Source organism: Triticum aestivum, chromosome 6A (assembly GCF_018294505.1).
Source record: "Triticum aestivum cultivar Chinese Spring chromosome 6A, IWGSC CS RefSeq v2.1, whole genome shotgun sequence".
NCBI lineage: Eukaryota > Viridiplantae > Streptophyta > Magnoliopsida > Poales > Poaceae > Triticum > Triticum aestivum.
Window position 1 is genome coordinate 87333889 of NC_057809.1, and position 72089 is coordinate 87405977.

At 43.5% G+C, this 72089-nt stretch overlaps 1 protein-coding gene and 2 non-coding genes across 3 annotated transcripts; 2 read left to right on the forward strand and 1 right to left on the reverse strand.

Moving 5' to 3' along the window:
• Nucleotides 1-15871: 15871 nt before the first annotated feature.
• TRNAS-UGA (transfer RNA serine (anticodon UGA)) lies at nucleotides 15872-15958 on the reverse strand. The gene has a single exon. It is a non-coding gene; the product is annotated as a tRNA-Ser (tRNA).
• A 12001-nt stretch (nucleotides 15959-27959) lies between these two features.
• Nucleotides 27960-28034, forward strand: TRNAP-UGG (transfer RNA proline (anticodon UGG)). Its single transcript has one exon. It is a non-coding gene; the product is annotated as a tRNA-Pro (tRNA).
• A 1109-nt stretch (nucleotides 28035-29143) lies between these two features.
• On the forward strand, nucleotides 29144-29770 carry LOC123132216 (NADH-ubiquinone oxidoreductase chain 1-like). The gene has a single exon (XM_044551989.1). The coding sequence runs from the start codon at nucleotides 29300-29302 to the stop codon at nucleotides 29669-29671; it is 372 nt and encodes a 123-aa protein (XP_044407924.1). The 5' UTR covers nucleotides 29144-29299; the 3' UTR covers nucleotides 29672-29770.
• The last annotated feature ends 42319 nt before the right edge of the window (nucleotides 29771-72089 follow it).

Genomic DNA, 72089 nt, shown 5'->3' on the forward strand with positions numbered 1-72089 from the left:
CAAATCTATCTTAGTTCACACCTCATCCAAAAGTGCCGGTCTTCTATGATAGGAATGGGGTATTTGGAAAACATAGTTGCTGCATTTAGTTTTCGATAATCGAAACACATTCTCCAGGTTCCATCTTTCTTCAACACCAGAGCTGCTTTGGGGCTTGTACTGGGCCTGATTACAGCATTTTGCAACAGCTCCTCTACTATCCTTTCAATCTCTATTTTCTGGGTGATAGCATTTCGTCGGAATACAAATGGTGGCCCACGTTTAGAAAACTTTTTTAGGGTATTCTATTTCAACAGAATAGATCAAACTTTTTATATATTCTATTTCATCTATATAAACTAAACGGCCCACTCAACTTTCTTAATTCATCCAGGAAGTCCTTCCAGGTTTTGGAGGTTACACGGTTTAAGGCCCGGATCACATAGTTGACTTGATCGCGCCTTTTCCCATATAAAATAAGATCTGCTGCCCGGGAGATGTCTTCATCATCATCCAGGCTAATTCCCCGGCTATTTAGAAGCTCCCTGGCTTTAGATTCCAATATATTGTCCCTTTCTTTCGCTGTCTCTATTCTATTGGTGGACGGTCGTAACTCTAATATAGGGCTTTTAAGCATAAAAATCAGCTGCAATCTAGTTTTTTCACAAAGGCTGGTTGAGGCTCAGACTCAACCATCTGTGCTTTGCAGATGATCTTTTTTTTCAGCGGTGGTGATCTGAATTCGAACCACGAGAAGTTAGAGCAATTAATGGGTAGGTATCGTAAACATCCTGAGTGTATCACGGCATTGAAGCAGAAGAAACAGAAATGTTTTCCTTTCTTTCGCATTTGATTTGCATGCCCCCTGTAGATTTGACCCGGAGCCAATGCCAGTCTTTTTTGCGATCAAATGCACTTGAGCTAGTCACTAAGTAAGGCGACAGCACCAAAAGATGTGCATGTGTCATTAGGCCATTGGATTACTCAACAAAAAGTGAAGTGCCAAACGATGAAGAAGAACACTTGAAACCAGGCACTAAACCCTAAATGCTTCGCCTGGCTAACCAGATAGATTACTTCTATCTGCTAGCTTGCCCTAAGAAAAACAACAGTTCCACAGATATCTCCAGTGCTTTTCTATTCGAAACACAAGGGCGCTAAGCAAAGAGAATTTCAATTAACGAACAGTAGGTGCTTTTTCTTCCTTGGCCCATCTCAGTGATATGTAGGCTCTCAGCCCTTACTTGAATCATCCGTCCTCCCTACAGAAAGAAAGCGATTTTACGCCCTCCCGAAGGAAAACGTTTGGGCCGGCTGGAGCTCGACACGGAGCAAAATGTAGATGATCTCCGCAAATGGGCGAGGTAGGAGGACGTGGTGTTGGGTTTCGTAGTAATTTCAAAAAATTTCCTACGCACACGTAAGATCATGTGATGCATAGCAACGAGGGGAGAGTATTATCTACGTACCCAACGCAGACCGACTGCGGAAGCGATGACACGACGTAGAGGAAGTAGTCGTACGTCTTCACGATCCAACCGATCAAGCACCAAAACTACGGCACCTCCGAGTTCGAGCACACGTTCAGCTCGATGACGATCCCCGGACTTCGATCCAGCAAAGTGTCGGGGAAGAGTTTCGTCAGCACGACAGCGTGGTGACGATCTTGATGAACTACAGCAGCAGGGCTTCGCCTAAACTCCGCTACAGTATTATCGAGGTATATGGTGGCAGGGGGCACCACACACGGCTAAGGAATAGATCACGTGGATCAACTTGTGTCAACTTGTGTGTTTAGAGGTGCCCCTGCCTCCGTATATAAAGGAGGAGAGGAGGGGAGGCTGGCCGGCCAAGGGGGGAGGCGCAGGAGAGTCCTACTCCCTCTGGGAGTAGGATTCCCCCTCCAATCCTAGTCCAACTAGGATTCCTCGGAGGGGAAAAGAGGAGGAGGGGGCCGGCCACCTCTCCTAGTCCTAATAGGACTAGGGGAAGGGGGGGGCGCGCAGCCCATCTAGGGCAGCCCCTTCTCTTTTCCACTAAGGCCCACTATGGCCCAAATAGCTCCCGGGGGGTTCCGGTAACCCTCCCGGTATTCCGGTAAAATCCCGATTTCACCCGGAACACTTCCGATATCCAAATATAGGCTTCCAATATATCAATCTTTACGTCTCGACCATTTCGAGACTCCTCGTCATGTCCGTGATCACATCCGGGACTCCGAACAACCTTCGGTACATCAAAATGCATAAACTCATAATATAACTGTCATCGTAACCTTAAGCGTGCGGACCCTACGGGTTCGAGAACAATGTAGACATGACCGAGACACGTCTCCGGTCAATAACCAATAGCGGGACCTGGATGCCCATATTGGCTCCTACATATTCTACGAAGATCTTTATCGGTCAGACCGCATAACAACATACGTTGTTCCCTTTGTCATCGGTATGTTACTTGCCCGAGATTCGATCGTCGGTATCCAATACCTAGTTCAATCTCGTTACCGGCAAGTCTCTTTACTCGTTCCGTAATACATCATCTCACAACTAACATATTAGTTGTAATGCTTGCAAGGCTTATGTGATGTGTATTACCGAGAGGGCCCAGAGATACCTCTCCGACAATCGGAGTGACAAATCCTAATCTCGAAATACGCCAACCCAACATCGACCATTGGAGACACCTGTAGTACTCCTTTATAATCACCCAGTTACGTTGTGACGTTTGGTAGTACCCAAAGTGTTCCTCCGGTAAACGGGAGTTGCATAATCTCATAGTCATAGGAACATGTATAAGTCATGAAGAAAGCAATAGCAACATACTAAACGATCGGGTGCTAAGCTAATGGAATGGGTCATGTCAATCAGATCATTCTACTAATGATGTGACCTCGTTAATCAAATAACAACTCATTGTTCATGGTTAGGAAACATAACCATCTTTGATTAACGAGCTAGTCAAGTAGAGGCATACTAGTGACACTTTGTTTGTCTATGTATTCACACATGTATTATGTTTCCGGTAAATACAATTCTAGCATGAATAATAAACATTTATCATGATTATAAGGAAATAAATAATAACTTTATTATTGCCTCTAGGGCATATTTCCTTCAGTCTCCCACTTGCACTAGAGTCAATAATCTAGATTACACTGTAATGATTCTAACACCCATGGAGCCTTGGTGCTGATCATGTTTTGCTCGTGGAAGAGGCTTAGTCAACGGGTCTGCAACATTCAGATCCGTATGTATCTTGCAAATCTCTATGTCTCCCACCTGGACTAGATCCCGGATGGAGTTGAAGCGTCTCTTGATGTGTTTGGTCCTTTTGTGAAATCTGGATTCCTTTGCCAAGGCAATTGCACCAGTATTGTCACAAAAGATTTTCATTGGACCCGATGCACTAGGTATGACACCTAGATCGGATATGAACTCCTTCATCCAGACTCCTTCATTTGCTGCTTCCGAAGCAGCTATGTATTCCGCTTCACATGTAGATCCCGCTACGACGCTTTGTTTAGAACTGCACCAACTGACAGCTCCACCGTTTAATGTAAACACGTATCCGGTTTGCGATTTAGAATCGTCCGGATCAGTGTCAAAGCTTGCATCAACGTAACCTTTTACGATGAGCTCTTTGTCACCTCCATATACGAGAAACATATCCTTAGTCCTTTTCAGGTATTTCAGGATGTTCTTGACCGCTGTCCAGTGATCCACTCCTGGATTACTTTGGTACCTCCCTGCTAAACTTATAGCAAGGCACACATCAGGTCTGGTACACAGCATTGCATACATGATAGAGCCTATGGCTGATGCATAGGGAACATCTTTCATATTCTCTCTATCTTCTGCAGTGGTCGGGCATTGAGTCTTACTCAATTTCACACCTTGTAACACAGGCAAGAACCCTTTCTTTGCTTGATCCATTTTGAACTTCTTCAAAATTTTGTCAAGGTATGTGCTTTGTGAAAGTCCAATTAAGCGTTTTGATCTATCTCTATAGATCTTAATGCCTAATATGTAAGCAGCTTCACCGAGGTCTTTCATTGAAAAACTTTTATTCAAGTATCCCTTTATGCTATCCAGAAATTCTATATCATTTCCAATCAGTAATATGTCATCCACATATAATATCAGAAATGCTACAGAGCTCCCACTCACTTTCTTGTAAATACAGGCTTCTCCGAAAGTCTGTATAAAACCAAATGCTTTGATCACACTATCAAAACGTTTATTCCAACTCCGAGAGGCTTGCACCAGTCCATAAATGGATCGCTGGAGCTTGCACACTTTGTTAGCTCCCTTTGGATCGACAAAACCTTCTGGTTGCATCATATACAACTCTTCTTCCAGAAATCCATTCAGGAATGCAGTTTTGACATCCATCTGCCAAATTTCATAATCATAAAATGCGGCAATTGCTAACATGATTCGGACGGACTTAAGCATCGCTACGGGTGAGAAGGTCTCATCGTAGTCAATCCCTTGAACTTGCCGAAAACCTTTTGCGACAAGTCGAGCTTTGTAGACAGTAACATTACCATCAGCGTCAGTCTTCTTCTTAAAGATCCATTTATTCTCAATTGCTTGCCGATCATCGGGCAAGTCAACCAAAGTCCATACTTTGTTCTCATACATGGATCCCATCTCAGATTTCATGGCTTCAAGCCACTTTGCGGAATCTGGGCTCACCATCGCTTCTTCATAGTTCGTAGGTTCATCATGATCTAGTAGCATGACCTCCAGAACAGGATTACCGTACCACTCTGGTGCGGATCTTACTCTGGTTGATCTACGAGGTTCAGTAGTATCTTGATCTGAAGTTTCATGATCATTATCATTGGCTTCCTCACTAACTGGTGTAGGTGTCACTGAAACAGTTTTCTGTGATGAACTACTTTCCAGTAAGGGAGCAGGTACAGTTACCTCGTCAAGTTCTACTTTCCTCCCACTCACTTCTTTCGAGAGAAACTCCTTCTCTAGAAATGATCCATTCTTAGCAACGAATGTCTTGCCTTCGGATCTGTGATAGAAGGTGTACCCAACAGTTTCCTTTGGGTATCCTATGAAGACACATTTCTCCGATTTGGGTTCGAGCTTATCAGGTTGAAGCTTTTTCACATAAGCATCGCAGCCCCAAACTTTAAGAAACGACAACTTTGGTTTCTTGCCAAACCACAGTTCATAAGGCGTCGTCTCAACGGATTTTGATGGTGCCCTATTTAACGTGAATGCGGCCGTCTCTAAAGCATATCCCCAAAAGATAGCGGTAAATCAGTAAGAGACATCATAGATCGCACCATATCTAGTAAAGTACGATTACGACGTTCGGACACACCATTACGCTGTGGTGTTCCGGGTGGCGTGAGTTGCGAAACTATTCCACAGTTTTTCAAATGTACACCAAACTCGTAACTCAAATATTCTCCTCCACGATCAGATCGTAGAAACTTTATTTTCTTGTTACGATGATTTTCAACTTCACTCTGAAATTCTTTGAACTTTTCAAATGTTTCAGACTTATGTTTCATTAAGTAGATATACCCATATCTGCTTAAATCATCTGTGAAGGTGAGAAAATAACGATATCCGCCACGAGCCTCAATATTCATCGGGCCACATACATCGGTATGTATGATTTCCAACAAATCTGTTGCTCTCTCCATAGTACCGGAGAACGGTGTTTTAGTCATCTTGCCCATGAGGCACGGTTCGCAAGTACCAAGTGATTCATAATCAAGTGGTTCCAAAAGTCCATCAGCATGGAGTTTCTTCATGCGCTTTATACCGATATGACCTAAACGACAGTGCCACAAATAAGTTGCACTTTCATTATCAACTCTGCATCTTTTGGCTTCAACATTATGAATATGTGTATTACTACTATCGAGATTCAATAAGAATAGACCACTCTTCAAGGGTGCATGACCATAAAAGATATTACTCATATAAATAGAACAACCATTATTCTCTGATTTAAATGAATAACCGTCTCGCATTAAACAAGATCCAGATATAATGTTCATGCTCAACGCTGGCACCAAATAACAATTATTTAGGTCTAATATTAATCCCGAAGGTAGATGTAGAGGTAGCGTGCCGACTGCGATCACATCGACTTTGGAACCGTTTCCCACGCGCATCGTCACCTCGTCCTTTGCCAGTGCCCGCTTATTCTGTAGTCCCTGTTTCGAGTTGCAAATATTAGCAACAGAACCAGTATCAAATACCCAGGTGCTACTGCGAGCTCTAGTAAGGTACACATCAATAACATGTATATCACATATACCTTTGTTCACCTTGCCATCCTTCTTATCCGCCAAATACTTGGGGCAGTTCCGCTTCCAGTGACCAGTCTGCTTGCAGTAGAAGCACTCAGTTTCAGGCTTAGGTCCAGACTTGGGTTTCTTCTCTTGAGCAGCAACTTGCTTGCCGTTCTTCTTGAAGTTCCCCTTTTTCTTCCCTTTGCCCTTTTTCTTGAAACTAGTGGTCTTGTTAACCATCAACACTTGATGCTCCTTCTTGATTTCTACCTCCGCAGCTTTCAGCATTGCGAAGAGCTCGGGAATAGTCTTGTTCATCCCTTGCATATTATAGTTCATCACGAAGCTCTTGTAGCTTGGTGGCAGTGATTGGAGAATTCTGTCAATGACGCAATCATCCGGAAGATTAACTCCCAATTGAATCAAGTGATTATTATACCCAGACATTTTGAGTATATGCTCACTGACAGAACTGTTCTCCTCCATCTTGCAGCTATAGAACTTATTGGAGACTTCATATCTCTCAATTCGGGCATTTGCTTGAAATATTAACTTCAACTCCTGGAACATCTCATATGCTCCATGACGTTCAAAACGTCGTTGAAGTCCCGATTCTAAGCCGTAAAGCATGGCACACTGAACTATCGAGTAGTCATCAGCTTTGCTCTGCCAGACGTTCATAACATCTGGTGTTGCTCCAGCAGCAGGCCTGGCACCCAGCGGTGCTTCCAGGACGTAATTTTTCTGTGCAGCAATGAGGATAATCCTCAAGTTACGGACCCAGTCCGTGTAATTGCTACCATCATCTTTCAACTTTGCTTTCTCAAGGAACGCATTAAAATTCAACGGAACAACAGCACGAGCCATCTATCTACAATCAACATAAACAAGCAAGATACTATCAGGTACTAAGTTCATGATAAATTTAAGTTCAATTAATCATATTACTTAAGAACTCCCACTTAGATAGACATCCCTCTAATCCTCTAAGTGATTACGTGATCCAAATCAACTAAACCATGACCGATCATCACGTGAGATGGAGTAGTTTTCAATGGTGAACATCGTTATGTTGATCATATCTACTATATGATTCACGCTCGACCTTTCGGTCTCCGTGTTCCGAGGCCATATCTGCATATGCTAGGCTCGTCAAGTTTAACCTGAGTATTCTGCGTGTGCAAAACTGGCTTGCACCCGTTGTAGATGGACGTAGAGCTTATCACACCCGATCATCACGTGGTGTCTGGGCACGACGAACTTTGGCAACGGTGCATACTCAGGGAGAACACTTCTTGATAATTTAGTGAGAGATCATCTTATAATGCTACCGTCAATCAAAGCAAGATAAGATGCATAAAAAGATAAACATCACATGCAATCAATATAAGTGATATGATATGGCCATCATCATCTTGTGCTTGTGATCTCCATCTCCGAAGCACCGTCATGATCACCATCGTCACCGGCGCGACACCTTGATCTCCATCGTAGCATCGTTGTCGTCTCGCCAATCTTATGCTTCCACGACTATCACTACCGTTTAGTAATAAAGTAAAGCATTACATCGCGATTGCATTGCATACAATAAAGCGACAACCATATGGCTCCTGCCAGTTGCCGATAACTCGGTTACAAAACATGATCATCTCATACAATAAAATTCAGCATCATGCCTTGACCATATCACATCACAACATGCCCTGCAAAAACAAGTTAGACGTCCTCTACTTTGTTGTTGCATGTTTTACGTGGCTGCTACGGGCTTAAGTAAGAACCAATCTCACCTACGCATCAAAACCACAACGATAGTTTGTCAAATAGACTCCGTTTTAACCTTCGCAAGGACCGGGCGTAGCCATACTTGGTTCAACTAAAGTTGGAGAGACAGTCGCCCGCAAGCCATCTCTGTGCAAAGCACGTCGAGGGAACCGGTCTCGCGTAAGCGTACGCGTAAGGTTGGTCCGGGTCGTCTCGTCCAACAATACCGCCGAACCAAAGTATGACATGCTGGTAGGCAGTATGACTTGTATCGTCCACAACTCACTTGTGTTCTACTCGTGCATATAACATCAACATAAATAACCTAGGCTCGGATGCCACTGTTGGGTTTCGTAGTAATTTCAAAAAATTTCCTACGCACACGCAAGATCATGTGATGCATAGCAACGAGGGGAGAGTATTGTCTACGTACCCAACGCAGACCGACTGCGGAAGCGATGACACGACGTAGAGGAAGTAGTCGTACGTCTTCACGATCCAACCGATCAAGCACCGAAACTACGGCACCTCCGAGTTCGAGCACACGTTCAGCTCGATGACGATCCCCGGACTCCGATCCAGCAAAGTGTCGGGGAAGAGTTTCGTCAGCACGACGGCGTGGTGACGATCTTGATGAACTACAGCAGCAGGGCTTCGCCTAAACTCCGCTACAGTATTATCGAGGAATATGGTGGCAGGGGGCACCGCACACGGCTAAGGAATAGATCACGTGGATCAACTTGTGTCAACTTGTGTGTTTAGAGGTGCCCCTGCCTCCGTATATAAAGGAGGAGAGGAGGGGAGGCTGGCCGGCCAAGGGGGGGAGGCGCAGGAGAGTCCTACTCCCTCTGGGAGTAGGATTCCCCCTCCAATCCTAGTCCAACTAGGATTCCTCGGAGGGGAAAAGAGGAGGAGGGGGCCGGCCACCTCTCCTAGTCCTAATAGGACTAGGGGAAGGGGGGGCGCGCAGCCCATCTAGGGCAGCCCCTTCTCTTTTCCACTAAGGCCCACTATGGCCCAAATAGCTCCCGGGGGGTTCCGGTAACCCTCCCGGTATTCCGGTAAAATCCCGATTTCACCCGGAACACTTCCGATATCCAAATATAGGCTTCCAATATATCAATCTTTACGTCTCGACCATTTCGAGACTCCTCGTCATGTCCGTGATCACATCCGGGACTCCGAACAACCTTCGGTACATCAAAATGCATAAACTCATAATATAACTGTCATCGTAACCTTAAGCGTGCGGACCCTACGGGTTCGAGAACAATGTAGACATGACCGAGACACGTCTCCGGTCAATAACCAATAGCGGGACCTGGATGCCCATATTGGCTCCTACATATTCTACGAAGATCTTTATCGGTCAGACCGCATAACAACATACGTTGTTCCCTTTGTCATCGGTATGTTACTTGCCCGAGATTCGATCGTCGGTATCCAATACCTAGTTCAATCTCATTACCGGCAAGTCTCTTTACTCGTTCCGTAATACATCATCTCACAACTAACATATTAGTTGTAATGCTTGCAAGGCTTATGTGATGTGTATTACCGAGAGGGCCCAGAGATACCTCTCCGACAATCGGAGTGACAAATCCTAATCTCGAAATACGCCAACCCAACATCGTCCATTGGAGACACCTGTAGTACTCCTTTATAATCACCCAGTTACGTTGTGACGTTTGGTAGTACCCAAAGTGTTCCTCCGGTAAACGGGAGTTGCATAATCTCATAGTCATAGGAACATGTATAAGTCATGAAGAAAGCAATAGCAACATACTAAACGATCGGGTGCTAAGCTAATGGAATGGGTCATGTCAATCAGATCATTCTACTAATGATGTGACCTCGTTAATCAAATAACAACTCATTGTTCATGGTTAGGAAACATAACCATCTTCGATTAACGAGCTAGTCAAGTAGAGGCATACTAGTGACACTTTGCTTTGTCTATGTATTCACACATGTATTATGTTTCCGGTAAATACAATTCTAGCATGAATAATAAACATTTATCATGATTATAAGGAAATAAATAATAACTTTATTATTGCCTCTAGGGCATATTTCCTTCACGTGGTTGGAAGTTTTTTGACACGAGGCCTTGCGCAAAAGACGAGTACTTCAGAGCCCACCAGGAAAAGGATATTGGTTCGCATCTCTATATTGATCCGCGGCGCTTCTATGAAGTTTTCCTTGTCTCTGATTTCAAAGCTGAATGGATGACTGAATCTGTCGAAGCATCATTCGATATTTGCAGATTGACGTAATGCTATGAGGAGTTAGAGTCTTCTGCGGGAAAGACATTTCTTGTAGAGTTTTTTAGATCTTTTTGCTCTACTTTTTCGAGTATTCCTTACATAAGATCTCGGAAGAGCCGATGTTTCCTTCTGTTCCCGGTAAATAGGAATTCTATATCCTCTAGCTCTTCGTGACCTGTTGTGTCTGCCCTCGACTTAGCCGTCATAGAATAGAAAGGTTTCTAACCGTTGAAAAGGATACTTCTAAACGTTAAGGGGCGCTCAACCTTCCACTCAAATCCTTTTTACCAGAAGGGAGCTCGCCTCCCACGACATATAAGGGAAAAGGCAATGTGTGGAACTAGATCAAGTTTGATCTGCCACTTACACTGGAAGGGCAAGAACTAATGCTTATGCGTATTCTTCCACGGAATATAGAAGGTTAACTACTCCAACTCGATGGCTGAGAGAAAAGTGAAATCCTAGCTTTCCCTAGAATCAGCTCTTTACTATCCTGCCCCAGGGGGTTTTTCGGAGACATTGAACCCTAGATTTAGAAGCTTTCCCAAACAAACCTTTTGACCAGGAAAAGGCATAGCAAATATTTTTGGAAAGACACATTGAAATGGAAGCTCTCGAACCTATTCCAAAGTAAGTTTAGGATGAGGTTTCCGATCTGGTTGGTGTTCCGACATCCCGAATCGAGGTGGCTCTAAACTCAGGTTTGCCTACCTCTCTAGTTACAGAGGGAGGAGAGGGGCTTCGTCTTTTTAGGTCTCTGAAAAGCCAGTTGACATGTGCGATCCAATCAAGGAGGCAGTACTTCTGCCTGAGTTCCTCTGGATCCTACTCGTCGGGATTACCGTGCTCCCGCAGGTTGTTCACCATGCGTTCCATAGCACTTTGACTTTATATCTTTTACCATCTTGGAATCATGTAGATGTAGATTGCTTTCATCGTAGGGTCATTCCTGAAGGTGGCTTGTACCAGCTCTTCGTCATCATAAATAGCAAGCCACTCCTTGTTTATTACTCCGCTTTTTCACTCTCTCATTCTTAGTTAACCATTTCATTCTATTGAATCTTTGGTACTTTGAGTTTTGAACAATAGTTAGAATTTATTATTAAGCGATCCCCCGCTTTTTGAGTTCTTTCTCTCTTTCCTTGGAAAGAACAGTTGTTTATTAAGGCCGCGTTTCTAGAATCTACTTTGAAAGTGGAAAATAGGTCTCTTCTTCAATGAAGGCAGAACTATTCACTAAGCCAACAGGTTAGCGAAGGAACTTTTGCCGGTCTTGCTGCTTTAAAGCGAACGAGTCTTCCTTATTCCTATGGTCATTAGAATAACCTATTCATCCTCTTGGCCACTCTGAACTCATAGGTAGATGTGGTTCGGTTTACCTTCTTTCGCTTTGCCTTGGGTTCGGTGGTAGTAATAGTCCTTCTTTAGCTCGCTCCTCCTTTCTTGGGTTCCCTAACTGTCTGCTATTGCTAAAGCTCAACCTATGCCTCCGGCAAAGGCAAGACGGAAAGCAAGCATTAAGTGAAGAAGCAAGTTCAATTACTCAAATGTTGGAACTTATTGTAAAACACATTCCGTCGCCCAAGTCAGATCATTGCCTACTGGCCACGAGGCTTATGAGGCCAGCGGAGGAGGTGGAGGGAAACGTATGAGATGAGGGATTTGGACTTGCTACACTTACCAGATGTGAGGTAGTGAAATGCTTTCCTTCCATAGCGAACTTTCCCATAGCCGTAGTTCCAGACTCTCCGAAGCCTATGACCAAGAGTAAGGGCACTCAGCAGGCTGCACCGATTAGAGAGAGTACGTCGTCTATTCATTCCACTCATTCCTTAACGTCCAAAGCTAAGAATTCAAAAAGTTAATAGGTGGGTAGGTGTTCTTAGGTTCGTAACATGCCTTTCTCGGAAGCCTAGTTGAATTAATGGCAAGGGAGATATTAGCTTAATGGCTTGGCTATGCTTGAGTCAGCGGAAATCATTTATGATGAATAAAATCAATCAGAGGTAGTTACCTCTCCTGTAGCCGGGTATGAGAGATCTAGTTCGGTGAGAATAGCTAGGGATAGAAAGACCATCCTGGTGCACATGCTATGGGTCTTATTGTTTGTTGGGAAAGAAAGGAAGACTAGCTTTGGCGTGGGAAGCTTACCAATTTATGCGGTGGCTAGTCGATCGAGAAGAAAGAGCAGTTGTTACCCGCCTCCACTATTAAGCAGCATGAGCCACTAGACTGACTCGATATCCGTGTGTGGATCCGCCCGAAGGCAGTCGATTGGAAAAGATGAAGACAAGGAAGAGCCATTCTTCATACATAGGAGCGAGTGGTCGAAATGGAAAGTGGACAAACGGAATTCTGTACAACTATAGGGTTCGGTTCTTTCTTCTGTCCCAGGTCCTTTCTTCTCTTGCGGATCTTTCTTACTTTTATTCCTCAGCTCGCTTACAAAAACTACATATTTTTTTTAGATATGGACCCGGGGTTCTCACTTCTGCGCAAGCTATTTCCGAACCTGCCTGCCTTCGGGGAGATGGGTTGGGTCATACGCGGGACCTACCCCGAGGAAGGAGGCTTGAGGCGCGCTAAATAAAATTGTTTTATCAACACGGGGTGGAGAAGGCATTGCAATTTCCTGCTTTTATGATTGCTTCGATTCCTCTGATTCTTCTTCTGACAGGAATTACCAATCCTTTATTGGCTATGTCATCCTCTGTTTAGTAGATGTATGGTATGGTATGGTTACTAGGTAGTGTTGCTCGATACCCGAGCTTGCACCAGTATTAGCTGGCTATTCCACTATTGCCAAAAGAATTCTGGCTATTGGCTTTCCAGCTTTCACCTCTCTGCAGCTTCTGGAGCTGCTTAAGCGCTTAACTTCTACCAAAATGTGGTATACATTGGATGGAATTAGAGTGGGCGTGGCTACCTACATCGGGCAAGAATAGGAGTCATATTTCGTTTTGTACCACCGAATAAGATAGTGAGAAATCAGATCAAGAATGGAACCTGTGGACCCTCCGACAGTACGAGCCCTTGTTCGCTTGGTTGCTCAACCCCTATCTCCCAGGCTACGACCTATCGCATTGCCTTCGATGAGTCTATATCGGATGGGTGTTCAAGTCTTTTGAAAAACCAGCCCATTCTAGTCTATCTGTCCCACTCTAAAGAAGATAGTGAACCTGAGGTTGTGCTGTCTCCAATCCCACGAGTCCAATAGGAAGAGCTATTCCTCTAAAGTAAAGTAGGTGAATTATGGCTAAATAAAAGAATTCTTACTTTCACGGCCATCAAACATTCCAAGACATCTCTTCAAGACTATCCGACTCAGCTCTGCGTAGGTAGAGCCAGGAACTAGATCCGTATCCCATGATCAGTAATCTTACAATTACACAACCACCAGATCCTTTAGGTTTTTTCGATCTATCGATAACTGATAGACAGACGCCTTTGACACTTCCTCCAGGTGGAGTTGATTAACACTCTCATGGTTGGTCGATGGAAATAGCAAGACGAGACAGACATGATAATCTGAGAAATATATGTGGTGATCCCTTAAGCAATATCTAAGAATTAAATGTGTCCAAGATTCAATTGATTGGTTGAAGCCAAGGTCTCGAGCTAGTCCATCTTCCTATATGATATTCTTAATAATGCGCAGCACCAAGCCTGAAATTGGGGAATGAATTGAATCGATTGCCTTCCTTTCCTGGACTAGACTGAAACTAATAGGCTGCTTCCTCGTCTGTACTTCAACTAGGAGGTTGTTGATATCACTCTAGATTCTCGAAAGGATATTGGATTGATTTCAAATCAAGGAAACTATTGAAATCAGGTAGCGAACCTATTGTTCCTTATTCTTTTGCCCTCCTCGGCTCTAGTTGAACAATGCACACACCCCGCTTTAGCTGCACATAATAAGGTGATCCGTGAGGCGGCTAGCTATTAGTTAGTGCGATGTGCAGTGAAGTGAGAGATCTCTCTACTCTAGTAGACCAGATGAAATAGCTGCAATGACTAATGTTTGATTGGGAAGACAGAATACATACGTTGACGTGCCCAGTCGAGCTACCGTAAGGTAGTCTAGTTAAGGAAAGGAAACCGGCTATTCCCCTCATGCTAAGGGTGCGATTCCTTACCCTCCCACAAGATCACACTAAATACAATATGTGCGTGATCTACTAGATTCTTATAGAATAAATTTATAACCTTAGTTGATAGACAGGAACCACCATCCCATAACAAAAAAGGGGGGCGAAGGTTATTTTGTACCAATGAAGACGGATTTCTCTCTCGAGCTGCTCAAAGATCTTTAAGTGGCTTACGAGGTAGACTTGATCATGATCCATATCCAACCTTCTCCCATCTGCTTTTGTCTCTAAAGATTAGAGTCATTGACACGATTCCAGTCCAGTGCTAATAAAATCCGGCTGTCCAGTTCGGGAAAGCAAGTGATTGATTAGTTCCATTGGTCTATTGGCTTCAGCTTCCTTTGCGCAAACCAACACCTATTTGGATTCGCTTGAGAAGAGCGCATTCTTGAGATGCTAAGGGCTGGCCAAAGGGTTAACTAAACTAATAAGATCTCTTCTTCCTTCTCTTTTATGCTTCAGCAAATCGACTTCTTCTCGATGATGGACATTCCACAGGCATTTCTAGAGTAAGATTCATGTGCAGCCTTTCTCGATCGTTTCTTATTCTCGAATAGAAGATGATAAGATGCATACCCCCTCCTCACTAACTATGTTACTTATTTCCTCACAGCCTCTTGATGCAAAAAACCTATTCTTTCAAGGAAAAGACCTTTCTAATTCAGTGTAGTTTTTCACTGACTATTCTAGTGTAGTTTGACTCAAGTATACGTTTTCTGAAGTCTCAGATTGCATGCATTTCTTAAACAGTATTGCACACTACTAACTAAAAAACTAGTACTTTACTGACAGGAAGTTAATAAGTATATAATATGCAAACAATCCCTCGCTTGGTAGTTTCCTTTCTTTCCTACCACGCAATCAATCTCTTGCTTACTTAAAACTCTAGTTTTGTCGGACAACCCTGCCACCAATCAGTCTAAATTAGTTACTTAATTCCTTAACTACCTAGTTTGCAGAGAATAAAGTAGGCTTTGGCTGAGATACGTAAAGGAGGAATAGTCAACTATACTCCGAATGTGCTTTGAGCAGACAGATATGTAGGTTGCTAGGAAGGAGGTAAGCGCTTGTCTTTCTGATGTCAAGAAGTAAGAAGAGGTAAAACTCCTAAAAAACAACTTGATCTATGTTGAAAGTTTATGTCAGCAAGCAAAGAGATTGCCTAGGGCGAAAGAAAATAAAAAACTGAGGCAATCTTTCACAGGGTTGGGACTCCCTAAATCAAACTGCAATCGTTGTTTATCAACCACTCACGACGACACCGAGATCTTCGACTTAGCTCCCACAGGTCATCCACCCGGGGCGGAAGATAACGAAAGGGAGACAAAGTCCTAACTAAATCAACACACAATAACCTCAACCTTCTACCCATTCCATCCATCATATCAGTCGAGTCGAGGAGATTCGTTCTTATCTATAGATAAGGCAAGAGAGAACTTATGACCTCGCGGATGGAGAGGGATTCGAACCCCCGGTATTCCTATCAATACTTCGGTTTTCAAGACCGACTCTTTCAACCGCTTAGACATCCATCCCTGTGCTCGCCCGCCCTATCTATCTGCGCGCTAGCAGGTAGGGGCAACTCTATGTGATTCGCTACACTTGCTTGCGCCCCACCCCGTAAGCTGACTCTATTGCCTAGCGGTTAGCGACACTTTTCCGGTAGTACGAATCGCTACGCTTCGCTTCTTTCTATATGATAATATGCACGGTCGGTTGCAGCGCTCCCTGCGGGTAATAGCAAGAGAGTGAAGAACGAACGATCCTCAAAAAAGTCAGCAGTGAATGAGTCCGACTCGAGTTCATGAGTCAAAGGCGTGGCAAGAGAGCGAGTTCGACTCGCGAACGATCCGCAAGTGAAGGACCGATCCTTTAACGCCAGTACTGTTGCGAGACTGGTACTTGGCGGCTCACGAGAAACATATAGAAAGGTTGCCCATCACTCCCTCGCTCCTTTTTGAAGGCCCACCGCTCCCCCTTTCTTTAAGTATCTATCCCGGCTTGCATTTTGGGGCGAGTACTACAGTTCCTCCATAATCACACAGAACGCCCAGCTTCGAAGAGCTGCTCTCTCCCCAGTCCACAGCAAGGTGTGGAATCTGGATCTACTGTGTGTTCTGACTCTATTGGATCAAGTCAGATACTAAGCCTTCTACTACTACTACTTAGGAGATCAAATGCTATATTTCAGAGATTGGACTCTCTTACTGTGTTTTTTCAGGGCTGTTCCCGAGCCAGGTTCCCTGGATCCATTCTTACCTAAATGGATGAATGAAGAAGGGGGTATTCCTAGGCACTAGTTATTTTCTTATGTGTGGACTTCGACCTTACAAAGTATGAGTCCGTGCCTTCCTAAGTTGGTCCTGAATTTCCAATGAAGTTTTGATTTTCTCGAGGGACGTAGCAAACTGTTTGGTTGGCTCCGAGCATTCTAAAAATAGAGTCCTGCCTGGACAATGTTGATAACGGGAAATCTCTAACCTCCGTGGTGGGTGTGAAGAAGGGTACAGCTAGAAAGCGAGAGAATATCTTTATGGATATGAGTCTGAGGCAGAAGTCTCTGAATGCGGGCCTGACGAACCTTTTGTACCAGGATCATCACGAGACTCTGTTTCTGTGGTAGATGACTCAATAGGCAGGGCCTAGAACCTCTAAAGAGGGTGTGACCGATCACCAAAGTCAAAGCTGTCTTACTAGCGCGAGCCTAGAAGAGTCAAAGCTGTCTTACTAGCACGAGCAATCATCCAACTATGGTGGTTTCTCAACCGGTGGGTACATTTCTGTTGCACATTGTGAGTTCATATTTTCTTTTCTAAGAAACAAAAGTTTGAGCAGATGCCATTAGCAGGTACAAGAACTCCCGTTCGGTAGGCGTCTGCTTTAGCAATGTCTTTGATCCTCGATCAACAATTTGAGGAAGACGAGACAGAAGCCTTTGGATGAAACCAATGAATCTTCCGATCCGAAAGACTAAGGGGCTAGGCGCTCACCTACTATCTACACATTTACTCTTTGGCGTTGGCTCCACCAATTTTGCTGCGAGTCGCTTTAGTTATCTCAAATCTTTGGCAGGAAGGGGCCAAGCCAAATAGTGCTCTTTAGAAGCGTAATCCGTGCTTGAAACTCCTTCGCTAGGATCCAAAAACCTATGCTTCCGCTCTTCCTCACCAGGCAATGCTTACTCTTCTCGATCAAGATTTTGGAGACTTTGAAGCTCAAGGATACGACAGCGCTTGAAACAAATGCTTTGTTTTGGCACCTTCGTCTTCCTTTCTAACATTAGTAAATTCGAGCTAATGCGACCAGTTTTTAATTGCCTAGAGGGTGGAGAAGTCACATCATCTGAGGTTTGTTGTGGGTTCAATTATGACCCCGGTCTAGAAGATGGAGTGGTTGCACGTGTAAGTACATCATGTTACATATCTATTTTAAGCTAAGCTAAATGCCTAAACTAAACAATTTCCTATTAAGCGCGGCATCGTCTCTTCGGGGCGAGCCCTATCGATGATTTCATTCTGTACAATGTGAAACCTGAAATACCAACGGTAGTTTCCAAGTGCCATCTCTATTCGACTCCCATGCTTATTCCTGAACGCTTGAAGGGGAAGTCCGGGCTGGGTCAGCTAAAGGCGGAGCCGGGCGGGATATGGTATTAGCTCTCTATGTGCTATTAGCTTAAGCTTATCACTCCAGCTTATTACCCTAGGCAGAGGGGGGTAGGGGAGCATCACTAGAGAGTCTCCGTACCCGGTACAAGATCCTGGCTTATATAAATTCATTCAAAGTTATGGCTGAACTGGTCTCACCGCTTCCTTCCTCAATGGTAGCGGGACCCTTGCTTTCCATTGCCTTTCGAAGGGGACCGACAATATGCATACTTCTTTTTGTACAACTTTGCTCTATTGGAGCCTTTGCAATAAGAAAGTGGATTAGGAGAGAGAGCTCGCAGACGATGTTCCCTTCCTTCTATATATCCATATATCTATCGCCCCCGGGCACTCCAGAGCCAGTGTGACATTCTATCCGAAATGCATGCATCTCACATTAGGTAGCCATCCATGACCCCGTGTGTGTTTCCCAATTGCTCATCCAAACCATCATTTCTTTCTTCCATCCCGGAACGGAGATCTGACCCAAGGAAGGAATTGCCTTCTTTCTCATGCCAACCAGATGGATGCGGCCCAGAGCTGAGTGAATTCCCTCTGGGTGAGTGCTATGGAGATAGGCCAGGATCAATGAAAATAACCGAGATCGATCGGTATCCATCGCTCAGAGAGCTGCTTTCTCCCTGATATCTGTATCTGCTTTCGGACGGCCAAACAAGCAAGAAGAAGGAAACTTCCATTTCGCATAGCTGCTAAAGTAGTAGTTTTTGTCAAATCATACTTCTGACCAATAGTATCAGTGGCTTTATGCGTCCGCAACCTAGTTTTGTATCTGCATAGTGAAGGAAAGAAAGAAGCATGTTAAGGTGACTTGAGGGAAAGACTGATCCTGATAGACAAGAATGGTATGGTTGGATTGCCAGTGAATAAGCAGCAAGGCTAAAGCAGGGATTGGATTTACTTCTTCTATTCTCAGTAGCATCATTTTCCTTCCACCCTCTTAAGAACTTCCTGAAGCCCTGAGACACTTGTTGCCAATAGTCTGGAATGGAACATTTGCAACAGTTCTTGTAGGCCATTTCTGTAACAGCATATCTCTAAACCCTTCTTGCGGATGGTTCAAAACGAAACTTAGTGGCAGCCCCTATCTTCCCCATTTTCTAGAAGTAAAGGACAATGATCTGACCCAGCTTGCAAGAGGGATAGTAAAACTTAGGAAATAAATCCTCAGAAGTTGAAGAAACCAGAACTCTATCCAAAACTTCTCTCACTGGCCTGTCTTGTTTGTTAGTCCAGGCCACCAACCCTTCTCAGTTCATGTAGTTCAGTTTCAGATATGAAAGCATTAAAAGCTTCCATCCTATTAATATGTATTCTGCCATTGTTTCATGAGCAAATCTGATCATGTCCCGCAAAGGTAGATCAACACTCTGCACAAAGTTAGTGAGCTCTGACAAAAACATGGCTCTTAAATTTGGTTGGACCATAAACATCCACCCAAGCACAATTATCACAAAGCCTCTATACTCAAACACCATGGAGAAATTGACCCTCCCCAATGAGGTCTGCATCCATGACATCCAGATTGACTCCAATAAGCATTCCACCTTTACTGCCACTGGCTGGCTTGCAAAACCACTTGAAAAGCTTTCTGCCACCAATTGCCATTAACTCCTTATCTGAGAACTGTTCTCTCTTAGTTTCTTGCACACAAACTATGTCCACCCACTCTATCACTTCAGAAGGTTGCCCCCTTCTACCTGGCCAGGCCCCTCACATTCAAGATTAGTGTCTTCATGGCGGTATCTGTTTTTTGTTATGCCTCCTCTTAGCTCTGCTCGTAGTGTTCTTGTCACCAACTGGTATACAAGTACTGTGATTATCTAACTCTTCAACAATCTGAGTAATATCCTCATTCTCTGAATCAGAGCTTAACTCGACACTGGAAGACTGCTCCTTCTCATGAGCAGCTAACTTCTTTTTCTGAGCAGCTTCATAAAGCAATGCTTGAGCAAGTTCTCTTGCTTTAATAGAATTTATAGACCTTCAATTTCCTCCTGTGTACTGTCCAACACTAGACCACTATCTACAGCAGATTTTACTAGACTAGCAGAATCAATGGAATTGCAAATAGCATATCTGTTAGTAGAAGACATACCTGGTTCATCAAGATTCTTGCGTGAAGCCATCCTTTCTGCACGTTGCTGAATAGGCATGCCATCCTTCGGGATCCTATCCTAGCACTTGTCCTCGTTGCTTTAATTCTTGCGTTTGCACCTCATTGAACTTCTCTTGTTCTTTGGTCATTCCAGAAAAAACCTCCATACCTTAATAATAGGGGCTTGTGTATAAAGGAAAGTAGCAAACCGGTCAAAGGCGAAGCTGTTCTATCTCAACTCTCTGACTTGAAGGAAGATGTGGCGGATCTCAAGGCTGGCTCTATTCCAAGTACAAGTTCCGAGGTGAAATGCGTTGATGTGGCCAATCGATATACAGTATAGTTGAATGGTTCGACAAGTTCACATGCCGGAGCTACCTGTTCTCCGCGATTCAATTGGTTCTTCTGCCTTGCCTTCTTATCTATCGGTCCCAAGGTCAAAGAAATAGGTTCAGTGGTTCGACCTCCCAAAGGTTAAAGAAAGACATCGGTATTAAGACCACTCCCTCCGGATGATGATATGTCCCAACCATCTATAGCCCATGGTTTGTTACTCGGGAATTCGGAGAGGTCAGATGAGATAGATGGGTGTGTTCAAAATGGAATGATCCCCTTTTCTCATGTTTGCATTTTTGTTGTCCACAAACAAATAAAGAGTCCAAAAAGACGTACGCATAACAGACTCGGTACCTAGGTCAATGGGTTCAGTGGAGAATTGCGTTACTGTAATAGCGAAGGTATCTATGAAATGCAGTACCAAGGTCAATGAAATTGAAAGGCACCTCTGACAACAGAATCAAAAGGGATTTGGCGGCTATAGACGACTCAGAGGGGTTTTCATAAAGAGAAGCTTTCGCGCAATACACCTATTTTTCTATAGAAGTGAATGGCCCCTTAGTTGGCTAGTCTGATCAATCGGCAGGCTCAGCCTCTACTTCGTATTCTGATATAGAAAGAAAAGAACCGAACTCCTGGAGGGTGAAAGAAGAATCTCAAGTTGATACTCTGCCAAGGGATCTGTCCACAACTGGTACTTCACATGCCTTAGAAGTAGATTTGAATGAGAATGAATGAAATGAGCAAACGTTACTAGGAAGGTGAACTTGCTATCAAACTACTGCCTGCGCTAGGGGAAGCGCGAAAGAAAAACCTGTTTCAAGCAAGATCTGATACCCTTGAAGGACTCCCAGGAATGAGAGAGCAAGTACAAGGACAATCTTATTTTCTAAGGATAGGCGGTATTCCATAATTAACATAGTTCGGTTAGAGTGGATTTGAAAAGCTACAGCAGATCGATAAGTTGCTAATTTAGCTAAGTCAACTCCACTACGGAATCTAGCTCTCCATAAGAGGGTATTCCCAATGAGACAAGTAGTTTATCGAAGGGACCCTCTGTCTGAAGATTGTAGTCCGGATTTCTCGGAATAGAATAATTGAATGAGCAGGTGCAGATGGTCAATCTCCATCTTGAAGCCGAGTCTCTCTGTCTTCTTATTTTATATAAAGATATAGAGAATAACTCGATCGATCGTAGAATGATTTCGTGATCTGATCTTCATTTGGGCGGCTTTCGCTCAATCCGTGGCTGTAGTGATAAGGCAAATCAAAGGGGTCAAAAAAGAAGATATAGAATTGTAGCTAACGGGGTTCGCTCGCCCTCGCCTGTCACTATAGCGTGTCAAGTTTCTCTATTTCCAATCGGGATTTTTTAGGTGTGAAGTGAAGTTCACCAGAAACGCTAGCTATATGCTTAACACAGGGTACAAGAATGAAGAAACCATGAAACCAACCTAAAATCACTGCCAGCACTTAGTTAGTTAAAGCCCAGGAACCACTTGTGTTACACCAGTGAAGCAGAAGCTCCGAAAGCTGTCCGAGGAACCAGCCATAGGTGGGTTCTTTACTGGCCATAGGTAGGTCCCTTACTGCTGGATCCTCTAAGCAGGGAAAGATCGTAGCTAGTATGAATTGGAAGAACGATCATACCGAACCCAGGATCCTGCAACTATTCTTCCTTCGTTCAAGACTCGCTTTTCTCGCGGGTTGAATGAGTGAGCCTTGTCGATACATACTGAGATTCAACAGTCAACTTTGGAGTCCGTCCTAAAGCCCCACCAATCTACATAGGTGATACCAGGGTAGGTACTTGAAAGACGAGAATAGAACCCATGCTGATGTACCTTAGCTTTTCCGCTCTTCCAATCCTAAACAAGATCATAAATAAGAGTCCCAGTCCGCTTAACGCCCTCTTAGCACATATGATAGGAGCTGGCATACAGAATTACAAGAAGTTGGTACTTTTTCCAATCCTTTCTGCTTTCTCACCAGCAAAATAGGATCGATCGTGAAATCAAAGAAATCTTTCACCTCACTTCTAAGATGAGCTAGCGCTCGCATCACCTTTCGATATCCTATATTTTTGATATTCAACAAGTAGCATTTCCACGGCATTCTTTAGATGGATTTCACTGCCCCTCATCTACTCCTCAACTGGGTATCTATTTCTCAATACGGTGCTTTAGTGACGGATTCTGGCATCGCATGGATCTCTTAATCAAATAGGGTCTCCCGGATAGATCAAAATGAATGTGACACCCGTGATAGGACCACTACTGATTAAACTAAGCCCTTTAAGGAAGGCGTACGGCAAACACTTGGACTGAAGCATGAGCTGGTTCAAACCACTATACCTAATATATCACGAAATCTATACTGGATTTTCAGCGCTGCGCTCAAGGTCAGGAAGAAGAAGAAGTGTGTGAGATTGTAATAAGTGTGATTGGAGAAGCTTTTAAATAAGTGGAGGAAGTAGAATGGATAAATTCTATCAATTTCTAGCTCTCATAGCTGAATGAAGAAATAGATAATGGGATGCATTAATAGTTTCATCCAATTCCTAGCAAGTCAAGTACATAATAGTCTAATTGAGTATTTAGAAAAGCCTGTCTAAGACGAGTCGGTGTTGTATGCTGAGTGTGGTTTCTTCCTGTTTCCGGAGTAGCCTCTATATATTGAGTTTATAGGATGGAGTCCATATCCCTCCTTTTTACTTCATGGATCTTGTCAGCATACAGGATACTATAGTGTCGTAAAGAAAGCGGGTATCTGAGAATATGGATCAGTAGCGGATACCAGATTGGTAAAAACCTGCTCAAAAAGCTAGAGTTGATGGTTTCGAGAAAGCTAAGCTAAAGCAAGCAGTAAACTAGTGGGTGCAAGCACGTTAATGAAAAAAAACGTGATAGAAAATCCTACCGTTAGCAGCGACTGCGACACTTCGTAACAGCTCCTTAGAGATCAATGTCTTATTGGTATTTGCTCGATTGCAGGCAATAATGTTAGTAAATTAGGTGAATGTACGTAAATCGAGGTACACGAGTCTAGCCAGGTATAGGTAGAAAAGGGGTATAGTAGGTCTCATGGAACGGGAGATGGTGGGACGAATAGTTCATCACGCAAGTGTTAAGAATAGATAGGAGTCTCGACTCCGTCCTTCGAAAAGAAGATGGTTCGCGCTAAGGGTGACTAAAGGCAGAGAATTCTATACGCCAAGAAGAAAAGAAAGTTTGTAGGGGTGAGAATGAACTTTCAAACCCTTTTCTTGCCCCTATCCTTTTTGCTTTCGATAACTTCTATCGCTTCCTAATCATATGAGTCTAGTGCAACATACTACTACTAATATGGAGTCATATTCTTCTTAAGCCTCCTTTCCCAGATCCAAGTTCCGAATCCCAGGGAGAGATCAAGACAATGCAGCAGGGTTGGCAAGCATACCTGTATCACTGAGCAAATCCAAAGCATACTTTCCCTCTAAAGAGTGAAGAAAAAGACTTGGTACAGCTAGAATACCGAGTGGATGTGGAATCCTACTTGAATTCAAGTCAGAAAAGGAAACTCGAATCCGGAACTTGCTTACTTCGGCTTGATCAGATACTGGAATCCAATCGGGGAACTTGGTTATTGACCCACTAATCTTTCCCTCTTTCGAGTCCAAGTCTCAAGAGGGCGCTTAGGCCGGGCCCTTCTCCAGAGTTCCGATACCGATATCACTATTTCAATTAGTTGATTGATTTCCCTTAGAATTTCATTCCTCCTCAAGTCCGAGTTTCGGTCAAGTAGTGGCAAGTATCATCTGTATCTGGCAGATAAGCTTTCACATGCATGAATTGAACTACCGAGATCTTTTCTTACTTGGCAACTAGAGCCTCCCCTTCGGGATTCGAGATTGAAGAAGAGGAAAACTGCTTCTAAAGGGAACTGATCCGAAGCAACAAGTCCTAGACCTAGAATGCAGGTACCCTAGTCTTGAAATATGCCATGAAGAATGAAATCTCTTGTTTTCATTCATATCATCAAAACAGTGATTCTGTCACGGCCACCCCTCAATTCAAGAGTTCCGATTGGATCAACAAGAATCCAATCTGTATGCCAAGAAGAAAAGAAAGGGATTTCATCAAGTGCAGACAAGAAAGATACCGAAATCAGGAACCATGGAAAGCAGATACCTGATTCTATATATATATAAAAGGGATATAAGTGTTGGATCTGAACTATTTCAATTAGTGAATTGGCGGAAAAGCAGGAATGAAGGTTCGGACAGAAAGGGGAGAGGAGAGCCCGGACGAGGAAAACAAGCAATACATGACTAGTGGGCCCCCCGTATATCTATTAGCCGTCTATCTATTAGACCTATCTAGAAGTATAAGTTCGTTGCATTCCCGGAGATGTAGAATCGAGTGTTTAGCTTACTGGGCATTGTGCTAAGTTTGCATCCGAATCGAAATCTGGCGTGACTACTCAAACACGAAAGCTAGGGAAGGGAATAGAAGGGCGGGTAGATCAATGTGATGATAGCACCACGCCAGGCACCGAAGACGAAAGAGAAACATCGTCGGTAACACTATACATTGTAGTCTCGCATTATCCACTGGATCCGCAGCTAACCAGATATAATGCTCAATGCTATGCAAAAGCAATAAAGGGGAGATTGTCTTCTAACTAACTATATAAGTAATTGATATAACTAGATGATTCTCGTTCAAAAGATTCTTCCCATTATCATTATATAGAGAGGCGGAGGCGCGTAGCAATAAAAAAGCTTGCTTGTTGGGCTGATGAGGCTCGAGAAATACTGTGAAGTGAAGATGCGCCATTACCGAAACCATTTCTTTGCTTTGGGCGAAGTTCCTTTATAGGGAGCTCACTTCCTTGCTTGGTTGGTTGGTTGAACTTGCTTTTTAGGTGCGGTGCGTGCGGGTCTAGTTTCATTTATGAGTGCTGCGTATATTTCCGTTAGTAATGGTTTTGAGCTTGGGAAGAAGGGATATGGGTATGGCATCATCCCAGATTTGATCTAAGGCTAGTTCCGTGTGTGCAACTACTATCTTATCTCAATATCAGGCTAAGGCTTGGCTAAGTTCTCTAGAGGTTTTCCTTATTGTCCTGGTTCTTACCTCAACAGGGCAGGGGAGATAGTTGGAAGTTGAATAGTCGTATCGTATCAGTTCAGAGAATCCCTGTTGAATGGCTTGGCTTTCAGTGTGAGTCTAGTTGACTGATTCCTAGGCTAGCTTCTCCTTATGTGCGGGTCTAGTCTACAGAACAGATGAAGACCCAGAACCAAGGAGAACAGAACGAATACCGATCTCAGAGCGGACAATCAATCCCAGTTCCTAGTTTCCTTCAAGCAATAGTCAGCCTGTTCCCGTTCTTCGTGTAGCAAACCTCCTATAGTGAATACGACTGAGAACGAGCTTGACTCCACTCACTGCAAAGGAACAACTGATTCTCCAGTACCGACGAAATGGAGAAAGTGTCCTCCGGGAACGCAATCTAGTACATTAGTTGGTGTAGCCAAAGAAGAGGATATCCCCTTTTTTGACCCATTGGTCTTCAGACCAGACCCATACCATAGCTACAAACACTTTTGAGTCAGAGGAGACTGGCCAGATCGCCTTCTTGAGGCTCTCTGGGCTTATCGGACATCAATCTGTATAGCCACTGGTCCCCTTCTCCTTAGTCGTTGGCATGGACGCCATTCTTCCCAGTGAACTCGACGATTCCTTCCCTGCGCGTTCTGCTCGACGACGATATGACTGATAATCAGAAGCGAGAGGCTCTGCTCTCGAAACTTGACCTCCTCGATTCGATCGATGGGAGAAAAAAAAGGTTACGAGCGGCAGAGCATGCACAAGTCTATCAACGTCAACTCAGCCGCGCTTTGGACCGATCCTACGAATAAGAGGCATTAACAAAGCATTTATGATTAGATAAAGAAAATGGTTGATGGCTATATGAATATCTAAAGTCCGCTTAGCCTCTCGAGGAGCTAGGAAGGATGGAAGAAAGCTTGACCATTTTTTCACTGAACTACTCGAACTTTTTGTTCAAAAAGGCGGAAATAGCTCAGTTCGAGAGAGGGTTGAGCTTCATCGGTTAGTGTGCACCAAAGGATGAGGTTTCTTTCCCATCCTACAAATTGAAACCGTTCTAGCTTGATACTGCGATATCATCAAATCATCCAACGGAGCATGGAAACCATTTCGGTGGCGGTAATGGCCTCCAGTAGTTTTCTATGGAACCATACCACTATGGTCATCTATATGATTAGACCGTGCCGCTTCACTAGACTTTCCTGAACCATCCATTTGATCCCCACAGTCGTGACACCACTTTCTAAACAAAAGTTTCCAAAATCCAATGCGGAACCAAGCAGTAAGAGAAATTCATCATGGTAATTATTAGTCGAAAACCAAAGTGGAACGGAGAGAACGGATAGTCAGTTACAATGAAAAAATTGTTGAGGAATCATGTTGAAAGAACAACATTCTGTGTCATAAATATCGTATATAGAGATTTTTCATGTATCGACGCTTTTGATTCAATTATGAAAGTACGCTGTACTGGACTTGCACCCCTAGTTACGCAGAAGTGCAAGCACAGAAGCGGATGACCGGACCTTACCAACATACTCAAAAAAGTATTCTATACTGGGGTCTGTGCTCTTGACAAGCAGTGTTTCCAGTCTAGCTGTGTCAAATCGGGTGTGAAGTGTCCTTCTAGGTTCTGGCTGGTAGAGCAGAGGACTGAAAATCCTCTTTAGTTTCACGCATGGGACTCTAAATCCCAATTGTGCTAGCTCTATGGTTCGATTCCACAACAGAACGAACAATGAATGAATGTGGGCGGTCAACCAGGTAAGCCTGTGCCCAGGAAAGAAAGGACTAGGGAGGGTTTGAGAGAAGCTTTCACAGTGGAAAATGCAAAAAAGCATATCGTTCTTAGAAATTGTGGAATTTTACTCAGTTAGAGCTATGGTTTAGCATCAAGAGGGAAGTGCAAAAAAGCAACAGGAAGAATTGCTCAGATACCCGTGAGCGTATATAACTTGGGTCGTGTTATAAATGCTCTGGCTAAACCTATTGATGGGAGAGGCGAAATTGTAGCTTCCGAATCTCGCTTAATTGAATCTCCTGCTCCAAGTAGAATTTCCAGGCGTTCCGTATACGAACCTCTTCAAACAGGGCTTATTGCTATCGATTCGATGATCCCTATAGGGCGCGGTCAGCGAGAGTTCATTATTGGGGACAGACAGACTGGCAAAACAGCAGTAGCCACAGATACAATTCTCAAGAAAAAAGGGAAAGATGTAAGAAGAACGAGAGCGAGCCTTCACGAAATAAAATGCAAGTGAAAGAGAATTGTCAAAATTTCCTAAAAGCGGTGGTTCTTTTCTTTATGGATCGGGTAGATCCATATGTTCTGAGGGGGAGACGAGGTGTAGCGCAGTCTGGTCAGCACATCTGTTTTGGGTACAGAGGGCCATAGGTTCGAATCCTGTCACCTTGATGTGGTATTCACATAATGGGGCCGAAGTGCAAAGCCCCGTAGCCTATCCGCAGTCGGGAAGGCAGGCGAAAAGCGCGCACAAAAGAAAAAGAAAGCTAAAAAGCTTATTTTGCAATCCATTATCTTTGGTATTCTTCTATATTTAGATCATATTATATAGCTATTTCACAGGTTTTATTTACATACCTCAGTCATGTTATTTGTCTAGCCTTCAATCAGAATAGCCTCTCCACCGGTTCCGAAGATTCTTTCGGCATCAATGTGCTTTTGGAATCTTCCTATGAAACAAATAACATTCTGGAACAGTTTAGGACAGAACAGGCCGTAGTAGAAAGCGAGCTTTTTTCGCGTATAGCCACCTCAAAGCCCAATTAGCGCACGGGCTGCCCCCTCAACTCAACCCTGAAGAGTACGCAAACTTGGTCAGGGAGCATTTAGACGGTGCAGTTAGTATTGACCACTACCGCCAAGTCCATAATTCAAAAATTGATGAAGTCCACATAATGGAGCTCAAAAGCCGATTACCAAATCTACTTTTTTAGCATCTTGAAACCGCACATAAGAAATATTCTGAATGAATCACCTTACAATAACATACGAGAGACAACTTTCTATTTTGTCGAACAACAAGTCGAACCCAATGAACAATTCCATTCAAAGGAATGTTCTAGAGTTTTTTCCACTATATTCGCGATATTTAAAAAAATGGAAGAAATTCTTCACGATTTCTAGAGTTCCGGGATTACTTCACTGATATCGATTTTCGCCTAAGCACGGCCTCTAGGTTAGTTCAAAGTGTAATACAACGAACTATCGATACACCGAAAACGAGTCAAGATGGATACATAAAATGGAGACATCGTGGATTACCCAAATTGGGACAACGATAGGACATTTCACTTTCTTTCGCAATATTTCTGATCATGACTCAACCACTAGGAAAGGGGATTGCTTACTCTCAGCCACGTTTTCGCTTATGCTTAGTCAAGTGAGGATTCCATTCGAAGTAACGTAACAGGAGCACCATGTTCAAAACTTCTCGGGATCCGGAGTTTTTCGATAAAAGGTCCCATCCTTTAATATCATGATTGGGTCAACCAGGCCAGATCATAAGTGAAATAGTTTGATCAAGTCGACCAGGTCAGGCCCGATCATGAGTGAATAGAAAATCGAAAACGTACATAGCTGTTCCAGCGGAAATACTTTGTTTAATTCTACCACTTCTACTAGGAGTAGCCTTTTTAGTGCTAGCTGAACGTAAAGTAATGGCTTTTGTGCAACGTCGAAAGGGTCCTGATGTAGTGGGATCGTTCGGATTGTTACAACCTCTAGCAAATGGTTTGAAATTGATTCTAAAAGAACCTATTTCACCAAGTAGTGCTAATTTCTCCCTTTTTAGAATGGCTCCAGTGGCTACATTTATGTTCAGTCTGGTCGCTTGGGCCGTTGTACCTTTTGATTATGGTATGGTATTGTCAGATCCGAACATAGGGCTACTTTATTTGTTTGCCATATCTTCGCTAGGTGTTTATGGAATAATTATAGCAGGATGGTCTAGTAAGACGGGGGGCGGCCGTTCGGTCGCCTATGATATACGGACCAATTGGTCAAAAATGGGTTTGTGCCGCAGGTGTTGAACGATCTACTCTACACAGGTGTGGGCTTACAGGGCTAGGGCTCATAAACCCTTTCTTTCATTCATCAAGGGGTCGGTCACTTTTCCGGGCCGGGATCGAGAAGTGGAAGTCATAAAAAAGAGATGTTTCTCTTCGCACCTCATATCAAGAGGAAAGGTAGCTTGTCAAGCTGGTCTCACTATTGGAAATTCTAGCTTTCTTTTTTTTTCACCGGCTCTTCTTCTTTGTCAATGCTACTAAGGACCTGACGGTTCGCCTACTTGATGGATGAAAGAACATGAGAAAGGGTTCTAAAATAAAAGGCTAGAAAGTCTACTACAGTACAGTCAAAGTCAGCGGCTGAGTTTGCCTAGCCTCGCCTACTCATTTTTGTAGGCGAGCGAGTTAGCGAAGAGGCTTAGGGATAAGAGAGTGTCGGTGCGTACGTAGCCTTCATTCTACTACGCTACACAAAGTCACTTAGCTCGACGTTAATTAAGAGAGTAAAGGAGGAATACCCTACATAGAAGAACCACAGTTTGCTTACAAAGGTATAACCTTTAGCTCCCCGTGGCTAAGCTGCTTTGCACCACTGATAGTTAATTAAGATTCCATTTCAAAGGCGCTACTTTGTTTCGCAAGCCTTTGTCATTGTCAGTCAACTAAGGTTGGCCCTCGGCCCCCTGCGAATCCGTAAATCAGAGAGCATGCTGCAAAAAAAAGGATGGTCCCCTATGCATTTCATTCTTTCCGGAACGCAAAGAATTAAAGTACCTGACCCCCCATCATGGTGAACCTCTCCTTGTGATCGGGATGAGGTAGATGCCTCCCAGCCGGGGGGGGGGCGGATCGAATCGGAGTTTCCTTAGGTAGCCACCGACCTACAGTTCTCCTTAAACTTCTGTGCTTGGTGGAAAAGAAGCAAACAAAGGTACGCTCGCTTGCTGTCTTGTTCTCTGCCGCGGACTGGGATCGCTCGCCAGCTAGGCCCTCTAGAAAAAAGTTGGAGCAACATTGTATGAGAACATATTACCCATCTTCGGGGACAAGGGGCAGAACGACCTCTCGATCTACTTACTGCAGCCCAGGACGGGCGTCGTCGTCTAGGCGTGACTTCTTGTTTTGATCTCCCCTACGCCTAGGACGTTGTCTGGGCCAAGAGCCATAGTTAGTTGTTGTTTCCATTTGGTTCTTCTTTCTCGTTGTTGATACCGGCAAGACCCAGCCAGATGATGATGTCTGCTGGTTGGTAGTGAGAGGACTCTTAGTACCCGCAAAAAAAGGGCGCTGGTGAAAAAAAACAATCATTTGATTTAGTTTCTTGCTCTCCCTTAGCAGCGGGAAAGGAGTCTATCTATCTGCCTAGCTTTGGTAGATTTCCCCCAACGCAATTCAAAAACGGAAATTCCACGAATCCCTGAGGTGGATAAGTCCGACGACTCAGCAGTAGTGCGGAATTGTTTCCGGTCCGGTGGATCTGATCTATAGTTAGGGGGCAATACATACCAAAAGGTTCGAAGAAGGAAGGCGCAGTATATAACCAACCCACCCATAGCCGGTCTAACTGCTGAGAAAGAAAAGTGCTTTTCTTTCCCTAAGAGTCCTCGAGTACACACAGCTATTGCGGATCCTTTGCGAGATCAGGATTTTGGATTCATAATTTAGAATCAATCCATGTTAGGTCAACATCGAGACAGAGCATCTCAGTTGGCTCTATCAAGGAAGTGAAACAGGCATTCCTAGGTTGAGGTTACCATTGGATTGACCCTCAATCAGGCCTCCGATTCCAAGGAGTTGATTCAGCAAGTTCCCTGCGCTACCCCGCGGGAAGTCTAATCGGATCTATCGGTGGTTCCATAATGAGTAGTTGAATACACATTGAGGGGGCCTTGCCTCCTCCTTCCCGCCCACACCTTCATTCTTTTCCTCCTCTGATCTTAGAAAGCATACTAAACTTCACTCCAATCTTTCTCCATTAGCAACAAGAGCAGCTCTATCTATCGGCCCTTGATGAGTAAGCTTAGCTATACCGCTTAGGTTGCAAAGCAGCAAGCTCCCTTCTAATGCGTTATTGCTTGGAGCCTTCTCGCTTAGTAAGCCGCCTTCGGCCCTTCCTCCTTCTTACTTTGTTTGGTATTCGCTCGCGGGTTTGTTTCCAGGTTCTTTCGTTCTTGGTTGGCTCACTCTATTGTTGTTTGTAGATCGTGCGTCCTGCGCATTGATCCGGCAGCGAGACCCGCCCTGGTTGTAAAGCGAAGCGAGCCGTCCTTCCTTTCATTCGTTGCTTTGTCTTCGGTTTGTTTTTAAACTCGACCTTCTATCGGGACTATGGTGACGAACCTTACTCCCCTCGGTCAAGTGGTTGACCCGTCTGTCCAATAAGTTTACTAAGTGAATGGGAATCCTATAGTTTGACCAGCCTGGGAAGAGTAGTCAGAGGCAATTCGCTAATATGGAGCTGTTTATATCGGCTTTCTTTCCTAACTAACAGGAAAAGAGAGACATGCAAGTTCGACTCTCGTTCTATCCATGTTCAACAGTCCCTTTCCATCTTGGTACTGTTGATGGCAGTACCGCTCAACTACGAGATGCTTGAAAGTCGATGTATCAATAATGTTCCCAAGAGTAGCATCGAGCCTTGAAACGGCAAGCCATGCTTCAAGCTAAGTCAGTATGGATCTAATTGATTGCTAAACTGAAGGAACGATCTCTGTCGAAGATTCTCATTCTGAAGCAGGTGCCTAGCTCTGGAAGAATGGACGGGATCATACCTATTTGAATTGAAGAACATTCTGTAACACTTGTTTTTGAGTGGGGAAGGAAAATAAGCACACAAGCGAACAACCATCTAACCGTCAGTCTGAACTCCCAGGATCAGTCCATCAGTAAGAAAAAGCTTCCGTTTCCGTCATTCAGCAGTGGAATGGAATAGTTCGATGGTATTGATCGTCCAACCATTGATTGGAATGTCTATCGTGATAAACCGTGTAATTCTATAAGCTAAGCAGATGAGGCAACAAAGAACCTAACCGTCCTCTCTGATTGACTTCATCAGAAGATTCCTATGGTCTGGTTTACCTTTCTTCTTTCCTTGCAACCTTGGATCGATATGGTTCATTCCTGGGCTATGCTCTTTCAACGGTTGACAGAAGAGGGGGACGGGCAAGGATGATCAGACTGCTTGGTTCGGTTCGTCAGAGGTATTAAAAAAACCTTCTTTTTGGTCTTTTCTTTCTTGCCGCCACTTTAACAGGTGCCGCTGCAATGAGAGCTTAAGTTGCGGAGTTTTTTCTGGATTCTTTTTTTTTGGTGCGCTCTTCCTTTTTTTGGATAGAAAGAAGGGTTCAGTGGGAGGGCAAGGGGTAGTTAAGTTTTAGGTTGGCTCTTGTTTTTTACAGACTTCCTTTTCGGTGTAATTTAATAAAGAAGTAGCAATTGTTCATTTCATTTCATTTTTTTGCATTGGTAGTTCTTTTTCATTTGAAAGGGCAAAGGGGGGAAGGGAAAGGATTGACCCTAAGGGATCATATTACTCAAGAAGACTTGGGGAAAATAGCAGGATTGGAAAAGTTCGAAGAGACTGAGGAAGACAAATCCATTGTCGAATCCTGCAGAGTGAGAACATCGAGTAGTGGGGGCTGGCTTCCACCCCTGAGAGAGCTTGATTTACCAGAAATCCCGCCGAGTCCTAGTGGGCCTAGATTCCATGATAAGTTCTGAGAAATGGAGGAAATGATGCATTCAAAGTTCGCAGAATTGCAAGAAAGAAAAAATCCTTGAAAGAAAAACCAAACAAGACCAGATGTTGCCTATTGTTATCGGGAACGAGACTAAATGTTCGGCCTTAATGAGATGGACCTTGATTCCTCTCCGGCCAGGAAAAGATGCGGCTCCTCTTTTTTCTACTACCTTCATCCTCGGGTGAAGCCGGTTGGCTCACCAAACAAGATATATACTGTGAAATCATTGGTAACCATGCCTAACGGTCGGTCATCTAAGCTATCGGCCAAGGCAAGTGAGAGCTGTTCAAGAGTTGGGGGCATATCTTTAGCTCGAGCAGCATCCGCTCCCGAAATGTGAGTTAAGCTTTAAAAAAAGAAGAAGAGCTACGAGTGGAACAGCTTCTTCTATTCCTTGTTGGCCTCCAGCTCCTTCTGTCCCTCAATCCTCTTCTCTGCCCTTTTTTTACTATTATGTGTGGCATGCCCCCTGTTCGTATCTTAACAGGGCAACCTTCTCTTGCAAACAATCCCTTCATCGCTAACACCGGTAATGCCCCATCCCTTTAATACTACCTTCGAGGAATTTCTCTCGCGTCCCTGTAGTGATAAGAGCGCATTCTCTAACAGCTTTGAAGCCGAGGCAGCCATCCTCTTGCCAATCCTAAACAAAAGAAAGAAAAGCCCTACCCGCCTTCATTGGTTGAGTAAGGGGCATTTACCTATCAGTCCTAGTCCTAAGGCGCAATCGGAGCACTAAGCCCAATTACAGCTTGACTCCGTAAATTAGACCTCATTCTCCTAGTCCTATTCCTGATTGTTATTTCGGATTCTGTGCCTGGGTGGTATCTTCTTACTATTGATTCAACCTCTTCGGGCAAACGTTGTCACTTCCTTTATTTGAAAAAGGGGTCTAGAACTACAGTGATCTGATACCTTCTTCCCTTGGTCTGGGTAGGTAGGTTATGTAGGCTACAACTGTTCATAGGTTGTTCGATCGCAAAAGGCCAAATAATCGATTACTAGTATGTCGGATATTGCCAGGAGGCCCTTCCCCCTATGTTTGACTCATCCTAGATGGGTTCACACCTGTTGATTCCGGTCAAAGAAAAAAGCTTTTTCACGGCATCTGTCCCATCACACCAATCTACGCCAAGATAAAGAATGCTGGGTTGCCAGGAACAAACCCTGTGATTCAAGGTCTTGCCTAGAATTTCCCTAAGAAAAATGCACCCCATTAATTGATCCCTCTTTAGAGTAGTATAAGTACATCCTCGACTATAGCACGAGTAGAGTCGAGTTCTCGTACTAACCTAAGAGCAGATATGCCGAAATATTTCCACGTTCAAGCAGCTAATCAGTAAACGACTTCTCCGTAACAGTTTGAAGATTGGCTCGCAACGCAAGTAGCGGCAAGAAAGGAGAGCAAGACTTCCTTTTCTAAAAGAAGAAAGAACTAGACTTCTATAAGAAGATTTTTATAATCGTAGATCGTGGAATATTCATCTATCTTATTAGGTAACTACTTTAGCTGCTCTCGAAACTGAACCATCATGAATAGAACTAGCGCTTAAGGAAGAGTAGGATCTGTTAGCAAGTCATATTCAATCACCCGGTCTTCTCCTTCCTGGCTTTTAGATTTTCTGATTCTCTCTTGGATTTTCATACACTTAGCCGTGTACGTATCTTGGCTAAACTCGAACCTATAGTTGATCCATCCATACTCGGTAAAGAATCAAAAAGGTACTTGAAGACGACTTTGAATGGGAGGAGGTTTTCTTTTTATCCCCCCTAACCTTATTTTTATGTCTTCTTCGTTCTCAGTCCCTACGGTCCATTGTAGGATGATTTTCCTAAGGCCTTGAATTCGTTGGCCAGGTGATCAGGGTCCTCTCCCTGGTCCTATCGAACCAGTGACTTCTCTCCTGGGATTGAATATGTTTTGCCTTTCCCCGATGGTTCCGCATTCCTATGTGGGTAGGATTCGCCAGGGATGAGCGGCTTATTTAGCCTATGCAAAGCGCGAAGCATAAGAGAAGAGTGTAGCGAAGCGAGTTTAATACTTGTAGCGAATATAAGTAGTGTCAAAGCCTACACTGGCTTAGCTCTGCAGATGTTTTCAGGACGAAGACGGTGATACGATACCACTCGCCAGTGATGATAAGATTCACTCATAGCATAGGTGGAAGATCCATCCTATTTTCTTTATAGATTTATTTGTTCAAAGAAAATACGCCTAAAAATCATTCAGGGAACCTACTCTTGGTATCCTTTACCACATTCACTTTCCATATTCCCTTTCTTTAGTTCAGACGCTATCGTACCTCAGGGAAAATCCAAATTTCTATCAAAGATTCCCACCCAACTCTGGAATGACTCTCCCCTCTCTCCCTTAACATATAGAAGGCCTCTTATCTGTCAACCGCACCTTAATAGCTCAGACATCCGAGCCTTGCTGGATGATGCAGAAGGGCCAACATCAGAGGATCAATTGAATAACCAACTCTCCCGCCCCGCTGCCGCTACTGCTCGAAAGCCTTTGGATCCCCTACAGGACTGTCATGAGCCCCTACAAGGAGTCAAAATCAAGCCGAAACCAGATACAGGAAGTGTTGACCCGGATCAATTGAGTGCGAGCCCTTTTATCTTGAGCTGATTGTCCTTATTTTAGAGTTGTGGCGAAGGTAAATTGAGCTCTGGCCTGTGGGGAAGGAAAAGGCTCTGACGAAGCTCCAGGGATTACAGGAAGGTTTAGGCCGTAGCTCCAAACAGTCAGAAAAGAAGATGGTCCCGCCCTTACTTCGGCTTGAGGAGTCGTTTTCTCGCTATCTTCTTCGTCTGGATTAGCCTTTTAGTAGCCTAGTAGGTTGTTTGAGTTTCAGGAAAGGAAGAGGTGCCTTCTAAAACAGCCATTACCGCTATGTTTTTTTTCAATAAGTTCTTTTAGAGCATCGTGCCCCACTGTCCGAATAAAGTGTGCGCCTAAGGTGTCATGTGTTTAAGAATATACGTCTAATAGAAATACTTTCCCAATCCGTATAAGAGGAAATAAGGGTCCGGCAATAAGCAGTAGAAGAATAACCCGCAGAAGAAGTTTAATCGCTTCCAGAGATCGGAGCCAGACAAAGATAAGACTCCACCGCGGCACGATCGGGATGATTGGGTCAAAAATGAATCAAAACTTGTAAAACCCCGGTTTTGGCCTTGTTACTAAGGAGAAATTGACATACTTAGCAAACAGAGATAGAATTATTTCAAAAAGAGATCAGGAAAGAGCCATTTCCCAACCAAATAAAACAGGAAAGCATGAGGCTCGAAGCCCTTTCTCATTTCGAATTTCATCTTAGTATCGATAATGCCCCGCCCAAGAGTATTTCATCGCAATCACACGCTAGCTTGGTTGGAAAAGCTCGTTTGCACCCACTAACTAATACCTTCTCGTCAGTATGGAATTCTCCATGCTTTCGCCTTGCTTTGTAGTCATTTTCTATGAGTAATCGGTCCGAACTCAATTTCAAGAAAAAACTCTATCTCGCCTGTGGCCAAAAGTAGTGAAAATGGTATTTAGCTTAGTCAATATACAACACAACTGCTGATTCTTCGCGAGATGAAAACCCTTTGTCCTCCGTCTGCAGGGGCAATTCCTGAGAAAAGTGCTAATAGCCCTTGTTTTGGTCATGTCCACAGGCCTTTCCATTCGTCTTTATTCGTCTTTCTTCCGGCAATCTATGCATAATTCTACTTCTTGAACCACCGAATCTGCTTTTGAAAATGGATAACTAGCTCCATTCTGCGTCAAGTACTAAGGATGGGCCCAAAGCACACTTTTGAAAGGCATCGGTCACCTTAAAAACCCCAAAAGTAGGAAGTCTAGCGTGCTTCTTTAGTGCTGCTCTTCGATCAGATGCTTTCTCATTGAACGAGGCATATTAAAGTGAAAGAAGTTCCAGGTCGAGTCCCGAGAAGGTGATAGTTGATTTTGATCATGAAGTTGGCACTGGACTTTGGAATTGATTCTGGACCCCCACCTGCTCAGGACGCCCCGCCTGCTCAGGACGATCCCATTACGGATTTTCTGGAGGGGGACACGCTTGACCCAGCGCAAAAACGGGAATTCAGAAATATTCTAAATTTCTTGAAGACCAAAAGAAGAACGAACCTTCAAAATGAGCGAATCGTAATAAAAAGATGTTGGGGGGCGAGGGTAGTAGTTACGAATCCAGGGCAATCAACCACTATCTAAAAACCCAGGTTGGACAACTGCGTGCTGGGGGATTAGTAGGGGATTTTGTCGTAAAGGAATTACGGAAATGGAAAAGGGACTTCAAAGCTCAGAAGAGACGGTCCCACTTCTATCAGGGCCTTCTCGGGGTCTTGAGCAATGTTAATTTGCATTGATTGCAAACAGGGTGCGGGATTCTCTGACGCAAACAAAGAAATGGTCCCGGAGAAAGGAACCAGTCTCTTCAGTCCGGCGCATGCCTCAAATTCATTTTTCCTTTGAATTACTCATTTTTTTTAATTTCGCACCAGAAACTTTTCTAGGAGAAGTTCGAATCCGTTCCGTTCGGATATTGATCGGTCTTGGTTTGACATGGTTTACGCGTTACTGGTTCCCGGAAGAGTCAATTTCTCCATTAGCTAAACCCTTTATTACCCTACCTTTGGACTCGTATTTTGTTTGTACACGATCAACGGAGGCCCCCCCGACATATGTTGCAACGTCTTCAATAGCATGCTCTTACTTCGTCTTTCCCTTAATAAGTCATCAAATTTGGTGCTTTTTGATCCCCAGTTGCTATGGGGAACAAAGGCAGAAATACAATAGAATCCTCCATTTAAGTGGTTCTCGCTTCTCCTTGTTCCTGCTCCTAACTCCTCCCCGGGTAGTTCCCAATGTTTGGCACTTTCCATACTTCGTGGGTGCAACATCAACAAATTCGCTCATGATCAAGTTACAACCTAAGATCTATGACTATATTATGTTAACTGTTCGTATTTTGTTCATTCCATCGGTATGCTCCCAGGTACCTGTAATTGTGATCTGTTTGCCAGAACCAAGGGGTCTTTCTGTGGAAACCTTCACGACCAATCGTCATTTTTTGATGGTTTTTCCGCTTTTCACAGTTGCTCTTTCCACACCCCCGGATCTCTGGTGCCAAACCGCCGCCCCTTTCCTTATATATTCGATAATCGAGTTTGCTATCTTTGTGGCATTGATTGTACAAGTTCGTGAAGAGGACTGGACGAGTAGAATGAGGGAAAGCGGCTCGATCAAGAAAAAAGAGGAGTAGACTAGAAAACCTAGAACTTCAAAAGTCACTATCAATGAATGAGGAACTTCACCGAAATTTAAAATTATAGAATTCTATGGCTAAGTGAGAGTGTTCACGCATTATAGTCCGATTTCCTTGTTCGTTGTGTTGAGCGCCTCCCTCGAAGGACCCAAACATGGGGAAAAGAGTGCTCAGGTTTATCCCCGAACACCCCAGTACTAGCGGCATGGGGGCAGAAGCCGACGACTCGCCATCTCTCAGAATTGATAAATAGCCGCACAGAAGATAATATTTTAAATATTAAATTCCAACAGCATTGCTTAGCGCATATGAACAAGTTTTCAGCGCACAGGACAAAACGAGCGAGTTTTACTCAAAAATTACATCCCTGGAACATTCATCCGCCATAAGGCGGGCACCCTTCAGAACATCCTTATAATAATTCTCGGGCTTGCAATGCTCTTTCCCCGGCGGTGGCCCGTCCTTCACAAGATTCTCAACATCCAGCTTGCCCCAGTGCACCTTAGCATGGGCAAGGGCCCTACGGGCACCTTCAATGCAGACGGAGCGCTTGATGACTTCGAGCCTTGGACAGGCCCCCACCAGCCGCCGCACCAGCCCGAAATAGCTCCCAGGCAGAGCTTCTCCAGGCCACAGCCGAACTATGAGGCCCTTCATGGCCTGTTCGGCCGCCTTGTGGAGCTCGACCAGTTGCTTCAGCTGGTCGCTCAGGGGCACGGGGTGTCCGGCCTCAGCATACTGAGACCAGAACACCTTCTCCGTCGAGCTGCCCTCCTCGGCTCGATAGAATGCGGCGGCATCAGACACGCTACGGGGAAGATCTGCGAACACTCTTGGAGAGCTCCGGATTCGGGTAAGTAACAAGTAACACACGTTTATGTGTTTGCTTTGCATAAAGAATGCCTTACCCGCCGCTATCTTTTTCACCGCATCCAACTCCTGGAGGGTCTTTTGGGATTCGACCTTGGCAGACTTGGCATTTTCAATAGCCACCGCGAGCTCGGACGCTCGCGTCTTTGAGTCAAGCTCCAAACTCTCATGTTTTTTCATGAGAGCCTGGAGCTCTTGCCGCACCTTGCCAACCTAGGCCTCATACTTCTCCCGCTCGGTGCACTCCGTGCCCGCCCTCTTCTCGGCCTCGAACAGCGCTTGCTTAAGGGTCGCCACCTCAGACGTGGCCCCTAAAATAGCCACGATAATACAGTCATTTTTTGCAATTGCACTTTTTTATATATATATTTAAACAAGGTATTTCTTACCTTCCTTATCCTTGATCTGCTTCTTGGCATGCCCGAGCTCTTCCTCGGACTGCTCGAGGTTCTGCTTTAGCGTGTCCACTTCCGCAGTCAGTGCAACGGATGCCAGCAGAGAAGACTGCATACGCATATTGACTCATTTTTGTTAGACTCCTGTGAATTTTATTTGATCCTCTATTCGGCTTTTCTTCCCGAACGCCAAACAGAGCATCAGGGGCTACTGTCTATGCGGTAATATTATTTACACATTCTTTACTTACCTCAAAGCCTGTTAAAAGGCTAGCACAAGCTTCAGTCAGTTCGCTCTTGGCGGACTGAACCTTCTGGGCCATCGCACTCATAATGGTGCGGTGCTCCTCATCGATGGAGGCGCCTTTGAGCACCTCCAATGGATTATCTGGTGCCTTCGGTTGGACGGGGGTCACCGGCACGGTGGGCTTGCTCCCCTTGGAAGGAGGTCGCCTGCCGGACTCTGGAACCTTTGAAGGTTCCGGAGCGGTGTCCGGCCTAGAGCCGGACATGGAGCCCTGGGGGTTTTATCCCATTTACTCCTGGAGTCCGGGAGGTCGCCTTGCGGCGCCTCCAGGACCACCTCCTCCTGGCTTGGAACCTGTTGGGACAACACTTCAGCGTCGTCCGTTGGGCGGGGGGAGGTAGCCGTCGGAAGCAAATTCACATCCGACGAGTCCAGTGAACCGCTCGACGACGCGTCGAGCCAGTCTTTGGGTGGGCTGCATAATCATATTCGACATAGGGAAAGTTGTGCAATAAAGGAATACTATGAATTACTCTGGTATCTGGATACTTACGATTTTGCCAGGGGCTTGGCCCTAAGCGGCCAATCCTCTCCGCCGTCGTCGGCGTTGGTGGAGTAGTCCGGAGGAAGGGTTTTCCCCTTCTTGGACCCTTCGGCCTCCCCAGTGAGGGCGGCCTTCCTTTTCTTCTCTCCCCCCGCTGGAGGGGGAGAGGACTCTTCTTCCTCCTCCTCGTCTTCACGGGAGGAATGCACCTTGGAGCCGTCGGATGATGAACCCGACACCTCCTGGCGTCGGGCACTTTTTCGAGTCCCCGTGGCGTTCTTCTCCAGCACCACATAGGGTGCCGGAACCAGCAGCTTCGCCAAGCAGGCATCGGCTGGGTCTTCGGGCAAAGGAGCCGGACAGTCGATCTGTCTGGACTTCGCCTGCCAATCCTGTCAAAGGTAAGGGAGCTTAGATCCCGCATAGAGTTAAACTACAAAAAACTAATACCCTGTAAAAGGTACAAACAACTTACCGCGCTAGCATGACGCTGCGCGCTGAATCCGCGATCCTCGGTAGTGGATGTGGGAGCCTCGGCGCCCTTGAAAAGCACCTTCCAGGCATCTTCGTACGTCGTGTCGAAGAGCCTGCTCAGAGATCGGTGTTTCACCGGGTTGAACTCCCACAGAATGAAGGCCCGTTGTTGACACGGGAGGATCCAGCGGATGAGCATAACCTGGACTACGTTGACAGGCTTGAGCTGCTTGTTCACCAGGGTTTGGATGCATGTTTGCAGTCCAGTCACCTCTCCTTTGTTGCCCCACGACAGGCCCGTCTCTTTCCAGGATGTGAGCCGCGTTTGAGGTCCAGACCGGAACTCGGGGGCTGCGACCCACTCAGGATCGCGCAGCTCAGTGATGTAAAACCACCCCGATTGCCACCCCTTCAGGGTCTCCACAAAGGAGCCCTCGAGCCATAAGACGTTGGGCATCGTGCCCACCATGGCGCCTCCGCACTCCGCCTGGTTGCCGCGCACCACCTTCGGCTTGACATTGAAAGTCTTGAGCCATAGGCCGAAATGGGGGCGGATGCAGAGGAAAGCCTCGCACACGACGATAAACGCCGAGATGTTGAGGATGAAGTTCGGGGCCAGATCATGGAAATCCAGGCCGTAGTAGAACATGAGTCCCCGGACGAATGGGTGGATAGGAAATCCCAGTCCGCGGAGGAAGTGGGGAAGGAACACTACCTTCTCATGGGGCCTTGGGGTGGGGAGGAGCTGCCCCTCTTCGGGAAACCGGTAGGCGATGTCATTAGACAAGTATCTGGCCTTCCTCAGATTTTTGATGTGTCCTTCCGTGACGGAGGAGACCATCCACTTGCCTCCCGCTCCGGGCATGGCTGGAGAAGGTTAAGGCGGGGAGTGCGGACTTGGGCGCTGGAGCTTGAGTGCACGAAAATGGATAGGCAAAGGAGGAAGAAGGCGTAGGTGAAAAGGTGGATCCTTATCCCCTTATATGGGTGGACGCAACTACGTGTCCCCACCAGCCTGGTAAAACTCGCTTATCTCCAAGCGCCGTAATCTACGGCACTGTTGGGTTACCCACGCCCGTATTGATGAGAATCCTGGAATAAGGGGACACGATCTCTGCTTCGACGAGACGTGCCAAGGAAACCGCCTCGCATGACACGCTGAGGTGGGACAATGAAACGATTCGAATAAAGGCTTGGCCGTGGTGCGATGTCGCACTAAGGAATACGTCAGCAGAATAGATTTGTGTAAATATTATTCTCTCTATGGCAATATGTAGAAACTTATTTTGCAGAGCTGGACACTATCTTTGTGTTCAAAATCTTCTATGAAGTACTTGGAGGAGGAACCCGCCTTGCAATGCCGAAGACAATCTGCGTGCCGGACTCGTCGACATTGAAGCCTGGTTCAGGGGCTACTGAGGGAGTCCTGGATTAGGGGGTGTCCGGATGGCTGGACTATACCTTCAGCCGGACTCCTGGACTATGAAGATACAAGATTGAAGACTTTGTCCCGTGTCCGGGAGGGACTTTCCTTGGCGTGGAGGGCAAGCTTGGCGATACGGATATGTGGATCTCCTACCATTGTAACCGACTTTGTGTAACCCTAACCCTCTCCGGTGTCTATATAAACCGGAGGGTTTTAGTCCGTAGGACAACATACAGAACAACAATCATACCATAGGCTAGCTTTTAGTGTTTAGCCTCTCCGATCTCGTGGTAGATCTACTCTTGTACTACCCATATCATCAATATTAATCAAGTAGGACGTAGGGTTTTACCTCCATCAAGAGGGCCCGAACCTGGGTAAAACTTGGTGTCCCTTGCCTCCTGTTACCATCCGGCCTAGACGCACGGTTCGGGACCCCCTACCCGAGATCCGCCGGTTTTGACACCGACACTCAGTACCGAACGTACGACACCTCCGCGTTCAGCACACGTTCAGCTCGGTGACGTCTCGCGAACTCACGATCTAGTAGAGCTCGAAGGAGAGTTTCATCAGCACGATGGTGTGGTGACGATGTTGATGAAGCTACCGTCGCAGGGCTTCACCTAAGCATCGCTACAGTATGACCGAGGTGGATTATGGTCGAGGGGGGCACCGCACACGGGTGGGAGAGATCAATGATCAACTTGTGTGTTCTAGGGAGCCCCCTGCCCCCGTCTATAAAGGAGCAAGGTGGGAGGTCGGCCGGCCCTGTAGGGCACGCCAGGAGGAGGAGTCCTCCTCCTAGTAGGAGTAGGACTCCCATCTTTCCTACTCCTACTAGGAGGGGAAAAGGAAGGGGGAGCAGGAGAAGGAAAGGGGGGGCGCCCCCCCCTTCCTAGTCCAATTCGGACCAGAGGGGGAGGGAGAGCGTGGCCTGCCCTGGCCGGCCCCTCTCTCTCTCCACTAGGGCCCAACAATGCCCATTAACCCCTGGGGGGTACCGGTAACCCCTCCTGCACTCCGGTAAATTCCTTATTTCACCCAGAACTCTTCCGATGTCCAAATGTAGGCTTCCAATATATCAATCTTTATGTCTCGACCATTTAGAGACTCCTCGTCATGTCCATGATCATATCTGGGACTCCAAACTACCTTCGGTATATCGAAACATATAAACTCATAATATCGATCATCACAGAACTTTAACCGGGCGGACCCTACGGGTTCGAGAACTATGTAGACATGACTGAGACACGTCTCCAGTCAATAACCAATATCGGAACCTGGATGCTCATATTGGTTCCTACATATTCTACGAATATCTTTATCGGTCAAACCGCATAACAACATACGTTGTTCCCTTTGGCATCGGTATGTTACTTGCCCGAGATTCGATCGTCGGTATCTCGATATCTAGCTCAATCTCGTTACCTGCAAGTCTCTTTACTCGTTCTGCAGTGCATCATCTCACAACTAGCTCATTAGTTGCATTGCTTGCAAGGCTTATAGTGATGTGCATTACCAAGAGGCCCAGAGATACCTCTCCGACAATCGGAGTGACAAATCTATTCTTGATCTATGCCAACTCAACAAGTACCATCGGAGACACCTGTAGAGCACCTTTATAATCACCCAGTTATGTTGTGACATTTGGTAGCACACAAAGTGTTCCTCCAGTAATCGGGAGTTGCATAATCTCATAGTCATAGGAACATGTATAAGTCATGAAGAAAGCAATAGCAGTAAACTAAAACGATCAAGTGATAAGCTAACAAAAAGGGTCAGGTCATTCACATCATTCTCTAATGATGTGATCCCGTTTAATCAAATGACAACTCATGTCTATGGTTAGGAAACATAACCATCATTGATTCAATGAGCTAGTCAAGTAGAGGCATACTACTGACAATCTGTTTGTCTATGTATTCACACATGTATTATGTTTCCGGTTAATACAATTCCAGCATGAATAATAAAAATTTATCATGATATGAGGAAACAAATAATAACTTTATTATTGCCTCTAGGGCATATTTCCTTCAGTCTCCCACTTGCACTAGAGTCAATAATCTAGATTACACAGTAATGTTTCTAACACCCATGGAGTCTTGGTGCTAATCATGTTTTGCTCGTGGAAGAGGCTCAATCAATGGGTCTACAACATTCAGATCCGTATGTATCTTGCATATCTCTATGTCTCCCACCTGGACTTGATCCCGGATGGAATTGAAGCGTCTCTTGATGTGCTTGGTTCTGTTGTGAAATCTGGATTCCTTTGCCAAGGCAATTGCACCAGTATTGTCACAAAAGATTTTCATTGGACCCGATGCACTAGGTATGACATCTAGATCGGATATGAACTCCTTCATCCAAACTCCTTAATTTGCCGCTTCCGAAGCAGCTATGTACTCTGCTTCACATGTAGATCCCACCACGATGCTTTGTTTAGAAATACTCCAACTGACAGCTCCACCGTTCAATATAAACACGTATCCGGTTTGCGATTTAGAATCATCTGGATCAGTGTCAAAGCTTGCATCGACGTAACCATTTACGACGAGCTCTTTGTCACCTCCATAAATGCGAAACATATCCTTAGTCCTTTAAAGGTATTTCAGGATGTTCTTGACCATTGTCCAGTGATCCACTCCTGGATTATTTTGGTACCTCCCTACTAAACTAATAACAAGGCACACATCAGGTCTAGTACACAGCATTGCATACATGATAGAGCCTATGGCTGAAGCATAGGGAACACTTTTCATTTTATCTCTATCTTCTATAGTGGTCGGGCATTGAGTCTTACTCAACTTCACACCTTGTAACACAGGCAAGAACCCTTTCTTTGCTTGATCCATTTTGAAATTTTTCAAAACTTTATCAAGGTATGTGCTTTTTGAAAGTCCAATTAAGCGTCTTGATCTATCTCTATAGATCTTGATGCCAAATATATATGCAGCTTCTCCGAGGTCTTTCATTGAAAAACTCTTATTCAAGTATCCTTTTATGCTATCCAGAAATCATATGCCATTTCAAATCAGCAATATGTCATCCAGATATAATATTAGAAATGCTACAGAGCTCCCACTCACTTTCTTGTAAATACAGGCTTCTCCAAAAGTCTGTATAAAACCATATGCTTTGATCACACTATCAAAATGTTTATTCCAACTCCGAGAGGCTTGCACCAGTCCATAAATGGATCACTGGAGCTTGCACACTTTGTTAGCTCCCTTTGGATTGACAAAACCTTCTGGTTGCATCATATACGACTCTTCTTCCAGAAATCCATTCAGGAATGCAGTTTTGACATCCATTTTCCAAATTTCATAATCATAAAATGCGGCAATTGCTAACATGATTCGGACAGACTTAAGCATCACTACGGGTGAGAAAGTCTCATCGTAGTCAACTCCTTGAACTTGTAGAAAACCTTCCGCAACAAGTCAAGCTTTGTAGTCAGTAACATTACCATCAGCGCCAGTCTTCTTCTTGAAGATCCATTTATTCTCGATGTCTTGCCGATCATCGGGCAAGTCAACCAAAGTCCATACTTTGTTCTCATACATGGATCCCATCTCAGATTTCATGGCCTCAAGCCATTTTGCGGAATCTGGGCTCACCATTGCTTCTTCATAGTTCGTAGGTTCATCATGGTCAAGTAACATAACTTCCATAACAGGATTACCGTACCATTCTGGTGCGGATCTTACTCTGGTTGACCTACGAGGTTCGGTAGTAACTTGATATGAAGTTTCATGATCATCATCATTGTCTTCCTTACTAATTGGTGTAGGTGTCATAGGAACCGGTTTCTGTGATGAACTACTTTCCAATAAGGGAACAGGTACAGTTACCTCATCAAGTTCTACTTTCCTCCCACTCACTTCTTTCGAGAGAAACTCCTTCTCTAGAAAGGATCCATTCTTAGCAACAAATGTCTTTCCTTTGGATCTGTGATAGAAGGTGTACCCAACAGTCTCCTTTGGTTATCCTATGAAGACACATTTCTCTGATTTGGGTTTGAGCTTATCATGTTGAAGCTTTTTCATATAAGCATCGCAGCCCCAAACTTTAAGAAACGACAACTTTGGTTTCTTGCCAAACCCCGGTTCATAAGGCGTCGTCTCAACGGATTTTGATGGTGCCCTATTTAACGTGAATGCAGTCGTCTCTAAAGCATAACCCCAAAATGATAGCGGTAAATTAGTAAGAGACATCATAGATCGCACCATACCTAGTAAAGTACGATTACGACGTTCGGACACACCATTACGCTGTGGTGTTCCAGGTGGCGTGAGTTGCGAAACTATTCCGCATTGTTTCAAATGTAGACCAAACTCGTAACTCAAATATTCTCCTCCACGATGAAATCATAGAAACTTTATTTCCTTGTTACGATGATTTTCCACTTCACTCTGAAATTCTTTGAACTTTTCAAATGTTTCAGACTTATGTTTCATTAAGTAGATATATCCATATCTGCTCAAATCATCTATGAAGGTGAGAAAATAACGATACCCGCCGCGAGCCTCAATATTCATCGGACCACTTACATAAGTATGTATGATTTCTAATAAATCTGTTGCTCGCTCCATTGTTTCAGAGAACGGCATTTTAGTCATCTTGCCCATGAGGCATGGTTCGCAAGTACCAAGTGATTCATAATCAAGTGATTCCAGAAGTCCATCAATATGGAGTTTCTTCATGCGCTTTACACCAATATGACCCAAATGGTAGTGCCACAAATAAGTTGCACTATCATTATCAACTCTGCATCTTTTGGCTTCAACATTATGAATATGTCTATCACTACTATCGAAATTTAACACAAATAGACCACTCTTCAAGGGTGCATGACCATAAAAGATATTATTCATATAAATAGAACAACCATTATTCTCGGATTTAAATGAATAACCGTCTCGCATCAAACAAGATCCATATATAATGTTCATGCTTAACGCTGGCACCAAATAACAATTATTCAGGTCTAAAACTAATCCCGAAGGTAGATGTAGAGGTAGCGTGCCGACGGCGATCACATCGACTTTGGAACCATTTCCCACGCGCATCGTCACCTTGTCCTTAGCCAGTCTTCGCTTAATCCCTAGTCCATGTTTTGCATTGCAAATATTAGCAACAGAACCAGTATCAAATACCCAGGTGCTACTGCGAGCTCTAGTAAGGTACATGATACATCTCCAACGCATCTATAATTTTTGATTGCTCCATGCTATTATATTATCTATTTTAGATGTGTAACATCCCAAATTTTCAATTTGGAATGGTATACATTAGATCATCATTGCATATCATATTTATTTGCATTTTGGTTGATCCTAGAAATTCTATGCAACTCAAGGACCCTCGGAGAGAGTTGGGGATTTCGTTATTTTGATATTTGAGTTTTCCCAAATTTTGAAAATAGGATCATTTGATTTTATTTATTTTATCTTCAATTATTTCTATTACCAAAATATGAGTGAGGGAATAAAATGACTTTCCCAAAATAAAGAAATATTGAGGATTTATTAATAAAATCAAATAAGATTTTATTTTGGTTTTATTTGCTATTTTATTTGAATTTAGGAAAAATGCGCGTTTTTCAAAATTGCATTTAGGCCCCAAATAAATGTTCATCCTGTGCGGCTTGATTTTAGAAGCCAGGGAAAATTTATTTCGGGATTTTTGGAGTCGGTTTAGTATTTTTTTTGTTTTTTTCTGAGCGTAATTATTTTTAAAAAAATCCGAACCGACCTTGGGCCGTGTCCGGCAAGGACTCCGCCTGGTCGGGGGCTTTATATAGTGCGCCACCCGGGCTGCCTCAGCCCAAACCCTAGCCGCCCGCACCACCTGCTGCCGCCGCCGCCGCCTGCGCCGCCGCCCCGCCGCCGACGAGGTCGTACCGCCGCCGCCTGCCGGTTTTTTTAGAAAACCGTTGTTTTTCACCGGTGTTATCGGTTTTTTTTTAGATTCGTCTTTTTAGATAGATCGGTTTTTTTCTCGGTTTAGTTAATTAGAGAGCGTTCGCTCGTTCGTTCGTTTTAATGAACGCATTCATCATTTAGTTTAACTGTTCGTTCGTTAATCTGCTCGTCATTTTCTTTTTCTCGGATTAAATCTGTGATTTTTCTGATCGCGGTTTCTGATCTGATTTTCGTTTTAGTTTAACTTTTCGCTCGTTTATCGGAATCAGGGGATTCAAGCGCCTGGAGTTTCATCTCCAAACCCTCTTTCCGTTTAACCAACTCAAACAAGTTTTTGCCTCTGTAAAATTTGACCTAGATCCAAAATAGTAAATGAAGCTCGTTTCTTTTGCCGTTTGTCTTTCGTTGCTTCGTTCGATTTGATTCTTTTTGCCAACCAGAGTTCTTAAGTTGAACTTTCTGGTTAGATCTCTTATTTGAGTTTTACCTATGCATGAGTTGAGTACTTATTATATGCTTGTTTGTTTGCGATAGAGTACCCGGAGTGCGCCGTTTCCTACTTCGAATCGCTAGGTTTTGTGGATCATCAGCAAGGCAAGTAGCACTTTGATCATACTTCCTATACCCAGTTTTTATTGCATTAGAACAATCCTCACACATTGCATGATTAGGATCTAATTCAATTGTGGTTTGGGAAGTAGATGAGGTAGTACCTATTACCTGTTATTTCTCAAACCTTTGGGAGTTACTTCTACGTTTGCTTATTATGCCATGCTATGCTAGTAGACGTGGATTGGGTGAGTGAAATCCATGACAGATGTGAGTTTGTTAAATTAATGGTTTATCTAAGGTGGCAACTTAAATACACATCTGGGTGGATTGAGGCACCTGGGTATTCCAGCGATTGCCTGTTTTCTTTTGGACCGCCACCTAGGCTCAAAGGGATCATGAGATTATTCAAACTAGAAACTTTCGTGTGCAGCCACAAGCTACTATGGGCTCTAGCATAGTTGACTAACTTGTGCGAACTCTTACAGTAGTAGACTAGCAGATGTAGGGGAAAGTAGGTGTAACGGTCTACCCGTTGCTAAGGTGTGAGCGCTTCTGAAATACTATGTCTCGCTCATCCATTTCTCAAACACCATGTAGTGCGATAATCCCAACGGAGGAGATCGGGTCTTGTGGGGAAAAGTGTGCAAACCTCTGCATAGTGTATAAACAAATCATGGTTAGCCGTGTCCCCGGTTATGGACATCTTGAGTATCTAGTACTTGGATTATCATGTGAATCTCATCATGTTACTCTAAATAATTTTGTTGGGTTTTAATGATGATGCTTAATTGGGATTGAGAGGGTGTCTACACTCTCAATGTTTAGCAACCACCATGATAGTTAAATAAAATGTATTCCTTTGCAGTAGGGAAAAATTGGCTTTACGCAAAACTGTAACCATAGAGCTTTACACCAGCCAAATATGCATGTAGTATAGTCTTATTGTTTCATTGCTCTCTATGTGTTACATTGCCAGCATATTCCATGTGTTGACCCATTTCGGGCTGCAATGTTCATGTTGCAGACTTTTCAGACGACGAGTAAGGTGCTTTTAGGTCGTGGTTCTATACTCTGTGATGTCGTTGGAGTTGATGGACTCACTTATCTTCCAAGCCTTCCGATGTTATCGTTATTAGATGGCCTTAAGCCATATTTAATGTAATAAGTTCTCTTTTGAAACACTCGATGTAATAAGTGTGTGATTGCTACTCTGTTATAAATCCTTCAAGTACTATGTGGTGTCAGCATTACTGATCCAGGGATGACACCGGAGCATAGAGATTGGACCGTTTGAGGTCTGGTCGCTACAAGATGGTATCAGAGCACACGCTGACTGTAGGACATGACCACTAAGCTAAAGCCCTAGATCTCTACTCACTCTTCTCATTCTGACTCCTCATCTTTTCTCTCTTTTAGGATGGCGGATGCAAGGAACAAGTTCACACAACCGGATGAAGATACACCCTTTGGATGTCACTTGAAGGAAGTCACTAGATATCTGAACATAGGAGTACCAAGCTTCACCGGAACCTACAACAACACTTTATCGGAAGAGGAGCGCTGGATGATTCAAGTTCAAGTTCCAGGAAGGACGTTCATGCCAGTCACTGAGCCCATAGAGTTTTCCTTTGATGCACCAACCCGGAGTCTAGGAAAGAGCATGGCAGCTCACATCGCCATGGGACGCATTGGAGAAGTTTACCGCAATGATCTCAAGGATACTATCTACCAGATTTGTGGGCACCGAGATGAGCACTGGGAGATGATCAGCACCAGGAAGGACAGATCAATTGCAGCTTTTATCCAGGAGTTAAACCAGCACATTCGACGTCAGGAGAACCAGATGTGCGCAGACATGATAGATCTGAAGAAGGCGAGGACAAGAATCACGGAACTGGAGGAAGAACTCAAGGCTACATGTGAAGATTATGAAGAGGAAATCGAAGTATTAGTGGATAAGAATGCCGACCTAACAATGAAGCTAGCAATATTCATGGGAAGCCCTACACCAGTAGAAGAAGGTGAAGAACCCAAGGAGATTCGCCCAGAAGACTACATCATCATCGACGACACCGACTCGGATCCAGATGATAGCGATGATGACTATGTTGATGAAGCAGGAGCAGATATCATGGAGTCTGCAACTGAAGAATATTTCTAGTAGACCACCCCATTAGTAGTAATAGTCCACCATGTAAATATAGTAGTCCGAGCACTTTTGCGATAGTTAGATCGATTGTATGCCCTTGTTTGATTGAATGAAGTGAATTGTTTGCTTTTGCCTCATGTGCATATGGGTAGTGTTTTCTCTCTAGACCCCTCTCTATTCTTAAATCTCATCTTTTCTAAACCCTCAGATGCCTCCGAGACGTGACCCCGGATTTACCTTCCCACCGGAGCTCACTCAGTTGATCCAGCTGCAGAACACGTTGATGCAGTTGCTAGTCCGGAATCAGAATCAGGGGAACAACAACAACAACCCACCACCACCACCACATGTTGATCACTTAGCCTGTTTTCTTAGGCTGAATCCACCGGTGTTTTCTAGTAGCACCGAGCCTATAGTAGCAGATGATTGGCTCCGCAAGACAGCAAGGGAATTGACCACGGCAGGATGCACAGATGCGGAAAAGGTGAAGTTTACCACACATCAGCTTGAAGGACCCGCATCATCATGGTGGGAGAATTTCACCGCCACTTTCCCTATCGATACTATCACATGGGACCAGTTTCAGCAGGCTTTCCGTACTACCCATGTTTCAGCAGGAGCTATGGCCATGAAGAAGCATGAGTTTCGCAACTTGCGCCAAGGAGGACGGACAGTTGGCCAGTATGTGGAGGACTTTAGTAAGCTAGCACGTTAAGCCCCAGATGACGTTGCTACGGATGCAGCTAAGCAGGAGAAGCTTCTGGAAGGACTGAATGACGAGTTGAGCATGCAGTTGATGGTAGCAACCTTCAACAACTACCAGGAGTTGGTAGATCGTGCTCTTATAATTGAAGGGAAGCAGCAGCAGATTGAGAATCGCAAGAGGATGTATGGACAAGGGAAGTACAATTCAGGAGCTCAGCAGAAGCCACGTTTTACCCCTAGACCGGGAGGACATTTTCAGCATACCCATGGAGGAGGTAGCTCCCACAATCATAATGGCCCCAAGAATGGTAATGGGAATGGAGGAAGCAACGGCCAGAACCGTACCAACCCATCAACCCTAGCCAAAAGAGACATGAGCCAAGTCACTTGCTTTAACTACCAGAAGACCGGACATTATGCTAATGAATGTCCCGAATCTCAGAATGGAAATGGTAATGGAAGCTCTGGGAAGAAGCCGAACCCTTTCAATAGGGGACAGGTGAACCACGTTAACATGGAGGAGGTTGAAGAGCAGCCAGATGCAGTAATCGGTAAGTTTTTGGTTAAGTCATTTACTGCAATCGTTCTTTTTGATACTGGTGCATCGCATTCATACATATCAAGGGGATTTGTGGATAAGTATAACCTGCCCACCAAAGTTCTTAGAACACCTATGTTAGTAAGCTCACCAGGAGCGGAGTATAGGGCTAGTAAGGGATGTTTTCAAGTGCCATTGAGTATAGGTAGGCATGTGTTTCCCTCGGATTTAAACATTTTGGAATCACAAGGTTTGGATGTAATTCTGGGTATGGATTGGCTATCGATGTATGGAGGAAACATCGGTTGCATCAGTAAGACAATTTTGCTTACCACCCCAGAAGGGAGAAGGATCAAGTATATATCCCGACATGTGCCTAAAAGGACTCAAGTAAATTCGTTAACAGGAGTTGTGCAGGAGGAAGTACCAGTAGTGAAGGATTTCCCTGATGTATTTCTAGAGGAGTTGCCAAGCATGCCACCGGATAGAGATATTGAGTTTTTGATTGAGCCTTTGCCAGGCACAGGACCAATATCTAAGAGACCATATAGGATGCCCGCAAAGGATTTGGAGGAGATTAAGAAGCAGATTAAGGAGTTACTGGATAAAGGTTATATCCGCCCAAGTTCTTTGCCTTGGGGATCGCCAGTACTTCTAGTGGAGAAGAAGGATGGATCGTTAAGGATGGTTGTTGATTATCGAGGATTGAATGAAGTAACCATCAAGAACAAGTACCCACTACCGATGATCAATGATCTGTTTGATCGATTGCAAGGAGCTAAGGTATTTTCCAAGATCGATCTGCGATCAGGATACCATCAGTTGAAGATTCGAGAATAGGATATACCTAAGACGGCTTTTACCAGCAGGTATGGACTATATGAGTATACGATCATGACGTTTGGACTGACTAACGCCCCTGCATATTTTATGAACATGATGAACAAGGTGTTTATGGAGTTTTTGGATAAGTTCGTCGTAGTGTTCATTGATGATATCCTGGTTTACTCGAAAAATGAAGAGGAGCATAAGGAGCATTTGCGTTTGGTACTTGGTAAGCTCAGAGAACAACGGTTATATGCCAAGTTTAGCAAATGTGAGTTTTTGTTGAAGGAAGTTGGATTTCTCGGACACGTTATATCCGGAGAAGGTATAGCAGTAGATCCCACCAAGGTTGACACTGTGACAAATTGGGATCGCCAACAACAGTTGGAGAGATCTGGAGTTTTCTTAGACTTGCAGGATACTACCAAAGATTCATTGAAAATTTCTCGAAGATTGCGAAGCCTATGACGGAGTTGTTGAAGAAGGATACCAAGTTCATATGGACCGAGGAATGTGAGGCCAGTTTCCAAGAGTTGAAGAAACGTTTGATTACATCACCAGTGTTGATTTTGCCAGATCAGACTAAGGATTATGAGGTGTATTGCGATGCTTCACATCGAGGACTTGGAGCAGTGCTTATGCAGGAAGGAAGAGTTGTTTCATATGCCTCACGACAGCTAAAGCCTCATGAGTTAATTTATGCCACCCATGATTTGGAATTAGCAGCCGTAGTGCATGCGTTGAAGACTTGGAGACATTTTCTCATTGGAAACCATTGTGAGGTGTACACGGATCACAAGAGTTTGAAGTATATTTTCACGCAGAAGGAGTTATATATCAGGCAAAGGAGATGATTGGAGCTCATCAAGGATTATGATATGAGATTGCATTATCACCCCGGAAAGGCTAACGTAGTAGCCGATGCGCTGAGCCGTAAAAGACATGTCAAAACCCTAATGACGGGAGATTTACCAAGGGAGTTAGCCGAAAATCTTCGTGAGCTATATTTGGAGATAGTCCCGAGAGGCTATGTAGCAGCATTGGAGATTCAGTCTACTTTGATGAATAAGATCAGAGAAGCCCAGAAGACTGACAAGGAGATTGCTTCTATTAAGGAGAAAATGAGCAAAGGAAAAGCTAAAGGATTTCGTGAGGATGAGCACGATACCTTATGGTTTGAAGACCGTGTTTATGTGCCCAACGACCCAGAAATCAGGAAGTTGATTCTGCAAGAGGCCCATGAGTCACCATATTCGATTCACCCAGGAAATACCAAGATGTATTTGGATTTGATGTATACTTTTTGGTGGACCGGAATGAAGAAGGATATTGCGGAGTATGTAGCAGTTTGTGATGTATGTCAGAGAGTAAAGGCAAAGCATCAGAAGCCAGCGGGATTGCTACAGCCATTGCCGATACCCGAATGGAAGTGGGATAGGTTAGGCATGGATTTTATTACAGGATTGCCCAGAACTCGTTCAGGCTATGACTCGATTTGGGTTGTAGTCGATCTTTTGACAAAGGTAGCTCATTTCATTCCAGTGAATACTACTTATACTAGTGCCAAGTTGGCAAAGATATACATGACCAGGATCGTATGTCTGCATGGAGTTCCAAGGAGCATTGTATCAGATAGAGGAAACCAATTTACCTCAAATTTGTGGAATCAGTTGCATGAAACTTTGGGTACCAGGCTAGAGTTCAGTACAGCTTTCCATCCGCAGACAGATGGACAAACCGAGAGAGTCAATCGGATTTTGGAGGATATGCTAAGAGCTTGTGCGCTAGATTATGGATCTAGTTGGGACGAGATTTGCCATACGTGGAGTTCTCTTATAACAACAGTTATCAATCCAGTTTGAAGATGCCCCCTTTCGAAGCCTTGTACGGAAGGAGGTGCAGGACCCCATTGTCGTGGGATGAAGTTGGAGACCGCCAGTTGTTTGGACTAGATTTGATTAAAGAGTCTGAAGAGAAGGTGAAATTGATTCGCGATAGGCTCAAGGTAGCCCAGTCCAGGCAGAAGAGCTACGCAGATTCTAAACGCAATGAGACAGTTTGCAAAGTCGAAGACCAAGTTTATCTTCGAGTATCTCCACTTCGAGGAGTTAAGCGCTTTGGAGTTAAGGGAAAGTTAGCGCCACGTTTTGTAGGACCATACAAGGTTTTAGAGCGTATGGGAGAAGTAGCCTATAAGTTGGAATTGCCCGAAGGATTGTCAGGAGTTCACGATGTATTACACGTTTCCCAGTTGAAGAAGTGCCACACAGAGATGGCTGATATACCGCTGAGAGATACAGTGCCGCTGGAAGCGATTCAGTTGGACAGTGATTTGACTTGTGAGGAGAAACCAGTCAAGATTCTTGAGTATGCCAGCCGAGTCACCCACAGCAAGGTTATCAAGTTTTGCAAAGTTCAGTGGAGCCACCACACGAAGGATGAAGCTACCTGGGAGCGAGAGGAAGATCTGCTGAAGGACCACCCTCACCTATTTTCTAGCCAATCCGAATCTTGAGGGCGAGATTCATATTAAGGGGGGTAGGTTTGTAACATCCCAAATTTTCAATTTGGAATGTTATACATTAGATCATCATTGCATATCATATTTATTTGCATTTTGGTTGATCCTAGAAATTCTACGCAACTCAAGGACCCTCGGAGAGAGTTGGGGATTTCGTTATTTTCATATTTGAGTTTTCTCAAATTTTGAAAACAGGATCATTTGATTTTATTTATTTTATCTTCAATTATTTCTATTACAAAAATATGAGAGTGGGAATAAAATGACTTTCCCAAAATAAAGAAATATTAAGGATTTATTAATAAAATCAAATAAGATTTTATTTTTGTTTTATTTGCTATTTTATTTGAAATTAGGAAAAAATGTGTGTTTTCCAAAATTGCATTTAGGCCCCAAATAAATGTTCATCCTGTGCAGCTTGATTTTAGAAGCTGGGGAAAATATATTTCGGGATTTTTGGTGTCTGTTTAGTATTTATTTTTCTTTTTTCTGAGCGTAATTATTAAAAAAATCCGAACCGAGCTTGGGCCGTGTCCGGCCAGGACTCAGCCTGGCCGGGGGCTTTATATAGCGTGCCACCCGGGCCGCCTCAGCCCAAAGCCGCCGCCGCCCAAACCCTAGCCGCCCGCGCCGCCTGCTGCCGCCGCCGCCGTCGGAGCCCCGCCGCCGCCCGCCGTTTTTTTAGAAACCGTTGGTTTTCACTGTTTTTTTTCAGTTTCTTTTAGATTCATTTTTTTAGATAGATCGGTTTTTTTCTTGGTTTAGTTAATTAGCGAGCGTTCGCTCGTTCGTTCGTTTTAACAAACGCGTTCATCGTTTAGATCCAGATAATGAACGTTCGTTCGTTAATCTGTTCGTCGTTTTCTTTTTCTCGGATTAAATCCGCGATTTTTCTAATCGTGATTTCTGATCTGATTTTCATTTTAGTTTAACTTTTTGCTCATTTATTGGAATCAGGCGATTCAAGCGCCTGGAGTTTCATCTCGAAACCCTCTTTCTGTTTAACCAACTCAAACAAGTTTTTGCCTCTGTAAAATTTGACCTAGATCCATAATAGTAAACAAAGCTTGTTTCTTTTGCCATTTGTCTTTCGTTGCTTTGTTCGATTTGATTCTTTTTGCCAACCGGAGTTCTTAAGTTGAACTTTCTGGTTAGATCACTTATTTGAGTTTTGCATGTGCATTAGTTGAGTACTTATTGTATGCTTGTTTGTTTGTGATAGAGTACCCGGAGTGTGCCGCTTGCTACTTCGAATCGCTAGGTTTTGCGGATCATCAGCAAGGCAAGTAACACTTTGATCATACTTCCTATTACCCAGTTTTTATTGCATTAGAACAATCCTCACACATTGCATGATTAGGATCTAATTAAATTGTGGGTTTGGGAAGTAGATGAGGTAGTACCTATTACCTGTTATTTATCAAACCTTTGGGAGTTACTTCTACGTTTTCTTATTATGCCATGCTATGCTAGTAGACGTGGATTGGGTGAGTGAAATCCATGATAGATGTGAGTTTGTTAAATTAATGGTTTATCTAAGGTGGCAACTTAAATACACATCTGGGTGGATTGAGGCTCCTGGGTATTCCAGCGATTGCCTGTTTTTCTTTTGGACCACCACCCAGGCTCAAAGGGATCATGAGATTATTCAAACTAGAAACTTCCGTGTGCAGCCACAAGCTACTATGGGCTCTAGCATAGTTGACTAAGTTGTGCGAACTCTTATAGTGGTAGACTAGCAGATGTAGGGGAAAGTAGGTGTAACGGTCTACCCGTTCGTAAGGTGTGAGCACTTCTGAAAGACTATGTCTCGGTCATCCGTTTCTCAAACACCATGTAGTACGAGAATCCCAACGGAGGAGATCGGGTCTTGATGGGAAAAGTGCACAAACCTCTGCAGAGTGTATAAAGTAATCATGGTTAGCCGTGTCCCCGGTTATGGACATCTTGAGTATCTAGTACTTGGATTATCATGTGAATCTCATCATGTTACTCTAAATAATTTTGTTGGGTTTTAATGATGATGCTTAATTGGGATTGAGAGGGTGTCTACACTCTCAATGTTTAACAAGCACCATGATAGTTAAATAAAATGTATTCCTGCAGTAGGGAAAAATTGGCTTTATGCAAAACTCTAACCATAGAGCTTTCCACTAGTCAAATATGCATGGAGTATAGTCTTATTCTTTCATTGCTCTCTATGTGTTACATTGCCAGCATATTCCATGTGCTGACCCGTTTCGGGCTGCAACGTTCATGTTGCAGACTTTTCAGACGACGGGTAAGGTGCTTTCAGGTCGTGGTTCTATACTCAGTGATGCCGTTGGTGTTGATGGACTCACTTATCTTCCAAGCCTCCTGCTGTTATCGTTAGTAGATGGCCTTAAGCCATATTTATTGTAATAAGTTCTCTTTTGACACACTCGATGTAATAAGTGTGTGATTTCTACTCTGTTATAAATCCTTCAAGTACTGTGTGATGTCAGCATTACTGATCCAGGGATGACACCGGAGCACAAAGATTGGACCGTTTGAGGTCTGGTCACTATAGGATGTTAATGGGCTTTATTCTACACTTTTGTATCATTTTTGGGACTAACCTACTAACCGGAGGCCCAACTCAAATTGTTGTTGTTTTTCCTATATTAGGGTTTCGAAGAAAAGGAATATCAAATGGAGTCCAAACGGAATGAAACCTTCGGGAACGTGATTTTCTCAACAATCGTGATCCAGGAGACTAGGAGTGGGCGTTAAGAAATGATCGAGGAGGGCACGAGGCAAGGGGTGCACCTACCCCCCTGGGCATGCCCTCCACCCTCGTGGGCCCCTTGATGCTCCACCGACGTACTTCTTCCTCCTATATACATCCACGTATCCCCCAAACATCCAGGAGCACCACGAAAACCTAATTCCACTGCCGCAACCTTGTGTACCCGAGAGATCCCATCTCGAGGCCTTTTCCGGAGCTCCGCCGGAGGGGGCATTGATCACGGAGGGCCTCTACATCAACTCCATGGCCTCTCCGGTGATGTGTGAGTAGTTTACTTCAGACCTACGGGTCCATAGTTATTAGCTAGATGGCTTCTTCTCTCTCTTTGGATCTCAATACAAAGTTCTCCTCAATCTTCTTGAAGATCTATTCAATGTAATCTTGTTTTGCGGTGTGTTTATCGAGGTTTGTTGAATTGTGGGTTTATGATCAGGTTTATCTATGAACAATATTTGAATCTCCTCTGAATTCTTTTATGTATGATTGGTTTATCCTTGCAAGTCTCTTCGAATTATCAGTTTGGTTTGGCCTACTAGATTGATCTTTCTTGCAATGGGAGAAGTGCTTAGCTTTGGGTTCAATCTTGCTGTGTCCTTTCCCAGTGACAGCAGGGGCAGCAAGGCACGTATTTTATTGTTGCCATCGAGGATAAAAGATGGGGTTTATATCATATTGCATGAGTTTATCCCTCTACATCATGTCATCTTACTTAAAGCATTACTTTGTTCTTATGAACTTAATACTCTAGATGCATGCTGGATAGCGGTCGATGTGTGGAGTAATAGTAGTAGATGAAGAATCGTTTCGGTCTACCTGTCGCGGACGTGATGCCTATATACATGATCATACCTAGATACTCTCATAACTATGCTCAATTCTAGCAATTTCTCTATAGTAATTCGTTTACCCACCGTAATACTTATGCTCTTGGGAGAAGCCACTAGTGAAACCTATGGCCCCCGGGTCTATCTTCCATCATATTAATCTTCCAACACTTAGTTATTTCCTTTGTCGTTTATTTTACTTTGCATCTTTATTTCTCTTTATCATAAAAATACCAAAAATATTATCTTATCATATATATCAGATCTCACTCTCGTAAGTGACCGTGAAGGGATTGACAACCCCTTTATCGCGTTGGTTGCGAGGTTCTTATTTGTTTGTGTACGTGCGTGGGACTCGAGCGTGATCTCCTACTGGATTGATACCTTGGTTCTCAAAAACTAAGGGAAATACTTACGCTACTTTGCTGCATCACCCTTTCCTCTTCAAGGGAAAACCAACGCAATGCTCAAGAGGTAGCAATTAGGATTTCTGGCGCCGTTTCCGGGGAGATTCGCGCCAAGTCAAGTAAAGATTTGACTCCTAACAATGAGTCGTTTTTGGCACCGTTGCCGGAGTCTACGCACAAGTCAAGACATACCAAGTACCCATCACAAACTCTTATCCCTCGCATTACATTATTTGCTATTTGCCTCTCGTTTTCCTCTCCCCCACTTCACCCTTGCCATTTTATTCGCCCTATTTTTCTTTTGCCTTCTCTTTTCGTTCCCCTCCTCTTTTCCAGTTTTCCTATTTTGCTTCTTCGGTTGTTTGCTTGTGTGTTGGATTGCTTGCTTGTCACGACTCACGATGGCTCAAGATAATACTAAATTGTGTGACTTTACCAATACCAACAACAATGATTTTCTTAGCACTCCAATTGCTCCTCTTACCGATGCTGAATCTTGTGAAATTAATGCTGCTTTTTTGAATCCTTGGAAATATCAATTCGCCGGCCTTCCTAGTGAAGATGCCGCTACCCATCTAAATAGCTTTGTTGATTTGTGTGATATGCAAAAGAAGAATGATGTGGATAATGATATTGTTAAACTTAAGCTATTTCCATTTTTGCTTAGAGATCGTGCTAAAGTTTGGTTTTCGTCTTTGCCTAAAAATAGTATTGATTCATGGAATAAGTGCAAAGATGCTTTTATCTCTCAGTATTTTCCTCTCGCTAAAATCATCTCTCTTAGAAATAATATTATGAATTTTAAGCACCTTGATCATGAACATGTTGCACAATCTTGGGAGAGGATGAAATTAATGATACGTAATTGCCCTACACATGGTTTGAATGCTTGGATGATTATACATAATTTTTATGCCGGATTGAATTTTGCCTCTAGAAATCTTTTAGATTCGGCCGCAGGAGACACTTTTATGGAAATCACTTTAGGAGAAGCTACTAAACTCCTAGATAATATTATGTTTAATTATTCTCAATGGCACACCAAAAGATCTACTAGTAAAAAAGTGCATGCGATAGAAGAAATTAATGTTTTGAGTGGAAAGATGGATGAACTTATGAAATTGTTTCCTAATAACAGTGCTCCTACTGATCCTAATGATATGCCTTTGTCTACTTTGATTGAGAATAATAATGAAGCTATGGATGTGAATTTTGTTGGTAGGAACAATTTTGGTAACAACGCGTATAGAGGTAATTTTAATTCTAGGCCATTTCCTAGTAATTCCTCTAATAATTATGGTAATTCCTACAACAATTCTTATGGAAATTTAATAAGATGCCCTCTGAATTTCAGACTAGTGTTAAGGAGTTTATGAATTCGCAAAAGAATTTCAATGCTTTGCTTGAAGAAAAATTGCTTAAAGTTGATGAATTGGCTAGGAACGTTGATAGAATTTCTCTTGATGTTGATTCTTTGAAACTTAGATCCATTCCACCTAAGCATGATATCAATGAGTCTCTCAAAGCCATGAGAATTTCCATTAATGAGTGCAAAGAAAGAACCGCTAGGATGCGTGCTAAGAAAGATTGCTTTGTGAATGCGTGTTCTTCTAGTTTCTATGAAAATAAAGATGAAGATCTAAAAGTTATTGATGTGTCTCCTATTAAATCTTTGTTTTTCAATATGAATCTTGATAATGATGGGACTGAATATTAGCCACCTTTACCTAGAAGGTGTTCCAAAAATTCGGAGTTGTTAGATCTTGATGCAAAAATTGATAAAAGTGGGATTGAAGAGGTCAGAACTTTAAATAGCAATGAACCCACTATCTTGGATTTCAAGGAATTTAGTCATAATAATTGCTCTTTGATATATTGTATTTCCTTGTTGCAATCCGTCCTAAATTCTCATCATGCTTATAGTCAAAATAAAGCTTTTACTAAACATATCGTTGATGCTTTGATGCAATCTTATGAAGAAAAACTTGACTTGGAAGTTTCTATCCCTAGAAAACTTTATGATGAGTGGGAACCTACAATAAAAATAAAAATTAAAGATCATGAGTGTTATGCTTTGTGTGCTTTGGGTGCTAGTGTTTCCACGATTCCGAAAACTTTATGTGATTTGCTAGGTTTCAGTGATTTTGATGATTGTTCTTTAAACGTGCACCTTGCGGATTCCACTACTATAAAACCTATGGGAAGAATTAATGATGTTCTTGTTGTTGCAAATAGTAACTATGTGGCCGTAGATTTCATTGTTCTTTATATAGATTGCAATCCTTCATGTCCTATTATTCTTGGTAGACCTTTCCTTAGAACGATTGGTGCAATTATTGATATGAAGGAAGGGAATATCAAATTCCAATTTCCATTAAAGAAAGGCATGGAACACTTCCCTAGAAAGGAAGTAAAATTAGCATATGAATCTATTATGAGAGCCACTTATGGATTGCCAACCAAAGATGGCAATACCTAGATCTATCTTCGCTTTTATGCCTAGTTAGGGGCGTTAAACGATAGCGCTTGTTGGGAGGCAACCCAATTTTATTTTTATTCCTTGCTTCTTGCTCCTGTTTAGTAATAAATAATTTATCTAGCCTCTGTTTTGGTTGTGTTTTTTGTGTTTAATTAGTGTTTGCGTCAAGTAGAACTGTTGGGAAAACTTGGGGAAGTCTTTTTGATCTTGCTGTAAAAACAGAAACTTTAGCGCTCACGAGAATTTCTGCCATTTTTATTTGGAAAGTGATATTTAGTTAATTATTTTTAATATGATTAATAGATAAATTCCTCACGTCCAGCAATTTATTTTAGAATTTTTGGGGTTCTAGAAGTTGCGTTAGCTACAAATTACTACAGACTATTCTGTTTTTGACAGATTCTGTTTTCCTTGTGTTGTTTGCTTATTTTGATGAATCTATGGCTAGTAAAAGAGTTTATAAACCATAGAGAAGTTGGAATAAAGTAGGTTTAACACCAATATAAATAAATAATGAGTTCATTACAGTGCCTTGAAGTGGTGTTTTGTTTTCTTTCGCTAACAGAGCTCACGAGATTTTCTATTTTGAGTTTTGTGTTGTGAAGTTTTCAAGTTTTGGGTAAAGATTTGATGGATTATGGAACAAAGAGTGGAAAGAGCCTAATATTGGGGATGCCCATGGCACCCCAAGGTAAAATTCAAGGACACCAAAAATCCTAAGCTTGGGGATGCCCCGGAAGGCATCCCCTCTTTCGTCTTCGTCCATCGGTAACTTTACTTGGAGCTATATTTTTATTCACCACATGATATGTGTTTTTCTTGGAGCGTCTTGTATGATTTGAGTCTTTGCTTTTTAATTTACCACAATCATCCTTGCTGTACACACCTTTTGATACACACTCACATGATTTGAAATTTATTAGAATACTCTATGTCCTTCACTTATATCTTTTGAGCTATGTACTTTTTGCTCTATTGCTTCACTTATATCTTTTAGAGCACGGTGGTTGATTTGTTTTATAGAAACTATTGATCTCTCATGCTTCACTTGTATTATTTTGAGAGTCCTTTAGAACAACATGGAAATTTGCTTTAATATAAAAACTTTCATAGAAGTGCATTGAATACTATGAGAAGTTTGATACTTGATAATTGTTTTGAGATATGGAGATGGTGATATTAGAGTCATGCTAGTTGAGTAGTTGTGAATTTGAGAAATACTTGTGTTGAAGTTTGTGATTCCCGTAGCATGCACGTATGGTGAACCGTTATGTGATGAAGTCGGAGCATGATTTATTTATTGATTGTCTTCCTTATGAGTGGCGGTCGGGGACGAGTGATGGTCTTTTCCTACCAATCTATCCCCCTAGGAGCATGTGCGTAATACTTTGTTTCGATAACTAATAGATTTTTTCAATAAGTATGTGAGTTCTTTATGACTAATGTTGAGTCCATCGATTATACGCACTCTCACCCTTCCACCATTGCTAGCCTCTCTAGTATCGCGCAACTTTTGCCGGTACCTTAAACCCACCATATACCTTCCTCAAAACAGCCACCATACCTACCTATTATGGAATTTCCATAGCCATTCCTAGATATATTTCCATGCAACTTTCCACCGTTCCTTTATTATGACACGCTTCATCATTGTCATATTGCTTGCATGATCATGTAGTTGACATCGTATTTGTGGCAAAGCCACCATTCATAATTCTTCATACATGTCACTCATGCATCATTGCACATCCCGGTACACCGCCGGAGGCATTCACATAGAGTCATATTTTTGTTCTAAGTATTGAGTTGTAAGTAAATAAAGTGTGATGATCATCATTATTAGAGCATTTTCCCAAGTGAGGAAAGGATGATGGAGACTATGATTCCCCCACAAGTCGGGATGAGACTCCAGATGAAAAAAAAGAGAGGCCAAAAAAAATAAGGCTCAAATAAAAAAATGAGAGAAAAAGAGAGAATGGACAATGCTACTATCATTTTTCCACACTTGTGCTTCAAAGTAGCACCATGATCTTCATGATAGAGAGGCTCCTATGATATCACTTTCATATACTAGTGGGAATTTTTCATTATAGAACTTGGCTTGTATATTCCAATGATGGGCTTCCTCAAAATGCCCTAGGTCTTCATGAGCAAGCAAGTTGGATGCACACCCACTTAGTTTCTTTTGTTGAGATTTCATATACTTATAGCTCTAGTGCATCCGTTGCATGGCAATCCCTACTCACTCACATTGATATCTATTGATGGCCATCTCCATAGCCCGTTGATACGCCTAGTTGATGTGAGACTATCTTCTCCTTTTTTGTCTTCTCCACAACCACCATTCTATTCCACATATAGTGCTATATCCATGGCTCATGCTCATATATTGCATGAAGATTGAAAAAGTTAGAGAACATCAAAAGTATGAAACAATTGCTTGGCTTGTCATCGAGGTTGTGCATGATTTAAATATTCTATGTGGTGAAGATAGAGCATAGACAGACTATATGATTTTGTAGGGATAACTTTCTTTGGCCATGTTATTTTGAGAAGACATGATTTCTTAGTTAGTATGCTTGAAGTATTATTATATCTATGTCAATATTACACTTTTATCTTGAATCTTTCGGATCTGAACATTCATGCCACAATAAAGAAAAATTACATTGAGAAATATATTAGAAAGCATTCCACATCAAAAATTCTTCTTTTCTCATTTACCTGCTCGAGGACGAGCAGGAATTAAGCTTGGGGATGCTTGATACATCTCCAACGTATCTATAATTTTTTATTGCTCCATGCTATTATATTATCTATTTTGGATGTTAATGGGCTTTATTTTACACTTTTATATCATTTTTGGGACTAACCTACTAACCGGAGGCCCAGCCCAAATTGTTGTTTTTTTGCCTATTTTAGGGTTTCGAAGAAAACGAATATCAAACGGAGTCCAAACGGAATGAAACCTTCGGGAACGTGATTTTCTCAACAAACATGATCCAGGAGACTTGGAGTGGGCGTCAAGAAATGATCGAGGAGAACACGAGGTAGGGGCGCGCCTACCCCCCTGGTCACGCCCTCCACCCTCGCGGGCCCCTCGATGCTCCACTGACGTACTTCTTCCTCCTATATATATCCACGTATCCCCCAAACATCCAGGAGCACCACGAAAACCTAGTTCCACCGCTGCAACCTTCTGTACCCGAGAGATCCCATCTCGAGGCCTTTTCCGGAGCTCCGCCGGAGGGGGCATTGATCATGGAGGGCCTCTACATCAACTCCATGGCCTCTCCAGTGATGTGTGATAGTTTACTTCAGACCTACGGGTCCATAGTTATTAGCTAGATGGCTTCTTCTCTCTCTTTGGATCTCAATACAAAGCTCTCCTCAATCTTCTAGGAGATCTATTCGATGTAATCTTCTTTTGCGGTGTGTTTGTCGAGATCCGATGAATTATGGGTTTATGATCAAGTTTATCTATGAACAATATTTGAATCTCCTCTGAATTCTTTTATGTATGATTGGTTTATCTTTGAAAGTCTCTTTGAATTATCAGTTTGGTTTGGCCGACTAGATTGATCTTTCTTGCAATGGGAGAAGTGCTTAGCTTTGGGTTCAATCTTGCGGTGTCCTTTCCCAGTGACAGCAGGGGCAGCAAGGCACATATTGTATTGTTTCCATCGAGGATAAAAAGATGGGGTTTATATCATATTGCATGAGTTTATCCCTCTACATCATGTCATCTTACTTAAAGCATTACTCTATTCTTATGAACTTAATACTCTAGATGCATGCTGGATAGCGGTCGATGTGTGGAGTAATAATAGTAGATGAAGAATCGTTTCGGTCTACATGTTGCGGACGTGATGCATATATACATGATCATACCAAGATATTCTCATAACTATGCTCAATTCTATCAATTGCTTGACAGTAATTCGTTTACCCACCGTAATACTTATGCTCTTGAGAGAAGCCACTAGTGAAACCTATGGCCCCCGGGTCTATCTTCCATCATATTAATCTTCCAACACTTCGTTATTTCCTTTGTCGTTTATTTTACTTTGCATCTTTATTTCTCTTTATCATAAAAATACCAAAAATATTATCTTATCATATCTATCAGATCTCACTCTCATAAGTGACCGTGAAGGGATTGACAACCCCTTTATCCCGTTGGTTGCGAGGTTCTTACTTGTTTGTGTAGGTGCGTGGGACTCGAGCGTGATGTCCTACTGGATTGATACCTTGGTTCTCAAAAACTTAGGGAAATACTTACGCTACTTTGCTGCATCACCCTTTCCTCTTCAAGGGAAAACCAACGCAGTGCTCAAGAGGTAGCAGTACACATCAATAACATGCATATCACATATACCTTTGTTCAATTTGCCATCCTTCTTATCCGCCAAATACTTGGGGCAGTTCCGCTTCCAATGACCAGTCTGTTTGCAGTAGAAGCACTCAGTCTCAGGCTTAGGTCCAGACTTGGGTTTCTTCTCCTGAGAAGCAACTTGTTTGCCGTTCTTCTTGAAGTTCCTTTTCTTATTCCCTTTACCTTTTTTCTTGAAATTGGTGGTCTTGTTGACCATCAACACTTGATGCTCCTTCTTGATTTCTACCTCCGCAGCTTTTAGCATTGTGAAGAGCTCGGGAATCGTCTTATCCATCCCTTGCATATTATAGTTCATCACGAAGCTCTTGTAGCTTGGTGGCAGTGATTGAAGAACTCTGTCAATAACACTATCAATAGGAAGATTAACTCCCAGTTGAGTCAAGTGGTTATGGTACCCAGACATTCTGAGTATATGTTCACTGACAGAACTATTCTCCTCCATCTTGCAGCTGTAGAACTTATTGGAGACTTCATATCTCTCAATCCAGGCATTTGCTTGAAACATTAACTTCAACTCCTGGAATATCTCATATATATGCTCCATGACATTCAAAACATTGTTGAAGTCCCGGTTCTAAGCTGTAAAGCATGGCACACTGAACTATCGAGTAGTCATCAGCTTTACTCTGCCAGACATTCTTAACATCATCAGTAGCATCTGCAGCAGGCCTGGCACCTAGCAGTGCTTCCAGGATGTAATTCTTCTGTGCAACAATGAGGATAATCCTCAAGTTACGGACCCAGTCCGTGTAATTGCTACCATCATCTTTCAACTTTGCTTTCTCAAGGAACGCATTAAAATTCAACGGAACAACAGCATGGGCCATCTATCTACAATAACATAGACAAGCAAAAATACTATCAGGTACTAAGTTCATGATAAATTTAAGTTCAATTAATCATATTACTTAAGAACTCCCACTTAGATAGATATCCCTCTAATCATCTAAGTGATCACATGATCCATATCAACTAAACCATAACCGATCATCACATGAGATGGAGTAGTTTTCAATGGTGAACATCTCTATGTTGATCATATCTACTATATGATTCACGCTCGACCTTTCGGTCTTAGTGTTCCGAGGCCATATCTGTATATGCTAGGATCGTCAAGTTTAACCCGGGTATTCTGCATGTGCAAAACTGTCTTACACCCGTTGTAGATGAACATTGAGCTTATCACACCCGATCATCACGTGGTGTCTCGGAACGACGAACTTTGGCAATGTTGCATACTCAGGGAGAACACTTTTACCTTGAAATTTAGTGAGAGATCGTCTTATAATTCTACCGTCAAACAAAGCAAAATAAGATGCATAAAGGATAAACATCACATGCAATCAATATAAGTGATATGATATGGCCATCATCATCTTGTGCCTTTGATCTCCATCTCTAGAGCATCATCATGATCACCATCGTCACTGGCGCAACACCTTGATCTCCATCGTAGCATTGTTGTCGTCTCGCCATCTATTGCTTCTATGACTATCGCTACCGCTTAGTGATAAAGTAAAGCAATTACAGGGCGATTGCATTGCATACAATAAAGTGACAACCATATGGCTCTTGCCAGTTGTCGACAACTCCGTTACAAAACATGATCATCTCATACAATAAATATAGCATCATGTCTTGACCATATCACATCACAACATGCCCTGCAAAAACAAGTTAGACATCCTCTACTTTGTTGTTGCAAGTTTTACGTGGCTGCTACGGGCTGAGCAAGAACCGTTCTTACCTATGCATCAAAACCACAACGATAGTTCGTCAAGTTAGTGTTGTTTTAACCTTCACAAGGACCGGGCGTAGCCACACTCGGTTCAACTAAAGTTGGAGAAACTGACACCCGCTAGCTACTTGTGTGCAAAGCACGTCGGTAGAACCAGTCTCACGTAAGCGTACGCGTAATGTCGGTCCGGGCCGGTTCATCCAACAATACCGCTGAACCAAAGTATGACATGCCAGTAAGCAGTATGACTTGTATCACCCACAACTCACTTGTGTTCTACTCGTGCATATAACATCTACGCATAAACCTGGCTCGGATGCCACTGTTGGGGAACGTAGTAATTTCAAAAAAATTCCTATGCACATGCAAGATCATGGTGATGCATAGCAACGAGAGGGGAGAGTTTCGTCCATGTACCCTCGAAGACCGTTAAGTGGAAGCGTTATGACAACGCGGTTGATGTAGTCATACGTCTTCACGATCAACCGATCCTCAGTACCGAACGTACGGCACCTCCGTGTTCAGCACACGTTCAGCTCGGTGACGTCCCGCTAACTCACGATCCAGTAGAGCTCGAAGGAGAGTTTTGTCGGCACGACGGCATGGTGACGATGTTGATGAAGCTACCGTCACAGGGCTTCGCCTAAGCACCGCTACATTATGACCGAGGTGGATTATGGTGGAGGGGGGCACTGCACACGGGTGGGAGAGATCAATGATCAACTTGTGTGTTCTAGGGTGCCCCCCGCCCACGTATATAAAGGAGCAAGGGGGGAGGCCAGCCGGCCCTGTAGGGCGCGCCAGGAGGAGGAGTCCTCCTCCTAGTAGGAGTAGGACTCCCCTCTTTCCTACTCCTACTAGGAGGGGAAAAGGAACGGGGAGAAGGAGAAGGAAAGGGGGGTGCCGCCCCCCTCCCTTCCTAGTCCAATTCGGACCAGAGGGGGAGGGGGCACGCGGCCTGCCCTGGCCGGCCCCTCTCTCTCTCCACTAGGGCCCAACAAGGCCCATTAACCCCTGGGGGTTCCGGTAACCCCTCCGGCACTCCGGTAAAATACCGATTTCACCTGGAACTCTTCCTATGTCCAAATATACGCTTCCAATATATCAATCTTTATGTCTCGACCATTTCGAGACTCCTCGTCATGTCCGTGATCATATCCGGGACTCCGAACTACCTTCGGTATATCAAAACATATAAAATCATAATACCGATCGTCATAGAACTTTAAGCGTGCGGACCCTACGGGTTCGAGAACTATGTAGACATGACCGAGACACGTCTGCGGTCAATAACCAATAGCGAAACTTGGATGCCCATATTGGTTCCTACATATTCTACGAAGATCTTTACCGGTCAAACCGCATAACAACGTACATTGTTCCCTTTGTCATCGGTATGTTACTTGCCCGAGATTCGATCGTCGGTATCTCAATACCTAGCTCAATCTTGTTACCGGCAAGTATCTTTACTCGTTCTACAATGCATCGTCCTGCAACTAGCTCATCAGTTGCATTGCTTGCAAGGCTTATAGTGATGTGCATTACCGAGAGTGTCCAGAGATACCTCTCCGACAATCGGAGTGACAAATCCTATTCTTGATCTATGCCAACACAACAAGTACCATCGGAGACACCTATAGAGCACCTTTATAATCACCCAGTTACGTTGTGACGTTTGGTAGCACACAAAGTGTTCCTCCGGTAATCGGGAGTTGCATAATCTCATAGTCATAGGAACATGTATAAGTCATGAAGAAAGCAATAGCAGTAAACTAAAACGATCAAGTGCTAAGCTAAAAAAATGGGTCAAGTCAATCACATCATTCTCTAATGATGTGATACCGTTTAATCAAATGACAACTCATGTCAATGGTTAGGAAACATAACCATCATTGATTCAACGAGCTAGTCAAGTAGAGGCATACTAGTGACAATCTGTTTGTCTATGTATTCACACCTGTATTATATTTCTGGTTAATACAATTATACCATGAATAATAAACATTTATCATGATATGAGGAAATAAATAATAACTTTATTATTGACTCTAGGTCATATTTCCTTCAGAACATACCCCGAACAAGCACCCCAAAGGATTATGTTCCATAGTAACAAGTGACAGTAAATTTCACCACATTATATAAATGTTTCCTGACCAAATTCCACCTACCTAAGGCACTTCACTCCCCAACAACGGCACCAGAAAAGAGTCTTGATGACCCACAAGTGTAGGGGATCTTTCGTATCCTTTTCGATTAGTAAGAGTGTCAAACCCAACGAGGAGCAGAAGGAAATGATAAGCGGCTTTCAGCAAGGTATTCTCTGCAAGCACTGAAATTATCAGTAACAGATAGTTTTGTGATAAGGTAATTTGTAACAGGTAGCAAGTAAAAAAGTAAATAAGTTGCAACACGATGGCCCAATCCTTTTTGTAGCAAAGGACAAGCCTGGACAAAATCTTATATAAAGGAAAGCGCTCCCGAGGACACATGGGAATTATCGTCAAGCTAGTTTTCATCACGCTCATATGATTCACATTCGGTACTTTGATAATTTGATATGTGGATGGACCGGTGCTTGGGTACTGTCCTTCCTTGGACAAGCATCCCACTTATGATTAACCCCTTACGAAGCAACGCATAAACTGGGGTTTAAGCTTCTGTCACTCTAGCAACCCATCATCTACTTATTACTTCCCAATGCCTTCCTCTAGGCCCAAACAATAGTGAAGTGGCATGTAGTCGGCGTTCACATGACACCACTAGAGGAAAGACAACATACATCTCATCAAAATATCGAACAAATAGCAAATTCACATGACTACTTCTAGCAAGACTTCTCCCATGTCCTCAGGAACAAACGTAACTACTCACAAATCATATTCATGTTCATAATCAGAGGGGTATTAATATGCATAATGGATCTGAACATATGATCTTCCACCAAGTAAACCAACTAGCATTGTCACATCCCTAGCTTCTGGTGCTGCCTAGTGTGTGCATCATGTTAAAATTCTGAAATTTGAACTGAGGGAAATTGGAAGCCTCAAAACCCTAAATAAAAGAAGGGCAAAAACCCTAAAATCTCATTCATTGTTCCAAAATGTTCTTCTTAAATGTTTGATAATTTTTGGGAAGGGTTCTGGTCCCAACCAAAATATTGAACATTTTTAAGGGTTTATTTTTGGGACTTTGAATTTAAATCATTAGCTATTTGAATTTGAATTATATTCATATAATTAGAATATAATTTCAAATACCCCCGAAATATTTTATGAGCTTTTGGAAAAGTCCATCTAGCCAAATAAAATTATTCAGAGGAGTTTTTGGCATTGTTTGAATTTGTTTAAAATTCAAAAACAATGGCAAAAGATATTAAATAAAACAAAACAGAAGAAAAAAAAATAAAACAGAGCAGAGAAACTACCTGGCGCTCACCTGTGCTGGCCTAGCCCCCCCTGCCAGCCCACTTGGCGGCCCAGCCCACCAGGGGCACCGCTGTCTTCAACCTCTGCCTACTGGCAGAGGCGTGTCGACGCGCCCGTGCCCGGGCCTCCACCTCCTGCTTCGCCGTGGCAGCCTCCCCGACATCCTCGCGACGCCACGGAGACACCCAGAGCCTCCCCTCGTTCT

Coding starts and splice junctions, on each gene's coding strand:
- LOC123132216 (XM_044551989.1), top strand. CDS start 29,300: ATGGCTTTTGTGCAACGTCGAAAGGGTCCTGATGTAGTGGGATCGTTC.